Source organism: Vanellus vanellus (genome assembly GCF_965231255.1).
Source record: "Vanellus vanellus genome assembly, chromosome: 5".
Lineage (NCBI taxonomy): Eukaryota > Metazoa > Chordata > Aves > Charadriiformes > Charadriidae > Vanellus > Vanellus vanellus.
In genome coordinates this window covers 45838799-45908447 of record NC_138910.1, presented here as the reverse complement: position 1 = coordinate 45908447, position 69649 = coordinate 45838799, and positions in this window count along the sequence as shown.

Genomic DNA, 69649 nt, shown 5'->3' with positions numbered 1-69649 from the left:
TTTGCTGCCACAGCAAAGGTGCCAGCGGGGAAAAGTGATGCTGGTCCTCACTGCCTCCTGGAACCCCTTCAAATGCCCCAGACAATTTGGCCCTCTCTGCTTTCCTGAGGACTCTATCCGCAAAAGCACCTTTTTTCACTTTCGGCGCTGTCTGGAGCAAAAAAGACAAACGTCCAGCTTTTGCTGCCACAGTAAAGGTGCCAGCGGGGAAAAGTGATGCTGGTCCTCACTGCCTCCTGGAACCCCTTCAAATGCCCCAGACAATTTGGCCCTCTCTGCTTTCCTGAGGACTCTATCCGCAAAAGCACCTTTTTTCACTTTCGGCGCTGTCTGGAGCAAAAAAGACAAACGTCCAGCTTTTGCTGCCACAGTAAAGGTGCCAGCGGGGAAAAGTGATGCTGGTCCTCACTGCCTCCTGGAACCCCTTCAAATGCCCCAGACAATTTGGCCCTCTCTGCTTTCCTGAGGACTCTATCCTCAAAAGCACCTTTTTTCACTTTTGGCGCTGCCTGGAGCAAAAAAGACAAACGTCCAGCTTATGCTGCCACAGCTAAAGTGCCAGCGGGGAAAAGTGATGCTGGTCCTCACTGCCTCCTGGAACCCCTTCAAATGCCCCAGACAATTTGGCCCTCTCTGCTTTCCTGAGGACTCTATCCGCAAAAGCACCTTTTTTCACTTTCGGCGCTGTCTGGAGCAAAAAAGACAAACGTCCAGCTTTTGCTGCCACAGTAAAGGTGCCAGCGGGGAAAAGTGATGCTGGTCCTCACTGCCTCCTGGAACCCCTTCAAATGCCCCAGACAATTTGGCCCTCTCTGCTTTCCTGAGGACTCTATCCTCAAAAGCACCTTTTTTCACTTTCGGCGCTCTCTGGAGCAAAAAAGACAAACGTCCAGCTTTTGCTGCCACAACAATGGTGCCAGCGGGGAAAAGTGATGCTGCTTCTCACTGCCTCCTGGAACCCCTTTAAATGCCCCAGACAATTTGGCCCTCTCTGCTTTCCTGAGGACTCTATCCTCAAAAGCACCTTTTTTCACTTTCGGCGCTCTCTGGTGCAAAAAAGACAAACGTCCAGCTTTTGCTGCCACAGCAAAGGTGCCAGAGGGGAAAAGTGATGCTGCTTCTCACTGCCTCCTGGAACCCCTTTAAATGCCCCAGACAATTTGGCCCTCTCTGCTTTCCTGAGGACTCTATCCTCAAAAGAACCTTTTTTCACTTTCGGCGCTCTCTGGAGCAAAAAAGACAAACGTCCAGATTTTGCTGCCACAGCTAAAGTGCCAGCGGGGAAAAGTGATGCTGGTCCTCACTGCCTCCTGGAACCCCTTCAAATGCCGCAGACAATTTGGCCCTCTCTGCTTTCCTGAGGACTCTATCCTCAAAAGCACCTTTTTTCACTTTCGGCGCTGTCTGGAGCAAAAAAGACAAACGTCCAGCTTTTGCTGCCACAGCAAAGGTGCCAGCGGGGAAAAGTGATGCTGGTTCTCACTGCCTCCTGGAACCCCTTTAAATGCCCCAGACAATTTGGCCCTCTCTGCTTTCCTGCGGACTCTATCCTCAAAAGCACCTTTTTTCACTTTCGGCGCTCTCTGGAGCAAAAAAGACAAACGTCCAGATTTTGCTGCCACAGCTAAAGTGCCAGCGGGGAAAAGTGATGCTGGTTCTCACTGCCTCGTGGAACCTTTTCAAATGCCCCAGACAATTTGGCCCTCTCTGCTTTCCTGAGGACTCTATCCGCAAAAGCACCTTTTTTCACTTTCGGCGCTGTCTGGAGCAAAAAAGACAAACGTCCAGATTTTGCTGCCACAGCTAAAGTGCCAGCGGGGAAAAGTGATGCTGGTCCTCACTGCCTCCTGGAACCCCTTCAAATGCCCCAGACAATTTGGCCCTCTCTGCTTTCCTGAGGACTCTATTCGCAAAAGCACCTTTTTTCACTTTCGGCGCTGTCTGGAGCAAAAAAGACAAACGTCCAGCTTTTGCTGCCACAGCAAAGGTGCCAGCGGGGAAAAGTGATGCTGGTCCTCACTGCCTCCTGGAACCCCTTCAAATGCCCCAGACAATTTGGCCCTCTCTGCTTTCCTGAGGACTCTATCCGCAAAAGCACCTTTTTTCACTTTCGGCGCTGTCTGGAGCAAAAAAGACAAACGTCCAGCTTTTGCTGCCACAGCAAAGGTGCCAGCGGGGAAAAGTGATGCTGGTCCTCACTGCCTCCTGGAACCCCTTCAAATGCCCCAGACAATTTGGCCCTCTCTGCTTTCCTGAGGACTCTATCCGCAAAAGCACCTTTTTTCACTTTCGGCGCTGTCTGGAGCAAAAAAGACAAACGTCCAGCTTTTGCTGCCACAGTAAAGGTGCCAGCGGGGAAAAGTGATGCTGGTCCTCACTGCCTCCTGGAACCCCTTCAAATGCCCCAGACAATTTGGCCCTCTCTGCTTTCCTGAGGACTCTATCCTCAAAAGCACCTTTTTTCACTTTTGGCGCTGCCTGGAGCAAAAAAGACAAACGTCCAGCTTATGCTGCCACAGCTAAAGTGCCAGCGGGGAAAAGTGATGCTGGTCCTCACTGCCTCCTGGAACCCCTTCAAATGCCCCAGACAATTTGGCCCTCTCTGCTTTCCTGAGGACTCTATCCGCAAAAGCACCTTTTTTCACTTTCGGCGCTCTCTGGAGCAAAAAAGACAAACGTCCAGCTTTTGCTGCCACAGCAAAGGTGCCAGCGGGGAAAAGTGATGCTGGTCCTCACTGCCTCCTGGAACCCCTTTAAATGCCCCAGACAATTTGGCCCTCTCTGCTTTCCTGAGGACTCTATCCTCAAAAGAACCTTTTTTCACTTTCGGCGCTGTCTGGAGCAAAAAAGACAAACGTCCAGATTTTGCTGCCACAGCTAAAGTGCCAGCGGGGAAAAGTGATGCTGGTCCTCACTGCCTCCTGGAACCCCTTCAAATGCCGCAGACAATTTGGCCCTCTCTGCTTTCCTGAGGACTCTATCCTCAAAAGCACCTTTTTTCACTTTCGGCGCTGTCTGGAGCAAAAAAGACAAACGTCCAGCTTTTGCTGCCACAGCAAAGGTGCCAGCGGGGAAAAGTGATGCTGGTTCTCACTGCCTCCTGGAACCCCTTTAAATGCCCCAGACAATTTGGCCCTCTCTGCTTTCCTGCGGACTCTATCCTCAAAAGCACCTTTTTTCACTTTCGGCGCTCTCTGGAGCAAAAAAGACAAACGTCCAGATTTTGCTGCCACAGCTAAAGTGCCAGCGGGGAAAAGTGATGCTGGTTCTCACTGCCTCGTGGAACCTTTTCAAATGCCCCAGACAATTTGGCCCTCTCTGCTTTCCTGAGGACTCTATCCGCAAAAGCACCTTTTTTCACTTTCGGCGCTGTCTGGAGCAAAAAAGACAAACGTCCAGATTTTGCTGCCACAGCTAAAGTGCCAGCGGGGAAAAGTGATGCTGGTCCTCACTGCCTCCTGGAACCCCTTCAAATGCCCCAGACAATTTGGCCCTCTCTGCTTTCCTGAGGACTCTATTCGCAAAAGCACCTTTTTTCACTTTCGGCGCTGTCTGGAGCAAAAAAGACAAACGTCCAGCTTTTGCTGCCACAGCAAAGGTGCCAGCGGGGAAAAGTGATGCTGGTCCTCACTGCCTCCTGGAACCCCTTCAAATGCCCCAGACAATTTGGCCCTCTCTGCTTTCCTGAGGACTCTATCCGCAAAAGCACCTTTTTTCACTTTCGGCGCTGTCTGGAGCAAAAAAGACAAACGTCCAGCTTTTGCTGCCACAGCAAAGGTGCCAGCGGGGAAAAGTGATGCTGGTCCTCACTGCCTCCTGGAACCCCTTCAAATGCCCCAGACAATTTGGCCCTCTCTGCTTTCCTGAGGACTCTATCCGCAAAAGCACCTTTTTTCACTTTCGGCGCTGTCTGGAGCAAAAAAGACAAACGTCCAGCTTTTGCTGCCACAGCAAAGGTGCCAGCGGGGAAAAGTGATGCTGGTCCTCACTGCCTCCTGGAACCCCTTCAAATGCCCCAGACAATTTGGCCCTCTCTGCTTTCCTGAGGACTCTATCCTCAAAAGCACCTTTTTTCACTTTCGGCGCTCTCTGGAGCAAAAAAGACAAACGTCCAGCTTTTGCTGCCACAACAATGGTGCCAGCGGGGAAAAGTGATGCTGCTTCTCACTGCCTCCTGGAACCCCTTTAAATGCCCCAGACAATTTGGCCCTCTCTGCTTTCCTGCGGACTCTATCCTCAAAAGCACCTTTTTTCACTTTCGGCGCTCTCTGGTGCAAAAAAGACAAACGTCCAGCTTTTGCTGCCACAGCAAAGGTGCCAGAGGGGAAAAGTGATGCTGGTTCTCACTGCCTCCTGGAACCCCTTTAAATGCCCCAGACAATTTGGCCCTCTCTGCTTTCCTGAGGACTCTATCCTCAAAAGAACCTTTTTTCACTTTCGGCGCTGTCTGGAGCAAAAAAGACAAACGTCCAGATTTTGCTGCCACAGCTAAAGTGCCAGCGGGGAAAAGTGATGCTGGTCCTCACTGCCTCCTGGAACCCCTTCAAATGCCGCAGACAATTTGGCCCTCTCTGCTTTCCTGAAGACTCTATCCTCAAAAGCACCTTTTTTCACTTTCGGCGCTGTCTGGAGACAAAAAGACAAACGTCCAGCTTTTGCTGCCACAGCAAAGGTGCCAGCGGGGAAAAGTGATGCTGGTTCTCACTGCCTCCTGGAACCCCTTTAAATGCCCCAGACAATTTGGCCCTCTCTGCTTTCCTGCGGACTCTATCCTCAAAAGCACCTTTTTTCACTTTCGGCGCTCTCTGGAGCAAAAAAGACAAACGTCCAGATTTTGCTGCCACAGCTAAAGTGCCAGCGGGGAAAAGTGATGCTGGTTCTCACTGCCTCGTGGAACCTTTTCAAATGCCCCAGACAATTTGGCCCTCTCTGCTTTCCTGAGGACTCTATCCGCAAAAGCACCTTTTTTCACTTTCGGCGCTCTCTGGAGCAAAAAAGACAAACGTCCAGCTTTTGCTGCCACAGCAAAGGTGCCAGCGGGGAAAAGTGATGCTGGTCCTCACTGCCTCCTGGAACCCCTTCAAATGCCCCAGACAATTTGGCCCTCTCTGCTTTCCTGAGGACTCTATCCGCAAAAGCACCTTTTTTCACTTTCGGCGCTGTCTGGAGCAAAAAAGACAAACGTCCAGCTTTTGCTGCCACAGCAAAGGTGCCAGCGGGGAAAAGTGATGCTGGTCCTCACTGCCTCCTGGAACCCCTTCAAATGCCCCAGACAATTTGGCCCTCTCTGCTTTCCTGAGGACTCTATCCGCAAAAGCACCTTTTTTCACTTTCGGCGCTGTCTGGAGCAAAAAAGACAAACGTCCAGCTTTTGCTGCCACAGTAAAGGTGCCAGCGGGGAAAAGTGATGCTGGTCCTCACTGCCTCCTGGAACCCCTTCAAATGCCCCAGACAATTTGGCCCTCTCTGCTTTCCTGAGGACTCTATCCTCAAAAGCACCTTTTTTCACTTTTGGCGCTGCCTGGAGCAAAAAAGACAAACGTCCAGCTTATGCTGCCACAGCTAAAGTGCCAGCGGGGAAAAGTGATGCTGGTCCTCACTGCCTCCTGGAACCCCTTCAAATGCCCCAGACAATTTGGCCCTCTCTGCTTTCCTGAGGACTCTATCCGCAAAAGCACCTTTTTTCACTTTCGGCGCTGTCTGGAGCAAAAAAGACAAACGTCCAGCTTTTGCTGCCACAGTAAAGGTGCCAGCGGGGAAAAGTGATGCTGGTCCTCACTGCCTCCTGGAACCCCTTCAAATGCCCCAGACAATTTGGCCCTCTCTGCTTTCCTGAGGACTCTATCCTCAAAAGCACCTTTTTTCACTTTCGGCGCTCTCTGGAGCAAAAAAGACAAACGTCCAGCTTTTGCTGCCACAACAATGGTGCCAGCGGGGAAAAGTGATGCTGCTTCTCACTGCCTCCTGGAACCCCTTTAAATGCCCCAGACAATTTGGCCCTCTCTGCTTTCCTGAGGACTCTATCCGCAAAAGCACCTTTTTTCACTTTCGGCGCTGCCTGGAGCAAAAAAGACAAACGTCCAGCTTATGCTGCCACAGCTAAAGTGCCAGCGGGGAAAAGTGATGCTGGTCCTCACTGCCTCCTGGAACCCCTTCAAATGCCCCAGACAATTTGGCCCTCTCTGCTTTCCTGAGGACTCTATCCGCAAAAGCACCTTTTTTCACTTTCGGCGCTCTCTGGAGCAAAAAAGACAAACGTCCAGCTTTTGCTGCCACAGCAAAGGTGCCAGCGGGGAAAAGTGATGCTGGTCCTCACTGCCTCCTGGAACCCCTTCAAATGCCCCAGACAATTTGGCCCTCTCTGCTTTCCTGCGGACTCTATCCTCAAAAGCACCTTTTTTCACTTTCGGCGCTCTCTGGTGCAAAAAAGACAAACGTCCAGCTTTTGCTGCCACAGCAAAGGTGCCAGAGGGGAAAAGTGATGCTGGTTCTCACTGCCTCCTGGAACCCCTTTAAATGCCCCAGACAATTTGGCCCTCTCTGCTTTCCTGAGGACTCTATCCTCAAAAGAACCTTTTTTCACTTTCGGCGCTGTCTGGAGCAAAAAAGACAAACGTCCAGATTTTGCTGCCACAGCTAAAGTGCCAGCGGGGAAAAGTGATGCTGGTCCTCACTGCCTCCTGGAACCCCTTCAAATGCCGCAGACAATTTGGCCCTCTCTGCTTTCCTGAAGACTCTATCCTCAAAAGCACCTTTTTTCACTTTCGGCGCTGTCTGGAGACAAAAAGACAAACGTCCAGCTTTTGCTGCCACAGCAAAGGTGCCAGCGGGGAAAAGTGATGCTGGTTCTCACTGCCTCCTGGAACCCCTTTAAATGCCCCAGACAATTTGGCCCTCTCTGCTTTCCTGCGGACTCTATCCTCAAAAGCACCTTTTTTCACTTTCGGCGCTCTCTGGAGCAAAAAAGACAAACGTCCAGATTTTGCTGCCACAGCTAAAGTGCCAGCGGGGAAAAGTGATGCTGGTTCTCACTGCCTCGTGGAACCTTTTCAAATGCCCCAGACAATTTGGCCCTCTCTGCTTTCCTGAGGACTCTATCCGCAAAAGCACCTTTTTTCACTTTCGGCGCTGTCTGGAGCAAAAAAGACAAACGTCCAGCTTTTGCTGCCACAGCAAAGGTGCCAGCGGGGAAAAGTGATGCTGGTCCTCACTGCCTCCTGGAACCCCTTCAAATGCCCCAGACAATTTGGCCCTCTCTGCTTTCCTGAGGACTCTATCCGCAAAAGCACCTTTTTTCACTTTCGGCGCTGTCTGGAGCAAAAAAGACAAACGTCCAGCTTTTGCTGCCACAGCAAAGGTGCCAGCGGGGAAAAGTGATGCTGGTCCTCACTGCCTCCTGGAACCCCTTCAAATGCCCCAGACAATTTGGCCCTCTCTGCTTTCCTGAGGACTCTATCCGCAAAAGCACCTTTTTTCACTTTCGGCGCTGTCTGGAGCAAAAAAGACAAACGTCCAGCTTTTGCTGCCACAGTAAAGGTGCCAGCGGGGAAAAGTGATGCTGGTCCTCACTGCCTCCTGGAACCCCTTCAAATGCCCCAGACAATTTGGCCCTCTCTGCTTTCCTGCGGACTCTATCCTCAAAAGCACCTTTTTTCACTTTTGGCGCTGCCTGGAGCAAAAAAGACAAACGTCCAGCTTATGCTGCCACAGCTAAAGTGCCAGCGGGGAAAAGTGATGCTGGTCCTCACTGCCTCCTGGAACCCCTTCAAATGCCCCAGACAATTTGGCCCTCTCTGCTTTCCTGAGGACTCTATCCGCAAAAGCACCTTTTTTCACTTTCGGCGCTCTCTGGAGCAAAAAAGACAAACGTCCAGCTTTTGCTGCCACAGTAAAGGTGCCAGCGGGGAAAAGTGATGCTGGTCCTCACTGCCTCCTGGAACCCCTTCAAATGCCCCAGACAATTTGGCCCTCTCTGCTTTCCTGAGGACTCTATCCTCAAAAGCACCTTTTTTCACTTTCGGCGCTCTCTGGAGCAAAAAAGACAAACGTCCAGCTTTTGCTGCCACAACAATGGTGCCAGCGGGGAAAAGTGATGCTGCTTCTCACTGCCTCCTGGAACCCCTTTAAATGCCCCAGACAATTTGGCCCTCTCTGCTTTCCTGCGGACTCTATCCTCAAAAGCACCTTTTTTCACTTTCGGCGCTCTCTGGTGCAAAAAAGACAAACGTCCAGCTTTTGCTGCCACAGCAAAGGTGCCAGAGGGGAAAAGTGATGCTGCTTCTCACTGCCTCCTGGAACCCCTTTAAATGCCCCAGACAATTTGGCCCTCTCTGCTTTCCTGAGGACTCTATCCTCAAAAGAACCTTTTTTCACTTTCGGCGCTCTCTGGAGCAAAAAAGACAAACGTCCAGATTTTGCTGCCACAGCTAAAGTGCCAGCGGGGAAAAGTGATGCTGGTCCTCACTGCCTCCTGGAACCCCTTCAAATGCCGCAGACAATTTGGCCCTCTCTGCTTTCCTGAGGACTCTATCCTCAAAAGCACCTTTTTTCACTTTCGGCGCTGTCTGGAGCAAAAAAGACAAACGTCCAGCTTTTGCTGCCACAGCAAAGGTGCCAGCGGGGAAAAGTGATGCTGGTTCTCACTGCCTCCTGGAACCCCTTTAAATGCCCCAGACAATTTGGCCCTCTCTGCTTTCCTGCGGACTCTATCCTCAAAAGCACCTTTTTTCACTTTCGGCGCTCTCTGGAGCAAAAAAGACAAACGTCCAGATTTTGCTGCCACAGCTAAAGTGCCAGCGGGGAAAAGTGATGCTGGTTCTCACTGCCTCGTGGAACCTTTTCAAATGCCCCAGACAATTTGGCCCTCTCTGCTTTCCTGAGGACTCTATCCGCAAAAGCACCTTTTTTCACTTTCGGCGCTGTCTGGAGCAAAAAAGACAAACGTCCAGATTTTGCTGCCACAGCTAAAGTGCCAGCGGGGAAAAGTGATGCTGGTCCTCACTGCCTCCTGGAACCCCTTCAAATGCCCCAGACAATTTGGCCCTCTCTGCTTTCCTGAGGACTCTATTCGCAAAAGCACCTTTTTTCACTTTCGGCGCTGTCTGGAGCAAAAAAGACAAACGTCCAGCTTTTGCTGCCACAGCAAAGGTGCCAGCGGGGAAAAGTGATGCTGGTCCTCACTGCCTCCTGGAACCCCTTCAAATGCCCCAGACAATTTGGCCCTCTCTGCTTTCCTGAGGACTCTATCCGCAAAAGCACCTTTTTTCACTTTCGGCGCTGTCTGGAGCAAAAAAGACAAACGTCCAGCTTTTGCTGCCACAGCAAAGGTGCCAGCGGGGAAAAGTGATGCTGGTCCTCACTGCCTCCTGGAACCCCTTCAAATGCCCCAGACAATTTGGCCCTCTCTGCTTTCCTGAGGACTCTATCCGCAAAAGCACCTTTTTTCACTTTCGGTGCTGTCTGGAGCAAAAAAGACAAACGTCCAGCTTTTGCTGCCACAGTAAAGGTGCCAGCGGGGAAAAGTGATGCTGGTCCTCACTGCCTCCTGGAACCCCTTCAAATGCCCCAGACAATTTGGCCCTCTCTGCTTTCCTGAGGACTCTATCCTCAAAAGCACCTTTTTTCACTTTTGGCGCTGCCTGGAGCAAAAAAGACAAACGTCCAGCTTATGCTGCCACAGCTAAAGTGCCAGCGGGGAAAAGTGATGCTGGTCCTCACTGCCTCCTGGAACCCCTTCAAATGCCCCAGACAATTTGGCCCTCTCTGCTTTCCTGAGGACTCTATCCGCAAAAGCACCTTTTTTCACTTTCGGCGCTCTCTGGAGCAAAAAAGACAAACGTCCAGCTTTTGCTGCCACAGCAAAGGTGCCAGCGGGGAAAAGTGATGCTGGTCCTCACTGCCTCCTGGAACCCCTTTAAATGCCCCAGACAATTTGGCCCTCTCTGCTTTCCTGAGGACTCTATCCTCAAAAGCACCTTTTTTCACTTTTGGCGCTGCCTGGAGCAAAAAAGACAAACGTCCAGCTTATGCTGCCACAGCTAAAGTGCCAGCGGGGAAAAGTGATGCTGGTCCTCACTGCCTCCTGGAACCCCTTCAAATGCCCCAGACAATTTGGCCCTCTCTGCTTTCCTGAGGACTCTATCCGCAAAAGCACCTTTTTTCACTTTCGGCGCTCTCTGGAGCAAAAAAGACAAACGTCCAGCTTTTGCTGCCACAGCAAAGGTGCCAGCGGGGAAAAGTGATGCTGGTTCTCACTGCCTCCTGGAACCCCTTTAAATGCCCCAGACAATTTGGCCCTCTCTGCTTTCCTGCGGACTCTATCCTCAAAAGCACCTTTTTTCACTTTCGGCGCTCTCTGGAGCAAAAAAGACAAACGTCCAGATTTTGCTGCCACAGCAAAGGTGCCAGCGGGGAAAAGTGATGCTGGTCCTCACTGCCTCCTGGAACCCCTTTAAATGCCCCAGACAATTTGGCCCTCTCTGCTTTCCTGAGGACTCTATCCTCAAAGGCACCTTTTTTCACTTTCGGCGCTCTCTGGAGCAAAAAAGACAAACGTCCAGCTTTTGCTGCCACAGCAAAGGTGCCAGCGGGGATAAGTGATGCTGCTTCTCACTGCCTCCTGGAACCCCTTTAAATGCCCCAGACAATTTGGCCCTCTCTGCTTTCCTGAGGACTCTATCCTCAAAAGAACCTTTTTTCACTTTCGGCGCTGTCTGGAGCAAAAAAGACAAATGTCCAGATTTTGCTGCCACAGCTAAAGTGCCAGCGGGGAAAAGTGATGCTGGTCCTCACTGCCTCCTGGAACCCCTTCAAATGCCGCAGACAATTTGGCCCTCTCTGCTTTCCTGAGGACTCTATCCTCAAAAGCACCTTTTTTCACTTTCGGCGCGGTCTGGAGCAAAAAAGACAAACGTCCAGCTTTTGCTGCCACAGCAAAGGTGCCAGCGGGGAAAAGTGATGCTGGTTCTCACTGCCTCCTGGAACCCCTTCAAATGCCCCAGACAATTTGGCCCTCTCTGCTTTCCTGAGGACTCTATCCGCAAAAGCACCTTTTTTCACTTTCGGCGCTCTCTGGAGCAAAAAAGACAAACGTCCAGCTTTTGCTGCCACAGCAAAGGTGCCAGCGGGGAAAAGTGATGCTGGTCCTCACTGCCTCCTGGAACCCCTTCAAATGCCCCAGACAATTTGGCCCTCTCTGCTTTCCTGAGGACTCTATCCTCAAAAGCACCTTTTTTCACTTTCAGCGCTGTCTGGAGCAAAAAAGACAAACGTCCAGCTTTTGCTGCCACAGCAAAGGTGCCAGCGGGGAAAAGTGATGCTGCTTCTCACTGCCTCCTGGAACCCCTTTAAATGCCCCAGACAATTTGGCCCTCTCTGCTTTCCTGAGGACTCTATCCGCAAAAGCACCTTTTTTCACTTTCGGCGCTCTCTGGAGCAAAAAAGACAAACGTCCAGCTTTTGCTGCCACAGCAAAGGTGCCAGCGGGGAAAAGTGATGCTGGTCCTCACTGCCTCCTGGAACCCCTTCAAATGCCCCAGACAATTTGGCCCTCTCTGCTTTCCTGAGGACTCTATCCTCAAAAGCACCTTTTTTCACTTTCAGCGCTGTCTGGAGCAAAAAAGACAAACGTCCAGCTTTTGCTGCCACAGCAAAGGTGCCAGCGGGGAAAAGTGATGCTGGTTCTCACTGCCTCCTGGAACCCCTTTAAATGCCCCAGACAATTTGGCCCTCTCTGCTTTCCTGAGGACTCTATCCTCAAAAGCACCTTTTTTCACTTTCGGCGCTCTCTGGAGCAAAAAAGACAAACGTCCAGCTTTTGCTGCCACAGCAAAGGTGCCAGCGGGGATAAGTGATGCTGCTTCTCACTGCCTCCTGGAACCCCTTTAAATGTCCCAGACAATTTGGCCCTCTCTGCTTTCCTGAGGACTCTATCCTCAAAAGAACCTTTTTTCACTTTCGGCGCTGTCTGGAGCAAAAAAGACAAACGTCCAGATTTTGCTGCCACAGCTAAAGTGCCAGCGGGGAAAAGTGATGCTGGTCCTCACTGCCTCCTGGAACCCCTTCAAATGCCGCAGACAATTTGGCCCTCTCTGCTTTCCTGAGGACTCTATCCTCAAAAGCACCTTTTTTCACTTTCGGCGCTGTCTGGAGCAAAAAAGACAAACGTCCAGCTTTTGCTGCCACAGCAAAGGTGCCAGCGGGGAAAAGTGATGCTGGTTCTCACTGCCTCCTGGAACCCCTTTAAATGCCCCAGACAATTTGGCCCTCTCTGCTTTCCTGCGGACTCTATCCTCAAAAGCACCTTTTTTCACTTTCGGCGCTCTCTGGAGCAAAAAAGACAAACGTCCAGATTTTGCTGCCACAGCTAAAGTGCCAGCGGGGAAAAGTGATGCTGGTTCTCACTGCCTCGTGGAACCTTTTCAAATGCGCCAGACAATTTGGCCCTCTCTGCTTTCCTGAGGACTCTATCCGCAAAAGCACCTTTTTTCACTCTCGGCGGCGTATGGAGCAAAAAAGACAAACGTCCAGCTTTTGCTGCCACAGCAAAGGTGCCAGCGGGGAAAAGTGATGCTGGTCCTCACTGCCTCCTGGAACCCCTTCAAATGCCCCAGACAATTTGGCCCTCTCTGCTTTCCTGAGGACTCTATCCGCAAAAGCACCTTTTTTCACTTTCGGCGCTCTCTGGAGCAAAAAAGACAAACGTCCAGCTTTTGCTGCCACAGCAAAGGTGCCAGAGGGGAAAAGTGATGCTGGTTCTAACTGCCTCCTGGAACCCCTTTAAATGCCCCAGACAATTTGGCCCTCTCTGCTTTCCTGAGGACTCTATCCTCAAAAGAACCTTTTTTCACTTTCGGCGCTGTCTGGAGCAAAAAAGACAAACGTCCAGCTTTTGCTGCCACAGCAAAGGTGCCAGCGGGGAAAAGTGATGCTGGTTCTCACTGCCTCCTGGAACCCCTTTAAATGCCCCAGACAATTTGGCCCTCTCTGCTTTCCTGAGGACTCTATCCTCAAAAGCACCTTTTTTCACTTTCGGCGCTGTCTGGAGCAAAAAAGAAAAACGTCCAGCTTTTGCTGCCACAGCTAAAGTGCCAGCGGGGAAAAGTGATGCTGGTCCTCACTGCCTCCTGGAACCCCTTCAAATGCCCCATACAATTTGGCCCTCTCTGCTTTCCTGAGGACTCTATCCGCAAAAGCACCTTTTTTCACTTTCGGCGCTCTCTGGAGCAAAAAAGACAAACGTCCAGCTTTTGCTGCCACAGCAAAGGTGCCAGCGGGGAAAAGTGATGCTGCTTCTCACTGCCTCCTGGAACCCCTTCAAATGCCCCAGACAATTTGGCCCTCTCTGCTTTCCTGAGGACTCTATCCTCAAAAGAACCTTTTTTCACTTTCGGCGCTGTCTGGAGCAAAAAAGACAAATGTCCAGATTTTGCTGCCACAGCTAAAGTGCCAGCGGGGAAAAGTGATGCTGGTCCTCACTGCCTCCTGGAACCCCTTCAAATGCCGCAGACAATTTGGCCCTCTCTGCTTTCCTGAGGACTCTATCCTCAAAAGCACCTTTTTTCACTTTCGGCGCGGTCTGGAGCAAAAAAGACAAACGTCCAGCTTTTGCTGCCACAGCAAAGGTGCCAGCGGGGAAAAGTGATGCTGGTTCTCACTGCCTCCTGGAACCCCTTCAAATGCCCCAGACAATTTGGCCCTCTCTGCTTTCCTGAGGACTCTATCCGCAAAAGCACCTTTTTTCACTTTCGGCGCTGTCTGGAGCAAAAAAGACAAACGTCCAGCTTTTGCTGCCACAGCAAAGGTGCCAGCGGGGAAAAGTGATGCTGGTCCTCACTGCCTCCTGGAACCCCTTCAAATGCCCCAGACAATTTGGCCCTCTCTGCTTTCCTGAGGACTCTATCCTCAAAAGCACCTTTTTTCACTTTCAGCGCTGTCTGGAGCAAAAAAGACAAACGTCCAGCTTTTGCTGCCACAGCAAAGGTGCCAGCGGGGAAAAGTGATGCTGGTTCTCACTGCCTCCTGGAACCCCTTTAAATGCCCCAGACAATTTGGCCCTCTCTGCTTTCCTGAGGACTCTATCCGCAAAAGCACCTTTTTTCACTTTCGGCGCTCTCTGGAGCAAAAAAGACAAACGTCCAGCTTTTGCTGCCACAGCAAAGGTGCCAGCGGGGAAAAGTGATGCTGGTCCTCACTGCCTCCTGGAACCCCTTCAAATGCCCCAGACAATTTGGCCCTCTCTGCTTTCCTGAGGACTCTATCCTCAAAAGCACCTTTTTTCACTTTCAGCGCTGTCTGGAGCAAAAAAGACAAACGTCCAGCTTTTGCTGCCACAGCAAAGGTGCCAGCGGGGAAAAGTGATGCTGGTTCTCACTGCCTCCTGGAACCCCTTTAAATGCCCCAGACAATTTGGCCCTCTCTGCTTTCCTGAGGACTCTATCCTCAAAAGCACCTTTTTTCACTTTCGGCGCTCTCTGGAGCAAAAAAGACAAACGTCCAGCTTTTGCTGCCACAGCAAAGGTGCCAGCGGGGATAAGTGATGCTGCTTCTCACTGCCTCCTGGAACCCCTTTAAATGTCCCAGACAATTTGGCCCTCTCTGCTTTCCTGAGGACTCTATCCTCAAAAGAACCTTTTTTCACTTTCGGCGCTGTCTGGAGCAAAAAAGACAAACGTCCAGATTTTGCTGCCACAGCTAAAGTGCCAGCGGGGAAAAGTGATGCTGGTCCTCACTGCCTCCTGGAACCCCTTCAAATGCCGCAGACAATTTGGCCCTCTCTGCTTTCCTGAGGACTCTATCCTCAAAAGCACCTTTTTTCACTTTCGGCGCTGTCTGGAGCAAAAAAGACAAACGTCCAGCTTTTGCTGCCACAGCAAAGGTGCCAGCGGGGAAAAGTGATGCTGGTCCTCACTGCCTCCTGGAACCCCTTCAAATGCCCCAGACAATTTGGCCCTCTCTGCTTTCCTGCGCACTCTATCCTCAAAAGCACCTTTTTTCACTTTCGGCGCTCTCTGGAGCAAAAAAGAAAAACGTCCAGCTTTTGCTGCCACAGCTAAAGTGCCAGCGGGGAAAAGTGATGCTGGTCCTCACTGCCTCCTGGAACCCCTTCAAATGCCCCATACAATTTGGCCCTCTCTGCTTTCCTGAGGACTCTATCCGCAAAAGCACCTTTTTTCACTTTCGGCGCTCTCTGGAGCAAAAAAGACAAACGTCCAGCTTTTGCTGCCACAGCAAAGGTGCCAGCGGGGAAAAGTGATGCTGCTTCTCACTGCCTCCTGGAACCCCTTCAAATGCCCCAGACAATTTGGCCCTCTCTGCTTTCCTGAGGACTCTATCCTCAAAAGAACCTTTTTTCACTTTCGGCGCTGTCTGGAGCAAAAAAGACAAATGTCCAGATTTTGCTGCCACAGCTAAAGTGCCAGCGGGGAAAAGTGATGCTGGTCCTCACTGCCTCCTGGAACCCCTTCAAATGCCGCAGACAATTTGGCCCTCTCTGCTTTCCTGAGGACTCTATCCTCAAAAGCACCTTTTTTCACTTTCGGCGCGGTCTGGAGCAAAAAAGACAAACGTCCAGCTTTTGCTGCCACAGCAAAGGTGCCAGCGGGGAAAAGTGATGCTGGTTCTCACTGCCTCCTGGAACCCCTTCAAATGCCCCAGACAATTTGGCCCTCTCTGCTTTCCTGAGGACTCTATCCGCAAAAGCACCTTTTTTCACTTTCGGCGCTGTCTGGAGCAAAAAAGACAAACGTCCAGCTTTTGCTGCCACAGCAAAGGTGCCAGCGGGGAAAAGTGATGCTGGTCCTCACTGCCTCCTGGAACCCCTTCAAATGCCCCAGACAATTTGGCCCTCTCTGCTTTCCTGAGGACTCTATCCTCAAAAGCACCTTTTTTCACTTTCAGCGCTGTCTGGAGCAAAAAAGACAAACGTCCAGCTTTTGCTGCCACAGCAAAGGTGCCAGCGGGGAAAAGTGATGCTGGTTCTCACTGCCTCCTGGAACCCCTTTAAATGCCCCAGACAATTTGGCCCTCTCTGCTTTCCTGAGGACTCTATCCGCAAAAGCACCTTTTTTCACTTTCGGCGCTCTCTGGAGCAAAAAAGACAAACGTCCAGCTTTTGCTGCCACAGCAAAGGTGCCAGCGGGGAAAAGTGATGCTGGTCCTCACTGCCTCCTGGAACCCCTTCAAATGCCCCTGACAATTTGGCCCTCTCTGCTTTCCTGAGGACTCTATCCTCAAAAGCACCTTTTTTCACTTTCAGCGCTGTCTGGAGCAAAAAAGACAAACGTCCAGCTTTTGCTGCCACAGCAAAGGTGCCAGCGGGGAAAAGTGATGCTGGTTCTCACTGCCTCCTGGAACCCCTTTAAATGCCCCAGACAATTTGGCCCTCTCTGCTTTCCTGAGGACTCTATCCTCAAAAGCACCTTTTTTCACTTTCGGCGCTCTCTGGAGCAAAAAAGACAAACGTCCAGCTTTTGCTGCCACAGCAAAGGTGCCAGCGGGGATAAGTGATGCTGCTTCTCACTGCCTCCTGGAACCCCTTTAAATGTCCCAGACAATTTGGCCCTCTCTGCTTTCCTGAGGACTCTATCCTCAAAAGAACCTTTTTTCACTTTCGGCGCTGTCTGGAGCAAAAAAGACAAACGTCCAGATTTTGCTGCCACAGCTAAAGTGCCAGCGGGGAAAAGTGATGCTGGTCCTCACTGCCTCCTGGAACCCCTTCAAATGCCGCAGACAATTTGGCCCTCTCTGCTTTCCTGAGGACTCTATCCTCAAAAGCACCTTTTTTCACTTTCGGCGCTGTCTGGAGCAAAAAAGACAAACGTCCAGCTTTTGCTGCCACAGCAAAGGTGCCAGCGGGGAAAAGTGATGCTGGTTCTCACTGCCTCCTGGAACCCCTTTAAATGCCCCAGACAATTTGGCCCTCTCTGCTTTCCTGCGGACTCTATCCTCAAAAGCACCTTTTTTCACTTTCGGCGCTCTCTGGAGCAAAAAAGACAAACGTCCAGATTTTGCTGCCACAGCTAAAGTGCCAGCGGGGAAAAGTGATGCTGGTTCTCACTGCCTCGTGGAACCTTTTCAAATGCGCCAGACAATTTGGCCCTCTCTGCTTTCCTGAGGACTCTATCCGCAAAAGCACCTTTTTTCACTCTCGGCGGCGTATGGAGCAAAAAAGACAAACGTCCAGCTTTTGCTGCCACAGCAAAGGTGCCAGCGGGGAAAAGTGATGCTGGTCCTCACTGCCTCCTGGAACCCCTTCAAATGCCCCAGACAATTTGGCCCTCTCTGCTTTCCTGAGGACTCTATCCGCAAAAGCACCTTTTTTCACTTTCGGCGCTCTCTGGAGCAAAAAAGACAAACGTCCAGCTTTTGCTGCCACAGCAAAGGTGCCAGCGGGGATAAGTGATGCTGCTTCTCACTGCCTCCTGGAACCCCTTTAAATGTCCCAGACAATTTGGCCCTCTCTGCTTTCCTGAGGACTCTATCCTCAAAAGAACATTTTTTCACTTTCGGCGCTGTCTGGAGCAAAAAAGACAAACGTCCAGATTTTGCTGCCACAGCTAAAGTGCCAGCGGGGAAAAGTGATGCTGGTCCTCACTGCCTCCTGGAACCCCTTCAAATGCCGCAGACAATTTGGCCCTCTCTGCTTTCCTGAGGACTCTATCCTCAAAAGCACCTTTTTTCACTTTCGGCGCTCTCTGGAGCAAAAAAGACAAACGTCCAGCTTTTGCTGCCACAGCAAAGGTGCCAGCGGGGAAAAGTGATGCTGGTCCTCACTGCCTCCTGGAACCCCTTCAAATGCCCCAGACAATTTGGCCCTCTCTGCTTTCCTGCGCACTCTATCCTCAAAAGCACCTTTTTTCACTTTCGGCGCTCTCTGGAGCAAAAAAGAAAAACGTCCAGCTTTTGCTGCCACAGCTAAAGTGCCAGCGGGGAAAAGTGATGCTGGTCCTCACTGCCTCCTGGAACCCCTTCAAATGCCCCATACAATTTGGCCCTCTCTGCTTTCCTGAGGACTCTATCCGCAAAAGCACCTTTTTTCACTTTCGGCGCTCTCTGGAGCAAAAAAGACAAACGTCCAGCTTTTGCTGCCACAGCAAAGGTGCCAGCGGGGAAAAGTGATGCTGCTTCTCACTGCCTCCTGGAACCCCTTCAAATGCCCCAGACAATTTGGCCCTCTCTGCTTTCCTGAGGACTCTATCCTCAAAAGAACCTTTTTTCACTTTCGGCGCTGTCTGGAGCAAAAAAGACAAATGTCCAGATTTTGCTGCCACAGCTAAAGTGCCAGCGGGGAAAAGTGATGCTGGTCCTCACTGCCTCCTGGAACCCCTTCAAATGCCGCAGACAATTTGGCCCTCTCTGCTTTCCTGAGGACTCTATCCTCAAAAGCACCTTTTTTCACTTTCGGCGCGGTCTGGAGCAAAAAAGACAAACGTCCAGCTTTTGCTGCCACAGCAAAGGTGCCAGCGGGGAAAAGTGATGCTGGTTCTCACTGCCTCCTGGAACCCCTTCAAATGCCCCAGACAATTTGGCCCTCTCTGCTTTCCTGAGGACTCTATCCGCAAAAGCACCTTTTTTCACTTTCGGCGCTGTCTGGAGCAAAAAAGACAAACGTCCAGCTTTTGCTGCCACAGCAAAGGTGCCAGCGGGGAAAAGTGATGCTGGTCCTCACTGCCTCCTGCAACCCCTTCAAATGCCCCAGACAATTTGGCCCTCTCTGCTTTCCTGAGGACTCTATCCTCAAAAGCACCTTTTTTCACTTTCAGCGCTGTCTGGAGCAAAAAAGACAAACGTCCAGCTTTTGCTGCCACAGCAAAGGTGCCAGCGGGGAAAAGTGATGCTGGTTCTCACTGCCTCCTGGAACCCCTTTAAATGCCCCAGACAATTTGGCCCTCTCTGCTTTCCTGAGGACTCTATCCGCAAAAGCACCTTTTTTCACTTTCGGCGCTCTCTGGAGCAAAAAAGACAAACGTCCAGCTTTTGCTGCCACAGCAAAGGTGCCAGCGGGGAAAAGTGATGCTGGTCCTCACTGCCTCCTGGAACCCCTTCAAATGCCCCAGACAATTTGGCCCTCTCTGCTTTCCTGAGGACTCTATCCTCAAAAGCACCTTTTTTCACTTTCAGCGCTGTCTGGAGCAAAAAAGACAAACGTCCAGCTTTTGCTGCCACAGCAAAGGTGCCAGCGGGGAAAAGTGATGCTGGTTCTCACTGCCTCCTGGAACCCCTTTAAATGCCCCAGACAATTTGGCCCTCTCTGCTTTCCTGAGGACTCTATCCTCAAAAGCACCTTTTTTCACTTTCGGCGCTCTCTGGAGCAAAAAAGACAAACGTCCAGCTTTTGCTGCCACAGCAAAGGTGCCAGCGGGGATAAGTGATGCTGCTTCTCACTGCCTCCTGGAACCCCTTTAAATGTCCCAGACAATTTGGCCCTCTCTGCTTTCCTGAGGACTCTATCCTCAAAAGAACCTTTTTTCACTTTCGGCGCTGTCTGGAGCAAAAAAGACAAACGTCCAGATTTTGCTGCCACAGCTAAAGTGCCAGCGGGGAAAAGTGATGCTGGTCCTCACTGCCTCCTGGAACCCCTTCAAATGCCGCAGACAATTTGGCCCTCTCTGCTTTCCTGAGGACTCTATCCTCAAAAGCACCTTTTTTCACTTTCGGCGCTGTCTGGAGCAAAAAAGACAAACGTCCAGCTTTTGCTGCCACAGCAAAGGTGCCAGCGGGGAAAAGTGATGCTGGTTCTCACTGCCTCCTGGAACCCCTTTAAATGCCCCAGACAATTTGGCCCTCTCTGCTTTCCTGCGGACTCTATCCTCAAAAGCACCTTTTTTCACTTTCGGCGCTCTCTGGAGCAAAAAAGACAAACGTCCAGATTTTGCTGCCACAGCTAAAGTGCCAGCGGGGAAAAGTGATGCTGGTTCTCACTGCCTCGTGGAACCTTTTCAAATGCGCCAGACAATTTGGCCCTCTCTGCTTTCCTGAGGACTCTATCCGCAAAAGCACCTTTTTTCACTCTCGGCGGCGTATGGAGCAAAAAAGACAAACGTCCAGCTTTTGCTGCCACAGCAAAGGTGCCAGCGGGGAAAAGTGATGCTGGTCCTCACTGCCTCCTGGAACCCCTTCAAATGCCCCAGACAATTTGGCCCTCTCTGCTTTCCTGAGGACTCTATCCGCAAAAGCACCTTTTTTCACTTTCGGCGCTCTCTGGAGCAAAAAAGACAAACGTCCAGCTTTTGCTGCCACAGCAAAGGTGCCAGAGGGGAAAAGTGATGCTGGTTCTAACTGCCTCCTGGAACCCCTTTAAATGCCCCAGACAATTTGGCTCTCTCTGCTTTCCTGAGGACTCTATCCTCAAAAGAACCTTTTTTCACTTTCGGCGCTGTCTGGAGCAAAAAAGACAAACGTCCAGCTTTTGCTGCCACAGCAAAGGTGCCAGCGGGGAAAAGTGATGCTGGTTCTCACTGCCTCCTGGAACCCCTTTAAATGCCCCAGACAATTTGGCCCTCTCTGCTTTCCTGAGGACTCTATCCTCAAAAGCACCTTTTTTCACTTTCGGCGCTGTCTGGAGCAAAAAAGAAAAACGTCCAGCTTTTGCTGCCACAGCTAAAGTGCCAGCGGGGAAAAGTGATGCTGGTCCTCACTGCCTCCTGGAACCCCTTCAAATGCCCCATACAATTTGGCCCTCTCTGCTTTCCTGAGGACTCTATCCGCAAAAGCACCTTTTTTCACTTTCGGCGCTCTCTGGAGCAAAAAAGACAAACGTCCAGCTTTTGCTGCCACAGCAAAGGTGCCAGCGGGGAAAAGTGATGCTGCTTCTCACTGCCTCCTGGAACCCCTTCAAATGCCCCAGACAATTTGGCCCTCTCTGCTTTCCTGAGGACTCTATCCGCAAAAGCACCTTTTTTCACTTTCGGCGCTCTCTGGAGCAAAAAAGACAAACGTCCAGCTTTTGCTACCACAGCAAAGGTGCCAGAGGGGAAAAGTGATGCTGGTTCTAACTGCCTCCTGGAACCCCTTTAAATGCCCCAGACAATTTGGCCCTCTCTGCTTTCCTGCGGACTCTATCCTCAAAAGCACCTTTTTTCACTTTCGGCGCTCTCTGGAGCAAAAAAGACAAACGTCCAGCTTTTGTTGCCACAGCAAAGGTGCCAGCGGGGAAAAGTGATGCTGGTCCTCACTGCCTCCTGGAACACCTTCAAATGCCCCAGACAATTTGGCCCTCTCTGCTTTCCTGAGGACTCTATCCTCAAAAGCACCTTTTTTCACTTTCGGCGCTCTCTGGAGCAAAAAAGACAAACGTCCAGCTTTTGCTGCCACAGCAAAGGTGCCAGCGGGGAAAAGTGATGCTGGTTCTCACTGCCTCCTGGAACCCCTTTAAATGCCCCAGACAATTTGGCCCTCTCTGCTTTCCTGAGGACTCTATCCTCAAAAGCACCTTTTTTCACTTTCGGCGCTCTCTGGAGCAAAAAAGACAAACGTCCAGCTTTTGCTGCCACAGCAAAGGTGCCAGCGGGGATAAGTGATGCTGCTTCTCACTGCCTCCTGGAACCCCTTTAAATGTCCCAGACAATTTGGCCCTCTCTGCTTTCCTGAGGACTCTATCCTCAAAAGAACCTTTTTTCACTTTCGGCGCTGTCTGGAGCAAAAAAGACAAACGTCCAGATTTTGCTGCCACAGCTAAAGTGCCAGCGGGGAAAAGTGATGCTGGTCCTCACTGCCTCCTGGAACCCCTTCAAATGCCGCAGACAATTTGGCCCTCTCTGCTTTCCTGAGGACTCTATCCTCAAAAGCACCTTTTTTCACTTTCGGCGCTGTCTGGAGCAAAAAAGACAAACGTCCAGCTTTTGCTGCCACAGCAAAGGTGCCAGCGGGGAAAAGTGATGCTGGTTCTCACTGCCTCCTGGAACCCCTTTAAATGCCCCAGACAATTTGGCCCTCTCTGCTTTCCTGCGGACTCTATCCTCAAAAGCACCTTTTTTCACTTTCGGCGCTCTCTGGAGCAAAAAAGACAAACGTCCAGATTTTGCTGCCACAGCTAAAGTGCCAGCGGGGAAAAGTGATGCTGGTTCTCACTGCCTCGTGGAACCTTTTCAAATGCGCCAGACAATTTGGCCCTCTCTGCTTTCCTGAGGACTCTATCCGCAAAAGCACCTTTTTTCACTCTCGGCGGCGTATGGAGCAAAAAAGACAAACGTCCAGCTTTTGCTGCCACAGCAAAGGTGCCAGCGGGGAAAAGTGATGCTGGTCCTCACTGCCTCCTGGAACCCCTTCAAATGCCCCAGACAATTTGGCCCTCTCTGCTTTCCTGAGGACTCTATCCGCAAAAGCACCTTTTTTCACTTTCGGCGCTCTCTGGAGCAAAAAAGACAAACGTCCAGCTTTTGCTGCCACAGCAAAGGTGCCAGAGGGGAAAAGTGATGCTGGTTCTAACTGCCTCCTGGAACCCCTTTAAATGCCCCAGACAATTTGGCTCTCTCTGCTTTCCTGAGGACTCTATCCTCAAAAGAACCTTTTTTCACTTTCGGCGCTGTCTGGAGCAAAAAAGACAAACGTCCAGCTTTTGCTGCCACAGCAAAGGTGCCAGCGGGGAAAAGTGATGCTGGTTCTCACTGCCTCCTGGAAGCCCTTTAAATGCCCCATACAATTTGGCCCTCTCTGCTTTCCTGAGGACTCTATCCTCAAAAGCACCTTTTTTCACTTTCGGCGCTGTCTGGAGCAAAAAAGAAAAACGTCCAGCTTTTGCTGCCACAGCTAAAGTGCCAGCGGGGAAAAGTGATGCTGGTCCTCACTGCCTCCTGGAACCCCTTCAAATGCCCCATACAATTTGGCCCTCTCTGCTTTCCTGAGGACTCTATCCGCAAAAGCACCTTTTTTCACTTTCGGCGCTCTCTGGAGCAAAAAAGACAAACGTCCAGCTTTTGCTGCCACAGCAAAGGTGCCAGCGGGGAAAAGTGATGCTGCTTCTCACTGCCTCCTGGAACCCCTTCAAATGCCCCAGACAATTTGGCCCTCTCTGCTTTCCTGAGGACTCTATCCGCAAAAGCACCTTTTTTCACTTTCGGCGCTCTCTGGAGCAAAAAAGACAAACGTCCAGCTTTTGCTACCACAGCAAAGGTGCCAGAGGGGAAAAGTGATGCTGGTTCTAACTGCCTCCTGGAACCCCTTTAAATGCCCCAGACAATTTGGCCCTCTCTGCTTTCCTGCGGACTCTATCCTCAAAAGCACCTTTTTTCACTTTCGGCGCTCTCTGGAGCAAAAAAGACAAACGTCCAGCTTTTGTTGCCACAGCAAAGGTGCCAGCGGGGAAAAGTGATGCTGGTCCTCACTGCCTCCTGGAACACCTTCAAATGCCCCAGACAATTTGGCCCTCTCTGCTTTCCTGAGGACTCTATCCTCAAAAGCACCTTTTTTCACTTTCGGCGCTCTCTGGAGCAAAAAAGACAAACGTCCAGCTTTTGCTGCCACAGCAAAGGTGCCAGCGGGGATAAGTGATGCTGCTTCTCACTGCCTCCTGGAACCCCTTTAAATGTCCCAGACAATTTGGCCCTCTCTGCTTTCCTGAGGACTCTATCCTCAAAAGAACCTTTTTTCACTTTCGGCGCTGTCTGGAGCAAAAAAGACAAACGTCCAGATTTTGCTGCCACAGCTAAAGTGCCAGCGGGGAAAAGTGATGCTGGTCCTCACTGCCTCCTGGAACCCCTTCAAATGCCGCAGACAATTTGGCCCTCTCTGCTTTCCTGAGGACTCTATCCTCAAAAGCACCTTTTTTCACTTTCGGCGCTGTCTGGAGCAAAAAAGACAAACGTCCAGCTTTTGCTGCCACAGCAAAGGTGCCAGCGGGGAAAAGTGATGCTGGTTCTCACTGCCTCCTGGAACCCCTTTAAATGCCCCAGACAATTTGGCCCTCTCTGCTTTCCTGAGGACTCTATCCTCAAAAGCACCTTTTTTCACTTTCGGCGCTCTCTGGAGCAAAAAAGACAAACGTCCAGATTTTGCTGCCACAGCTAAAGTGCCAGCGGGGAAAAGTGATGCTGGTTCTCACTGCCTCGTGGAACCTTTTCAAATGCCCCAGACAATTTGGCCCTCTCTGCTTTCCTGAGGACTCTATCCTCAAAAGCACCTTTTTTCACTTTCGGCGCTCTCTGGAGCAAAAAAGACAAACGTCCAGCTTTTGCTGTTACAGCTAAAGTGCCAGCGGGGAAAAGTGATGCTGGTCCTCACTGCCTCCTGGAACCCCTTCAAATGCGCCAGACAATTTGGCCCTCTCTGCTTTCCTGAGGACTCTATCCGCAAAAGCACCTTTTTTCACTCTCGGCGGCGTATGGAGCAAAAAAGACAAACGTCCAGCTTTTGCTGCCACAGCAAAGGTGCCAGCGGGGAAAAGTGATGCTGGTCCTCACTGCCTCCTGGAACCCCTTCAAATGCCCCAGACAATTTGGCCCTCTCTGCTTTCCTGAGGACTCTATCCGCAAAAGCACCTTTTTTCACTTTCGGCGCTCTCTGGAGCAAAAAAGACAAACGTCCAGCTTTTGCTGCCACAGCAAAGGTGCCAGAGGGGAAAAGTGATGCTGGTTCTAACTGCCTCCTGGAACCCCTTTAAATGCCCCAGACAATTTGGCCCTCTCTGCTTTCCTGAGGACTCTATCCTCAAAAGAACCTTTTTTCACTTTCGGCGCTCTCTGGAGCAAAAAAGACAAAAGTCCAGCTTTTGCTGCCACAGCAAAGGTGCCAGCGGGGAAAAGTGATGCTGGTTCTCACTGCCTCCTGGAACCCCTTTAAATGCCCCAGACAATTTGGCCCTCTCTGCTTTCCTGAGGACTCTATCCTCAAAAGCACCTTTTTTCACTTTCGGCGCTGTCTGGAGCAAAAAAGAAAAACGTCCAGCTTTTGCTGCCACAGCTAAAGTGCCAGCGGGGAAAAGTGATGCTGGTCCTCACTGCCTCCTGGAACCCCTTCAAATGCCCCATACAATTTGGCCCTCTCTGCTTTCCTGAGGACTCTATCCGCAAAAGCACCTTTTTTCACTTTCGGCGCTCTCTGGAGCAAAAAAGACAAACGTCCAGCTTTTGCTGCCACAGCAAAGGTGCCAGCGGGGAAAAGTGATGCTGCTTCTCACTGCCTCCTGGAACCCCTTCAAATGCCCCAGACAATTTGGCCCTCTCTGCTTTCCTGAGGACTCTATCCGCAAAAGCACCTTTTTTCACTTTCGGCGCTCTCTGGAGCAAAAAAGACAAACGTCCAGCTTTTGCTGCCACAGCAAAGGTGCCAGAGGGGAAAAGTGATGCTGGTTCTCACTGCCTCCTGGAACCCCTTTAAATGCCCCAGACAATTTGGCCCTCTCTGCTTTCCTGAGGACTCTATCCTCAAAAGCACCTTTTTTCACTTTCGGCGCTCTCTGGAGCAAAAAAGACAAACGTCCAGCTTTTGTTGCCACAGCAAAGGTGCCAGCGGGGAAAAGTGATGCTGGTCCTCACTGCCTCCTGGAACACCTTCAAATGCCCCAGACAATTTGGCCCTCTCTGCTTTCCTGAGGACTCTATCCTCAAAAGCACCTTTTTTCACTTTCGGCGCTCTCTGGAGCAAAAAAGACAAACGTCCAGCTTTTGCTGCCACAGCAAAGGTGCCAGCGGGGATAAGTGATGCTGCTTCTCACTGCCTCCTTGAACCCCTTTAAATGCCCCAGACAATTTGGCCCTCTCTGCTTTCCTGAGGACTCTATCCTCAAAAGCACCTTTTTTCACTTTCGGCGCTGTCTGGAGCAAAAAAGAAAAACGTCCAGCTTTTGCTGCCACAGCTAAAGTGCCAGCGGGGAAAAGTGATGCTGGTCCTCACTGCCTCCTGGAACCCCTTCAAATGCCCCAGACAATTTGGCCCTCTCTGCTTTCCTGAGGACTCTATCCGCAAAAGCACCTTTTTTCACTTTCGGCGCTCTCTGGAGCAAAAAAGACAAACGTCCAGCTTTTGCTGCCACAGCAAAGGTGCCAGCGGGGAAAAGTGATGCTGGTCCTCACTGCCTCCTCGAACCCCTTCAAATGCCCCAGACAATTTGGCCCTCTCTGCTTTCCTGAGGACTCTATCCTCAAAAGCACCTTTTTTCACTTTCAGCGCTGTCTGGAGCAAAAAAGACAAACGTCCAGCTTTTGCTGCCACAGCAAAGGTGCCAGCGGGGAAAAGTGATGCTGGTTCTCACTGCCTCCTGGAACCCCTTTAAATGCCCCAGACAATTTGGCCCTCTCTGCTTTCCTGAGGACTCTATCCTCAAAAGCACCTTTTTTCACTTTCGGCGCTCTCTGGAGCAAAAAAGACAAACGTCCAGCTTTTGCTGCCACAGCAAAGGTGCCAGCGGGGATAAGTGATGCTGCTTCTCACTGCCTCCTGGAACCCCTTTAAATGTCCCAGACAATTTGGCCCTCTCTGCTTTCCTGAGGACTCTATCCTCAAAAGAACCTTTTTTCACTTTCGGCGCTGTCTGGAGCAAAAAAGACAAACGTCCAGATTTTGCTGCCACAGCTAAAGTGCCAGCGGGGAAAAGTGATGCTGGTCCTCACTGCCTCCTGGAACCCCTTCAAATGCCGCAGACAATTTGGCCCTCTCTGCTTTCCTGAGGACTCTATCCTCAAAAGCACCTTTTTTCACTTTCGGCGCTCTCTGGAGCAAAAAAGACAAACGTCCAGCTTTTGCTGCCACAGCAAAGGTGCCAGCGGGGAAAAGTGATGCTGGTTCTCACTGCCTCCTGGAACCCCTTTAAATGCCCCAGACAATTTGGCCCTCTCTGCTTTCCTGCGGACTCTATCCTCAAAAGCACCTTTTTTCACTTTCGGCGCTCTCTGGAGCAAAAAAGACAAACGTCCAGATTTTGCTGCCACAGCTAAAGTGCCAGCGGGGAAAAGTGATGCTGGTTCTCACTGCCTCGTGGAACCTTTTCAAATGCCCCAGACAATTTGGCCCTCTCTGCTTTCCTGAGGACTCTATCCTCAAAAGCACCTTTTTTCACTTTCGGCGCTCTCTGGAGCAAAAAAGACAAACGTCCAGCTTTTGCTGTTACAGCTAAAGTGCCAGCGGGGAAAAGTGATGCTGGTCCTCACTGCCTCCTGGAACCCCTTCAAATGCGCCAGACAATTTGGCCCTCTCTGCTTTCCTGAGGACTCTATCCGCAAAAGCACCTTTTTTCACTCTCGGCGGCGTATGGAGCAAAAAAGACAAACGTCCAGCTTTTGCTGCCACAGCAAAGGTGCCAGCGGGGAAAAGTGATGCTGGTCCTCACTGCCTCCTGGAACCCCTTCAAATGCCCCAGACAATTTGGCCCTCTCTGCTTTCCTGAGGACTCTATCCGCAAAAGCACCTTTTTTCACTTTCGGCGCTCTCTGGAGCAAAAAAGACAAACGTCCAGCTTTTGCTGCCACAGCAAAGGTGCCAGAGGGGAAAAGTGATGCTGGTTCTAACTGCCTCCTGGAACCCCTTTAAATGCCCCAGACAATTTGGCCCTCTCTGCTTTCCTGAGGACTCTATCCGCAAAAGCACCTTTTTTCACTTTCGGCGCTCTCTGGAGCAAAAAAGACAAACGTCCAGCTTTTGCTGCCACAGCAAAGGTGCCAGCGGGGAAAAGTGATGCTGGTTCTCACTGCCTCCTGGAACCCCTTCAAATGCCCCAGACAATTTGGCCCTCTCTGCTTTCCTGAGGACTCTATCCGCAAAAGCACCTTTTTTCACTTTCGGCGCTCTCTGGAGCAAAAAAGACAAACGTCCAGCTTTTGCTGCCACAGCAAAGGTGCCAGCGGGGAAAAGTGATGCTGGTTCTAACTGCCTCCTGGAACCCCTTTAAATGCCCCAGACAATTTGGCCCTCTCTGCTTTCCTGCGGACTCTATCCTCAAAAGCACCTTTTTTCACTTTCGGCGCTCTCTGGAGCAAAAAAGACAAACGTCCAGATTTTGCTGCCACAGCAAAGGTGCCAGCGGGGAAAAGTGATGCTGGTCCTCACTGCCTCCTGGAACCCCTTTAAATGCCCCAGACAATTTGGCCCTCTCTGCTTTCCTGAGGACTCTATCCTCAAAAGCACCTTTTTTCACTTTCGGCGCTCTCTGGAGCAAAAAAGACAAACGTCCAGCTTTTGCTGTTACAGCTAAAGTGCCAGCGGGGAAAAGTGATGCTGGTCCTCACTGCCTCCTGGAACCCCTTCAAATGCCCCAGACAATTTGGCCCTCTCTGCTTTCCTGAGGATTCTATCCTCAAAAGCACCTTTTTTCACTTTCGGCGCTGTCTGGAGCAAAAAAGACAAACGTCCAGCTTTTGCTGCCACAGCAAAGGTGCCAGCGGGGAAAAGTGATGCTGGTTCTCACTGCCTCCTGGAACCCCTTTAAATGCCCCAGACAATTTGGCCCTCTCTGCTTTCCTGCGGACTCTATCCTCAAAAGCACCTTTTTTCACTTTCGGCGCTCTCTGGAGCAAAAAAGACAAACGTCCAGATTTTGCTGCCACAGCTAAAGTGCCAGCGGGGAAAAGTGATGCTGGTTCTCACTGCCTCGTGGAACCTTTTCAAATGCGCCAGACAATTTGGCCCTCTCTGCTTTCCTGAGGACTCTATCCGCAAAAGCACCTTTTTTCACTCTCGGCGGCGTATGGAGCAAAAAAGACAAACGTCCAGCTTTTGCTGCCACAGCAAAGGTGCCAGCGGGGAAAAGTGATGCTGGTCCTCACTGCCTCCTGGAACCCCTTCAAATGCCCCAGACAATTTGGCCCTCTCTGCTTTCCTGAGGACTCTATCCGCAAAAGCACCTTTTTTCACTTTCGGCGCTCTCTGGAGCAAAAAAGACAAACGTCCAGCTTTTGCTGCCACAGCAAAGGTGCCAGAGGGGAAAAGTGATGCTGGTTCTAACTGCCTCCTGGAACCCCTTTAAATGCCCCAGACAATTTGGCCCTCTCTGCTTTCCTGAGGACTCTATCCTCAAAAGAACCTTTTTTCACTTTCGGCGCTCTCTGGAGCAAAAAAGACAAACGTCCAGCTTTTGCTGCCACAGCAAAGGTGCCAGCGGGGAAAAGTGATGCTGGTTCTCACTGCCTCCTGGAACCCCTTTAAATGCCCCAGACAATTTGGCCCTCTCTGCTTTCCTGAGGACTCTATCCTCAAAAGCACCTTTTTTCACTTTCGGCGCTGTCTGGAGCAAAAAAGAAAAACGTCCAGCTTTTGCTGCCACAGCTAAAGTGCCAGCGGGGAAAAGTGATGCTGGTCCTCACTGCCTCCTGGAACCCCTTCAAATGCCCCATACAATTTGGCCCTCTCTGCTTTCCTGAGGACTCTATCCGCAAAAGCACCTTTTTTCACTTTCGGCGCTCTCTGGAGCAAAAAAGACAAACGTCCAGCTTTTGCTGCCACAGCAAAGGTGCCAGCGGGGAAAAGTGATGCTGCTTCTCACTGCCTCCTGGAACCCCTTCAAATGCCCCAGACAATTTGGCCCTCTCTGCTTTCCTGAGGACTCTATCCGCAAAAGCACCTTTTTTCACTTTCGGCGCTCTCTGGAGCAAAAAAGACAAACGTCCAGCTTTTGCTGCCACAGCAAAGGTGCCAGAGGGGAAAAGTGATGCTGGTTCTAACTGCCTCCTGGAACCCCTTTAAATGCCCCAGACAATTTGGCCCTCTCTGCTTTCCTGCGGACTCTATCCTCAAAAGCACCTTTTTTCACTTTCGGCGCTCTCTGGAGCAAAAAAGACAAACGTCCAGCTTTTGTTGCCACAGCAAAGGTGCCAGCGGGGAAAAGTGATGCTGGTCCTCACTGCCTCCTGGAACACCTTCAAATGCCCCAGACAATTTGGCCCTCTCTGCTTTCCTGAGGACTCTATCCTCAAAAGCACCTTTTTTCACTTTCGGCGCTCTCTGGAGCAAAAAAGACAAACGTCCAGCTTTTGCTGCCACAGCAAAGGTGCCAGCGGGGATAAGTGATGCTGCTTCTCACTGCCTCCTGGAACCCCTTTAAATGTCCCAGACAATTTGGCCCTCTCTGCTTTCCTGAGGACTCTATCCTCAAAAGAACCTTTTTTCACTTTCGGCGCTGTCTGGAGCAAAAAAGACAAACGTCCAGATTTTGCTGCCACAGCTAAAGTGCCAGCGGGGAAAAGTGATGCTGGTCCTCACTGCCTCCTGGAACCCCTTCAAATGCCGCAGACAATTTGGCCCTCTCTGCTTTCCTGAGGACTCTATCCTCAAAAGCACCTTTTTTCACTTTCGGCGCTCTCTGGAGCAAAAAAGACAAACGTCCAGCTTTTGCTGCCACAGCAAAGGTGCCAGCGGGGAAAAGTGATGCTGGTTCTCACTGCCTCCTGGAACCCCTTTAAATGCCCCAGACAATTTGGCCCTCTCTGCTTTCCTGAGGACTCTATCCTCAAAAGAACCTTTTTTCACTTTCGGCGCTCTCTGGAGCAAAAAAGACAAACGTCCAGATTTTGCTGCCACAGCTAAAGTGCCAGCGGGGAAAAGTGATGCTGGTCCTCACTGCCTCCTGGAACCCCTTCAAATGCCGCAGACAATTTGGCCCTCTCTGCTTTCCTGAGGACTCTATCCTCAAAAGCACCTTTTTTCACTTTCGGCGCTGTCTGGAGCAAAAAAGACAAACGTCCAGCTTTTGCTGCCACAGCAAAGGTGCCAGCGGGGAAAAGTGATGCTGGTTCTCACTGCCTCCTGGAACCCCTTTAAATGCCCCAGACAATTTGGCCCTCTCTGCTTTCCTGAGGACTCTATCCTCAAAAGAACCTTTTTTCACTTTCGGCGCTCTCTGGAGCAAAAAAGACAAACGTCCAGATTTTGCTGCCACAGCTAAAGTGCCAGCGGGGAAAAGTGATGCTGGTTCTCACTGCCTCGTGGAACCTTTTCAAATGCCCCAGACAATTTGGCCCTCTCTGCTTTCCTGAGGACTCTATCCTCAAAAGCACCTTTTTACACTTTCGGCGCTCTCTGGAGCAAAAAAGACAAACGTCCAGCTTTTGCTGTTACAGCTAAAGTGCCAGCGGGGAAAAGTGATGCTGGTCCTCACTGCCTCCTGGAACCCCTTCAAATGCGCCAGACAATTTGGCCCTCTCTGCTTTCCTGAGGACTCTATCCGCAAAAGCACCTTTTTTCACTCTCGGCGGCGTATGGAGCAAAAAAGACAAACGTCCAGCTTTTGCTGCCACAGCAAAGGTGCCAGCGGGGAAAAGTGATGCTGGTCCTCACTGCCTCCTGGAACCCCTTCAAATGCCCCTGACAATTTGGCCCTCTCTGCTTTCCTGAGGACTCTATCCGCAAAAGCACCTTTTTTCACTTTCGGCGCTCTCTGGAGCAAAAAAGACAAACGTCCAGCTTTTGCTGCCACAGCAAAGGTGCCAGAGGGGAAAAGTGATGCTGGTTCTAACTGCCTCCTGGAACCCCTTTAAATGCCCCAGACAATTTGGCCCTCTCTGCTTTCCTGAGGACTCTATCCACAAAAGAACCTTTTTTCACTTTCGGCGCTCTCTGGAGCAAAAAAGACAAACGTCCAGCTTTTGCTGCCACAGCAAAGGTGCCAGCGGGGAAAAGTGATGCTGGTTCTCACTGCCTCCTGGAACCCCTTTAAATGCCCCAGACAATTTGGCCCTCTCTGCTTTCCTGAGGACTCTATCCTCAAAAGCACCTTTTTTCACTTTCGGCGCTGTCTGGAGCAAAAAAGAAAAACGTCCAGCTTTTGCTGCCACAGCTAAAGTGCCAGCGGGGAAAAGTGATGCTGGTCCTCACTGCCTCCTGGAACCCCTTCAAATGCCCCATACAATTTGGCCCTCTCTGCTTTCCTGAGGACTCTATCCGCAAAAGCACCTTTTTTCACTTTCGGCGCTCTCTGGAGCAAAAAAGACAAACGTCCAGCTTTTGCTGCCACAGCAAAGGTGCCAGCGGGGAAAAGTGATGCTGCTTCTCACTGCCTCCTGGAACCCCTTCAAATGCCCCAGACAATTTGGCCCTCTCTGCTTTCCTGAGGACTCTATCCGCAAAAGCACCTTTTTTCACTTTCGGCGCTCTCTGGAGCAAAAAAGACAAACGTCCAGCTTTTGCTGCCACAGCAAAGGTGCCAGAGGGGAAAAGTGATGCTGGTTCTAACTGCCTCCTGGAACCCCTTTAAATGCCCCAGACAATTTGGCCCTCTCTGCTTTCCTGCGGACTCTATCCTCAAAAGCACCTTTTTTCACTTTCGGCGCTCTCTGGAGCAAAAAAGACAAACGTCCAGCTTTTGTTGCCACAGCAAAGGTGCCAGCGGGGAAAAGTGATGCTGGTCCTCACTGCCTCCTGGAACACCTTCAAATGCCCCAGACAATTTGGCCCTCTCTGCTTTCCTGAGGACTCTATCCTCAAAAGCACCTTTTTTCACTTTCGGCGCTCTCTGGAGCAAAAAAGACAAACGTCCAGCTTTTGCTGCCACAGCAAAGGTGCCAGCGGGGATAAGTGATGCTGCTTCTCACTGCCTCCTTGAACCCCTTTAAATGCCCCAGACAATTTGGCCCTCTCTGCTTTCCTGAGGACTCTATCCTCAAAAGCACCTTTTTTCACTTTCGGCGCTGTCTGGAGCAAAAAAGAAAAACGTCCAGCTTTTGCTGCCACAGCTAAAGTGCCAGCGGGGAAAAGTGATGCTGGTCCTCACTGCCTCCTGGAACCCCTTCAAATGCCCCAGACAATTTGGCCCTCTCTGCTTTCCTGAGGACTCTATCCGCAAAAGCACCTTTTTTCACTTTCGGCGCTCTCTGGAGCAAAAAAGACAAACGTCCAGCTTTTGCTGCCACAGCAAAGGTGCCAGCGGGGAAAAGTGATGCTGGTCCTCACTGCCTCCTCGAACCCCTTCAAATGCCCCAGACAATTTGGCCCTCTCTGCTTTCCTGAGGACTCTATCCTCAAAAGCACCTTTTTTCACTTTCAGCGCTGTCTGGAGCAAAAAAGACAAACGTCCAGCTTTTGCTGCCACAGCAAAGGTGCCAGCGGGGAAAAGTGATGCTGGTTCTCACTGCCTCCTGGAACCCCTTTAAATGCCCCAGACAATTTGGCCCTCTCTGCTTTCCTGAGGACTCTATCCTCAAAAGCACCTTTTTTCACTTTCGGCGCTCTCTGGAGCAAAAAAGACAAACGTCCAGCTTTTGCTGCCACAGCAAAGGTGCCAGCGGGGATAAGTGATGCTGCTTCTCACTGCCTCCTGGAACCCCTTTAAATGTCCCAGACAATTTGGCCCTCTCTGCTTTCCTGAGGACTCTATCCTCAAAAGAACCTTTTTTCACTTTCGGCGCTGTCTGGAGCAAAAAAGACAAACGTCCAGATTTTGCTGCCACAGCTAAAGTGCCAGCGGGGAAAAGTGATGCTGGTCCTCACTGCCTCCTGGAACCCCTTCAAATGCCGCAGACAATTTGGCCCTCTCTGCTTTCCTGAGGACTCTATCCTCAAAAGCACCTTTTTTCACTTTCGGCGCTGTCTGGAGCAAAAAAGACAAACGTCCAGATTTTGCTGCCACAGCAAAGGTGCCAGCGGGGAAAAGTGATGCTGGTTCTCACTGCCTCCTGGAACCCCTTTAAATGCCCCAGACAATTTGGCCCTCTCTGCTTTCCTGCGGACTCTATCCTCAAAAGCACCTTTTTTCACTTTCGGCGCTCTCTGGAGCAAAAAAGACAAACGTCCAGATTTTGCTGCCACAGCTAAAGTGCCAGCGGGGAAAAGTGATGCTGGTTCTCACTGCCTCGTGGAACCTTTTCAAATGCCCCAGACAATTTGGCCCTCTCTGCTTTCCTGAGGACTCTATCCTCAAAAGCACCTTTTTTCACTTTCGGCGCTCTCTGGAGCAAAAAAGACAAACGTCCAGCTTTTGCTGTTACAGCTAAAGTGCCAGCGGGGAAAAGTGATGCTGGTCCTCACTGCCTCCTGGAACCCCTTCAAATGCGCCAGACAATTTGGCCCTCTCTGCTTTCCTGAGGACTCTATCCGCAAAAGCACCTTTTTTCACTCTCGGCGGCGTATGGAGCAAAAAAGACAAACGTCCAGCTTTTGCTGCCACAGCAAAGGTGCCAGCGGGGAAAAGTGATGCTGGTCCTCACTGCCTCCTGGAACCCCTTCAAATGCCCCAGACAATTTGGCCCTCTCTGCTTTCCTGAGGACTCTATCCGCAAAAGCACCTTTTTTCACTTTCGGCGCTCTCTGGAGCAAAAAAGACAAACGTCCAGCTTTTGCTGCCACAGCAAAGGTGCCAGAGGGGAAAAGTGATGCTGGTTCTAACTGCCTCCTGGAACCCCTTTAAATGCCCCAGACAATTTGGCCCTCTCTGCTTTCCTGAGGACTCTATCCGCAAAAGCACCTTTTTTCACTTTCGGCGCTCTCTGGAGCAAAAAAGACAAACGTCCAGCTTTTGCTGCCACAGCAAAGGTGCCAGCGGGGAAAAGTGATGCTGCTTCTCACTGCCTCCTGGAACCCCTTCAAATGCCCCAGACAATTTGGCCCTCTCTGCTTTCCTGAGGACTCTATCCGCAAAAGCACCTTTTTTCACTTTCGGCGCTCTCTGGAGCAAAAAAGACAAACGTCCAGCTTTTGCTGCCACAGCAAAGGTGCCAGCGGGGAAAAGTGATGCTGGTTCTAACTGCCTCCTGGAACCCCTTTAAATGCCCCAGACAATTTGGCCCTCTCTGCTTTCCTGAGGACTCTATCCTCAAAAGCACCTTTTTTCACTTTCGGCGCTGTCTGGAGCAAAAAAGAAAAACGTCCAGCTTTTGCTGCCACAGCTAAAGTGCCAGCGGGGAAAAGTGATGCTGGTCCTCACTGCCTCCTGGAACCCCTTCAAATGCCCCAGACAATTTGGCCCTCTCTGCTTTCCTGAGGACTCTATCCGCAAAAGCACCTTTTTTCACTTTCGGCGCTCTCTGGAGCAAAAAAGACAAACGTCCAGCTTTTGCTGCCACAGCAAAGGTGCCAGCGGGGAAAAGTGATGCTGGTCCTCACTGCCTCCTCGAACCCCTTCAAATGCCCCAGACAATTTGGCCCTCTCTGCTTTCTTGAGGACTCTATCCTCAAAAGCACCTTTTTTCACTTTCAGCGCTGTCTGGAGCAAAAAAGACAAACGTCCAGCTTTTGCTGCCACAGCAAAGGTGCCAGCGGGGAAAAGTGATGCTGGTTCTCACTGCCTCCTGGAACCCCTTTAAATGCCCCAGACAATTTGGCCCTCTCTGCTTTCCTGAGGACTCTATCCTCAAAAGCACCTTTTTTCACTTTCGGCGCTCTCTGGAGCAAAAAAGACAAACGTCCAGCTTTTGCTGCCACAGCAAAGGTGCCAGCGGGGATAAGTGATGCTGCTTCTCACTGCCTCCTGGAACCCCTTTAAATGTCCCAGACAATTTGGCCCTCTCTGCTTTCCTGAGGACTCTATCCTCAAAAGAACCTTTTTTCACTTTCGGCGCTGTCTGGAGCAAAAAAGACAAACGTCCAGATTTTGCTGCCACAGCTAAAGTGCCAGCGGGGAAAAGTGATGCTGGTCCTCACTGCCTCCTGGAACCCCTTCAAATGCCGCAGACAATTTGGCCCTCTCTGCTTTCCTGAGGACTCTATCCTCAAAAGCACCTTTTTTCACTTTCGGCGCTGTCTGGAGCAAAAAAGACAAACGTCCAGCTTTTGCTGCCACAGCAAAGGTGCCAGCGGGGAAAAGTGATGCTGGTTCTCACTGCCTCCTGGAACCCCTTTAAATGCCCCAGACAATTTGGCCCTCTCTGCTTTCCTGCGGACTCTATCCTCAAAAGCACCTTTTTTCACTTTCGGCGCTCTCTGGAGCAAAAAAGACAAACGTCCAGATTTTGCTGCCACAGCTAAAGTGCCAGCGGGGAAAAGTGATGCTGGTTCTCACTGCCTCGTGGAACCTTTTCAAATGCCCCAGACAATTTGGCCCTCTCTGCTTTCCTGAGGACTCTATCCTCAAAAGCACCTTTTTTCACTTTCGGCGCTCTCTGGAGCAAAAAAGACAAACGTCCAGCTTTTGCTGTTACAGCTAAAGTGCCAGCGGGGAAAAGTGATGCTGGTCCTCACTGCCTCCTGGAACCCCTTCAAATGCGCCAGACAATTTGGCCCTCTCTGCTTTCCTGAGGACTCTATCCGCAAAAGCACCTTTTTTCACTCTCGGCGGCGTATGGAGCAAAAAAGACAAACGTCCAGCTTTTGCTGCCACAGCAAAGGTGCCAGCGGGGAAAAGTGATGCTGGTCCTCACTGCCTCCTGGAACCCCTTCAAATGCCCCAGACAATTTGGCCCTCTCTGCTTTCCTGAGGACTCTATCCGCAAAAGCACCTTTTTTCACTTTCGGCGCTCTCTGGAGCAAAAAAGACAAACGTCCAGCTTTTGCTGCCACAGCAAAGGTGCCAGAGGGGAAAAGTGATGCTGGTTCTAACTGCCTCCTGGAACCCCTTTAAATGCCCCAGACAATTTGGCCCTCTCTGCTTTCCTGAGGACTCTATCCGCAAAAGCACCTTTTTTCACTTTCGGCGCTCTCTGGAGCAAAAAAGACAAACGTCCAGCTTTTGCTGCCACAGCAAAGGTGCCAGCGGGGAAAAGTGATGCTGGTTCTCACTGCCTCCTGGAACCCCTTCAAATGCCCCAGACAATTTGGCCCTCTCTGCTTTCCTGAGGACTCTATCCGCAAAAGCACCTTTTTTCACTTTCGGCGCTCTCTGGAGCAAAAAAGACAAACGTCCAGCTTTTGCTGCCACAGCAAAGGTGCCAGCGGGGAAAAGTGATGCTGGTTCTAACTGCCTCCTGGAACCCCTTCAAATGCCCCAGACAATTTGGCCCTCTCTGCTTTCCTGAGGACTCTATCCGCAAAAGCACCTTTTTTCACTTTCGGCGCTCTCTGGAGCAAAAAAGACAAACGTCCAGCTTTTGCTGTTACAGCTAAAGTGCCAGCGGGGAAAAGTGATGCTGGTCCTCACTGCCTCCTGGAACCCCTTCAAATGCCCCAGACAATTTGGCCCTCTCTGCTTTCCTGAGGATTCTATCCTCAAAAGCACCTTTTTTCACTTTCGGCGCTGTCTGGAGCAAAAAAGACAAACGTCCAGCTTTTGCTGCCACAGCAAAGGTGCCAGCGGGGAAAAGTGATGCTGGTTCTCACTGCCTCCTGGAACCCCTTTAAATGCCCCAGACAATTTGGCCCTCTCTGCTTTCCTGCGGACTCTATCCTCAAAAGCACCTTTTTTCACTTTCGGCGCTCTCTGGAGCAAAAAAGACAAACGTCCAGATTTTGCTGCCACAGCTAAAGTGCCAGCGGGGAAAAGTGATGCTGGTTCTCACTGCCTCGTGGAACCTTTTCAAATGCGCCAGACAATTTGGCCCTCTCTGCTTTCCTGAGGACTCTATCCGCAAAAGCACCTTTTTTCACTCTCGGCGGCGTATGGAGCAAAAAAGACAAACGTCCAGCTTTTGCTGCCACAGCAAAGGTGCCAGCGGGGAAAAGTGATGCTGGTCCTCACTGCCTCCTGGAACCCCTTCAAATGCCCCAGACAATTTGGCCCTCTCTGCTTTCCTGAGGACTCTATCCGCAAAAGCACCTTTTTTCACTTTCGGCGCTCTCTGGAGCAAAAAAGACAAACGTCCAGCTTTTGCTGCCACAGCAAAGGTGCCAGAGGGGAAAAGTGATGCTGGTTCTAACTGCCTCCTGGAACCCCTTTAAATGCCCCAGACAATTTGGCCCTCTCTGCTTTCCTGAGGACTCTATCCTCAAAAGAACCTTTTTTCACTTTCGGCGCTCTCTGGAGCAAAAAAGACAAACGTCCAGCTTTTGCTGCCACAGCAAAGGTGCCAGCGGGGAAAAGTGATGCTGGTTCTCACTGCCTCCTGGAACCCCTTTAAATGCCCCAGACAATTTGGCCCTCTCTGCTTTCCTGAGGACTCTATCCTCAAAAGCACCTTTTTTCACTTTCGGCGCTGTCTGGAGCAAAAAAGAAAAACGTCCAGCTTTTGCTGCCACAGCTAAAGTGCCAGCGGGGAAAAGTGATGCTGGTCCTCACTGCCTCCTGGAACCCCTTCAAATGCCCCATACAATTTGGCCCTCTCTGCTTTCCTGAGGACTCTATCCGCAAAAGCACCTTTTTTCACTTTCGGCGCTCTCTGGAGCAAAAAAGACAAACGTCCAGCTTTTGCTGCCACAGCAAAGGTGCCAGCGGGGAAAAGTGATGCTGGTTCTCACTGCCTCCTGGAACCCCTTCAAATGCCCCAGACAATTTGGCCCTCTCTGCTTTCCTGAGGACTCTATCCGCAAAAGCACCTTTTTTCACTTTCGGCGCTCTCTGGAGCAAAAAAGACAAACGTCCAGCTTTTGCTGCCACAGCAAAGGTGCCAGCGGGGAAAAGTGATGCTGGTTCTAACTGCCTCCTGGAACCCCTTCAAATGCCCCAGACAATTTGGCCCTCTCTGCTTTCCTGAGGACTCTATCCGCAAAAGCACCTTTTTTCACTTTCGGCGCTCTCTGGAGCAAAAAAGACAAACGTCCAGCTTTTGCTGTTACAGCTAAAGTGCCAGCGGGGAAAAGTGATGCTGGTCCTCACTGCCTCCTGGAACCCCTTCAAATGCCCCAGACAATTTGGCCCTCTCTGCTTTCCTGAGGATTCTATCCTCAAAAGCACCTTTTTTCACTTTCGGCGCTGTCTGGAGCAAAAAAGACAAACGTCCAGCTTTTGCTGCCACAGCAAAGGTGCCAGCGGGGAAAAGTGATGCTGGTTCTCACTGCCTCCTGGAACCCCTTTAAATGCCCCAGACAATTTGGCCCTCTCTGCTTTCCTGCGGACTCTATCCTCAAAAGCACCTTTTTTCACTTTCGGCGCTCTCTGGAGCAAAAAAGACAAACGTCCAGATTTTGCTGCCACAGCTAAAGTGCCAGCGGGGAAAAGTGATGCTGGTTCTCACTGCCTCGTGGAACCTTTTCAAATGCGCCAGACAATTTGGCCCTCTCTGCTTTCCTGAGGACTCTATCCGCAAAAGCACCTTTTTTCACTCTCGGCGGCGTATGGAGCAAAAAAGACAAACGTCCAGCTTTTGCTGCCACAGCAAAGGTGCCAGCGGGGAAAAGTGATGCTGGTCCTCACTGCCTCCTGGAACCCCTTCAAATGCCCCAGACAATTTGGCCCTCTCTGCTTTCCTGAGGACTCTATCCGCAAAAGCACCTTTTTTCACTTTCGGCGCTCTCTGGAGCAAAAAAGACAAACGTCCAGCTTTTGCTGCCACAGCAAAGGTGCCAGAGGGGAAAAGTGATGCTGGTTCTAACTGCCTCCTGGAACCCCTTTAAATGCCCCAGACAATTTGGCCCTCTCTGCTTTCCTGAGGACTCTATCCTCAAAAGAACCTTTTTTCACTTTCGGCGCTCTCTGGAGCAAAAAAGACAAACGTCCAGCTTTTGCTGCCACAGCAAAGGTGCCAGCGGGGAAAAGTGATGCTGGTTCTCACTGCCTCCTGGAACCCCTTTAAATGCCCCAGACAATTTGGCCCTCTCTGCTTTCCTGAGGACTCTATCCTCAAAAGCACCTTTTTTCACTTTCGGCGCTGTCTGGAGCAAAAAAGAAAAACGTCCAGCTTTTGCTGCCACAGCTAAAGTGCCAGCGGGGAAAAGTGATGCTGGTCCTCACTGCCTCCTGGAACCCCTTCAAATGCCCCATACAATTTGGCCCTCTCTGCTTTCCTGAGGACTCTATCCGCAAAAGCACCTTTTTTCACTTTCGGCGCTCTCTGGAGCAAAAAAGACAAACGTCCAGCTTTTGCTGCCACAGCAAAGGTGCCAGCGGGGAAAAGTGATGCTGCTTCTCACTGCCTCCTGGAACCCCTTCAAATGCCCCAGACAATTTGGCCCTCTCTGCTTTCCTGAGGACTCTATCCGCAAAAGCACCTTTTTTCACTTTCGGCGCTCTCTGGAGCAAAAAAGACAAACGTCCAGCTTTTGCTGCCACAGCAAAGGTGCCAGAGGGGAAAAGTGATGCTGGTTCTAACTGCCTCCTGGAACCCCTTTAAATGCCCCAGACAATTTGGCCCTCTCTGCTTTCCTGCGGACTCTATCCTCAAAAGCACCTTTTTTCACTTTCGGCGCTCTCTGGAGCAAAAAAGACAAACGTCCAGCTTTTGTTGCCACAGCAAAGGTGCCAGCGGGGAAAAGTGATGCTGGTCCTCACTGCCTCCTGGAACACCTTCAAATGCCCCAGACAATTTGGCCCTCTCTGCTTTCCTGAGGACTCTATCCTCAAAAGCACCTTTTTTCACTTTCGGCGCTCTCTGGAGCAAAAAAGACAAACGTCCAGCTTTTGCTGCCACAGCAAAGGTGCCAGCGGGGATAAGTGATGCTGCTTCTCACTGCCTCCTGGAACCCCTTTAAATGTCCCAGACAATTTGGCCCTCTCTGCTTTCCTGAGGACTCTATCCTCAAAAGAACCTTTTTTCACTTTCGGCGCTGTCTGGAGCAAAAAAGACAAACGTCCAGATTTTGCTGCCACAGCTAAAGTGCCAGCGGGGAAAAGTGATGCTGGTCCTCACTGCCTCCTGGAACCCCTTCAAATGCCGCAGACAATTTGGCCCTCTCTGCTTTCCTGAGGACTCTATCCTCAAAAGCACCTTTTTTCACTTTCGGCGCTGTCTGGAGCAAAAAAGACAAACGTCCAGCTTTTGCTGCCACAGCAAAGGTGCCAGCGGGGAAAAGTGATGCTGGTTCTCACTGCCTCCTGGAACCCCTTTAAATGCCCCAGACAATTTGGCCCTCTCTGCTTTCCTGAGGACTCTATCCTCAAAAGAACCTTTTTTCACTTTCGGCGCTCTCTGGAGCAAAAAAGACAAACGTCCAGATTTTGCTGCCACAGCTAAAGTGCCAGCGGGGAAAAGTGATGCTGGTCCTCACTGCCTCCTGGAACCCCTTCAAATGCCGCAGACAATTTGGCCCTCTCTGCTTTCCTGAGGACTCTATCCTCAAAAGCACCTTTTTTCACTTTCGGCGCTGTCTGGAGCAAAAAAGACAAACGTCCAGCTTTTGCTGCCACAGCAAAGGTGCCAGCGGGGAAAAGTGATGCTGGTTCTCACTGCCTCCTGGAACCCCTTTAAATGCCCCAGACAATTTGGCCCTCTCTGCTTTCCTGAGGACTCTATCCTCAAAAGAACCTTTTTTCACTTTCGGCGCTCTCTGGAGCAAAAAAGACAAACGTCCAGATTTTGCTGCCACAGCTAAAGTGCCAGCGGGGAAAAGTGATGCTGGTTCTCACTGCCTCGTGGAACCTTTTCAAATGCCCCAGACAATTTGGCCCTCTCTGCTTTCCTGAGGACTCTATCCTCAAAAGCACCTTTTTACACTTTCGGCGCTCTCTGGAGCAAAAAAGACAAACGTCCAGCTTTTGCTGTTACAGCTAAAGTGCCAGCGGGGAAAAGTGATGCTGGTCCTCACTGCCTCCTGGAACCCCTTCAAATGCGCCAGACAATTTGGCCCTCTCTGCTTTCCTGAGGACTCTATCCGCAAAAGCACCTTTTTTCACTCTCGGCGGCGTATGGAGCAAAAAAGACAAACGTCCAGCTTTTGCTGCCACAGCAAAGGTGCCAGCGGGGAAAAGTGATGCTGGTCCTCACTGCCTCCTGGAACCCCTTCAAATGCCCCTGACAATTTGGCCCTCTCTGCTTTCCTGAGGACTCTATCCGCAAAAGCACCTTTTTTCACTTTCGGCGCTCTCTGGAGCAAAAAAGACAAACGTCCAGCTTTTGCTGCCACAGCAAAGGTGCCAGAGGGGAAAAGTGATGCTGGTTCTAACTGCCTCCTGGAACCCCTTTAAATGCCCCAGACAATTTGGCCCTCTCTGCTTTCCTGAGGACTCTATCCTCAAAAGAACCTTTTTTCACTTTCGGCGCTCTCTGGAGCAAAAAAGACAAACGTCCAGCTTTTGCTGCCACAGCAAAGGTGCCAGCGGGGAAAAGTGATGCTGGTTCTCACTGCCTCCTGGAACCCCTTTAAATGCCCCAGACAATTTGGCCCTCTCTGCTTTCCTGAGGACTCTATCCTCAAAAGCACCTTTTTTCACTTTCGGCGCTGTCTGGAGCAAAAAAGAAAAACGTCCAGCTTTTGCTGCCACAGCTAAAGTGCCAGCGGGGAAAAGTGATGCTGGTCCTCACTGCCTCCTGGAACCCCTTCAAATGCCCCATACAATTTGGCCCTCTCTGCTTTCCTGAGGACTCTATCCGCAAAAGCACCTTTTTTCACTTTCGGCGCTCTCTGGAGCAAAAAAGACAAACGTCCAGCTTTTGCTGCCACAGCAAAGGTGCCAGCGGGGAAAAGTGATGCTGCTTCTCACTGCCTCCTGGAACCCCTTCAAATGCCCCAGACAATTTGGCCCTCTCTGCTTTCCTGAGGACTCTATCCGCAAAAGCACCTTTTTTCACTTTCGGCGCTCTCTGGAGCAAAAAAGACAAACGTCCAGCTTTTGCTGCCACAGCAAAGGTGCCAGAGGGGAAAAGTGATGCTGGTTCTAACTGCCTCCTGGAACCCCTTTAAATGCCCCAGACAATTTGGCCCTCTCTGCTTTCCTGAGGACTCTATCCTCAAAAGCACCTTTTTCACTTTCGGCGCTCTCTGGAGCAAAAAAGACAAACGTCCAGCTTTTGTTGCCACAGCAAAGGTGCCAGCGGGGAAAAGTGATGCTGGTCCTCACTGCCTCCTGGAACACCTTCAAATGCCCCAGACAATTTGGCCCTCTCTGCTTTCCTGAGGACTCTATCCTCAAAAGCACCTTTTTTCACTTTCGGCGCTCTCTGGAGCAAAAAAAGACAAACGTCCAGCTTTTGCTGCCACAGCAAAGGTGCCAGCGGGGATAAGTGATGCTGCTTCTCACTGCCTCCTTGAACCCCTTTAAATGCCCCAGACAATTTGGCCCTCTCTGCTTTCCTGAGGACTCTATCCTCAAAAGCACCTTTTTTCACTTTCGGCGCTGTCTGGAGCAAAAAAGAAAAACGTCCAGCTTTTGCTGCCACAGCTAAAGTGCCAGCGGGGAAAAGTGATGCTGGTCCTCACTGCCTCCTGGAACCCCTTCAAATGCCCCAGACAATTTGGCCCTCTCTGCTTTCCTGAGGACTCTATCCGCAAAAGCACCTTTTTTCACTTTCGGCGCTCTCTGGAGCAAAAAAGACAAACGTCCAGCTTTTGCTGCCACAGCAAAGGTGCCAGCGGGGAAAAGTGATGCTGGTCCTCACTGCCTCCTCGAACCCCTTCAAATGCCCCAGACAATTTGGCCCTCTCTGCTTTCCTGAGGACTCTATCCTCAAAAGCACCTTTTTTCACTTTCAGCGCTGTCTGGAGCAAAAAAGACAAACGTCCAGCTTTTGCTGCCACAGCAAAGGTGCCAGCGGGGAAAAGTGATGCTGGTTCTCACTGCCTCCTGGAACCCCTTTAAATGCCCCAGACAATTTGGCCCTCTCTGCTTTCCTGAGGACTCTATCCTCAAAAGCACCTTTTTTCACTTTCGGCGCTCTCTGGAGCAAAAAAGACAAACGTCCAGCTTTTGCTGCCACAGCAAAGGTGCCAGCGGGGATAAGTGATGCTGCTTCTCACTGCCTCCTGGAACCCCTTTAAATGTCCCAGACAATTTGGCCCTCTCTGCTTTCCTGAGGACTCTATCCTCAAAAGAACCTTTTTTCACTTTCGGCGCTGTCTGGAGCAAAAAAGACAAACGTCCAGATTTTGCTGCCACAGCTAAAGTGCCAGCGGGGAAAAGTGATGCTGGTCCTCACTGCCTCCTGGAACCCCTTCAAATGCCCCAGACAATTTGGCCCTCTCTGCTTTCCTGAGGACTCTATCCTCAAAAGCACCTTTTTTCACTTTCGGCGCTGTCTGGAGCAAAAAAGACAAACGTCCAGCTTTTGCTGCCACAGCAAAGGTGCCAGCGGGGAAAAGTGATGCTGGTTCTCACTGCCTCCTGGAACCCCTTTAAATGCCCCAGACAATTTGGCCCTCTCTGCTTTCCTGCGGACTCTATCCTCAAAAGCACCTTTTTTCACTTTCGGCGCTCTCTGGAGCAAAAAAGACAAACGTCCAGATTTTGCTGCCACAGCTAAAGTGCCAGCGGGGAAAAGTGATGCTGGTTCTCACTGCCTCGTGGAACCTTTTCAAATGCCCCAGACAATTTGGCCCTCTCTGCTTTCCTGAGGACTCTATCCTCAAAAGCACCTTTTTTCACTTTCGGCGCTCTCTGGAGCAAAAAAGACAAACGTCCAGCTTTTGCTGTTACAGCTAAAGTGCCAGCGGGGAAAAGTGATGCTGGTCCTCACTGCCTCCTGGAACCCCTTCAAATGCGCCAGACAATTTGGCCCTCTCTGCTTTCCTGAGGACTCTATCCGCAAAAGCACCTTTTTTCACTCTCGGCGGCGTATGGAGCAAAAAAGACAAACGTCCAGCTTTTGCTGCCACAGCAAAGGTGCCAGCGGGGAAAAGTGATGCTGGTCCTCACTGCCTCCTGGAACCCCTTCAAATGCCCCAGACAATTTGGCCCTCTCTGCTTTCCTGAGGACTCTATCCGCAAAAGCACCTTTTTTCACTTTCGGCGCTCTCTGGAGCAAAAAAGACAAACGTCCAGCTTTTGCTGCCACAGCAAAGGTGCCAGAGGGGAAAAGTGATGCTGGTTCTAACTGCCTCCTGGAACCCCTTTAAATGCCCCAGACAATTTGGCCCTCTCTGCTTTCCTGAGGACTCTATCCGCAAAAGCACCTTTTTTCACTTTCGGCGCTCTCTGGAGCAAAAAAGACAAACGTCCAGCTTTTGCTGCCACAGCAAAGGTGCCAGCGGGGAAAAGTGATGCTGCTTCTCACTGCCTCCTGGAACCCCTTCAAATGCCCCAGACAATTTGGCCCTCTCTGCTTTCCTGAGGACTCTATCCGCAAAAGCACCTTTTTTCACTTTCGGCGCTCTCTGGAGCAAAAAAGACAAACGTCCAGCTTTTGCTGCCACAGCAAAGGTGCCAGCGGGGAAAAGTGATGCTGGTTCTAACTGCCTCCTGGAACCCCTTTAAATGCCCCAGACAATTTGGCCCTCTCTGCTTTCCTGCGGACTCTATCCTCAAAAGCACCTTTTTTCACTTTCGGCGCTCTCTGGAGCAAAAAAGACAAACGTCCAGATTTTGCTGCCACAGCAAAGGTGCCAGCGGGGAAAAGTGATGCTGGTCCTCACTGCCTCCTGGAACCCCTTTAAATGCCCCAGACAATTTGGCCCTCTCTGCTTTCCTGAGGACTCTATCCTCAAAAGCACCTTTTTTCACTTTCGGCGCTCTCTGGAGCAAAAAAGACAAACGTCCAGCTTTTGCTGTTACAGCTAAAGTGCCAGCGGGGAAAAGTGATGCTGGTCCTCACTGCCTCCTGGAACCCCTTCAAATGCCCCAGACAATTTGGCCCTCTCTGCTTTCCTGAGGATTCTATCCTCAAAAGCACCTTTTTTCACTTTCGGCGCTGTCTGGAGCAAAAAAGACAAACGTCCAGCTTTTGCTGCCACAGCAAAGGTGCCAGCGGGGAAAAGTGATGCTGGTTCTCACTGCCTCCTGGAACCCCTTTAAATGCCCCAGACAATTTGGCCCTCTCTGCTTTCCTGCGGACTCTATCCTCAAAAGCACCTTTTTTCACTTTCGGCGCTCTCTGGAGCAAAAAAGACAAACGTCCAGATTTTGCTGCCACAGCAAAGGTGCCAGCGGGGAAAAGTGATGCTGGTCCTCACTGCCTCCTGGAACCCCTTTAAATGCCCCAGACAATTTGGCCCTCTCTGCTTTCCTGAGGACTCTATCCTCAAAAGCACCTTTTTTCACTTTCGGCGCTCTCTGGAGCAAAAAAGACAAACGTCCAGCTTTTGCTGTTACAGCTAAAGTGCCAGCGGGGAAAAGTGATGCTGGTCCTCACTGCCTCCTGGAACCCCTTCAAATGCCCCAGACAATTTGGCCCTCTCTGCTTTCCTGAGGATTCTATCCTCAAAAGCACCTTTTTTCACTTTCGGCGCTCTCTGGAGCAAAAAAGACAAACGTCCAGCTTTTGCTGCCACAGCAAAGGTGCCAGCGGGGAAAAGTGATGCTGGTCCTCACTGCCTCCTGGAACCCCTTCAAATGCCCCAGACAATTTGGCCCTCTCTGCTTTCCTGAGGACTCTATCCTCAAAAGCACCTTTTTTCACTTTCGGCGCTGTCTGGAGCAAAAAAGAAAAACGTCCAGCTTTTGCTGCCACAGCTAAAGTGCCAGCGGGGAAAAGTGATGCTGGTCCTCACTGCCTCCTGGAACCCCTTTAAATGCCCCAGACAATTTGGCCCTCTCTGCTTTCCTGAGGACTCTATCCTCAAAAGCACCTTTTTTCACTTTCGGCGCTGTCTGGAGCAAAAAAGACAAACGTCCAGCTTTTGCTGCCACAGCAAAGGTGCCAGCGGGGAAAAGTGATGCTGGTCCTCACTGCCTCCTGGAACCCCTTCAAATGCCCCAGACAATTTGGCCCTCTCTGCTTTCCTGAGGATTCTATCCTCAAAAGCACCTTTTTTCACTTTCGGCGCTGTCTGGAGCAAAAAAGACAAACGTCCAGCTTTTGCTGCCACAGCAAAGGTGCCAGCGGGGAAAAGTGATGCTGGTCCTCACTGCCTCCTGGAACCCCTTCAAATGCCCCAGACAATTTGGCCCTCTCTGCTTTCCTGAGGATTCTATCCTCAAAAGCACCTTTTTTCACTTTCGGCGCTGTCTGGAGCAAAAAAGACAAACGTCCAGCTTTTGCTGCCACAGCAAAGGTGCCAGCGGGGAAAAGTGATGCTGGTCCTCACTGCCTCCTGGAACCCCTTCAAATGCCCCAGACAATTTGGCCCTCTCTGCTTTCCTGAGGACTCTATCCTCAAAAGCACCTTTTTTCACTTTCGGCGCTGTCTGGAGCAAAAAAGAAAAACGTCCAGCTTTTGCTGCCACAGCTAAAGTGCCAGCGGGGAAAAGTGATGCTGGTCCTCACTGCCTCCTGGAACCCCTTCAAATGCCCCATACAATTTGGCCCTCTCTGCTTTCCTGAGGACTCTATCCGCAAAAGCACCTTTTTTCACTTTCGGCGCTCTCTGGAGCAAAAAAGACAAACGTCCAGCTTTTGCTGCCACAGCAAAGGTGCCAGCGGGGAAAAGTGATGCTGCTTCTCACTGCCTCCTGGAACCCCTTCAAATGCCCCAGACAATTTGGCCCTCTCTGCTTTCCTGAGGACTCTATCCGCAAAAGCACCTTTTTTCACTTTCGGCGCTCTCTGGAGCAAAAAGACAAACGTCCAGCTTTTGCTGCCACAGCAAAGGTGCCAGAGGGGAAAAGTGATGCTGGTTCTAACTGCCTCCTGGAACCCCTTTAAATGCCCCAGACAATTTGGCCCTCTCTGCTTTCCTGAGGACTCTATCCTCAAAAGCACCTTTTTTCACTTTCGGCGCTCTCTGGAGCAAAAAAGACAAACGTCCAGCTTTTGTTGCCACAGCAAAGGTGCCAGCGGGGAAAAGTGATGCTGGTCCTCACTGCCTCCTGGAACCCCTTCAAATGCCCCAGACAATTTGGCCCTCTCTGCTTTCCTGAGGACTCTATCCTCAAAAGCACCTTTTTTCACTTTCGGCGCTCTCTGGAGCAAAAAAGACAAACGTCCAGCTTTTGCTGCCACAGCAAAGGTGCCAGCGGGGATAAGTGATGCTACTTCTCACTGCCTCCTTGAACCCCTTTAAATGCCCCAGACAATTTGGCCCTCTCTGCTTTCCTGAGGACTCTATCCTCAAAAGCACCTCTTTTCACTTTCGGCGCTGTCTGGAGCAAAAAAGACAAACGTCCAGATTCTGCTGCCACAGCTAAAGTGCCAGCGGGGAAAAGTGATGCTGGTCCTCACTGCCTCCTGGAACCCCTTCAAATGCGCCAGACAATTTGGCCCTCTCTGCTTTCCTGAGGACTCTATCCGCAAAAGCACCTTTTTTCACTCTCGGCGGCGTATGGAGCAAAAAAGACAAACGTCCAGCTTTTGCTGCCACAGCAAAGGTGCCAGCGGGGAAAAGTGATGCTGCTTCTCACTGCCTCCTGGAACCCCTTCAAATGCCCCAGACAATTTGGCCCTCTCTGCTTTCCTGAGGACTCTATCCGCAAAAGCACCTTTTTCAGTTTTGCCGCTCTCTGGAGCAAAAAAGACAAACGTCCAGCTTTTGCTGCCACAGCAAAGGTGCCAGCGGGGAAGAGAGATGCTGGTTCTCACTGCCTCCTGGAAGCCCTTTAAATGCCCCATACAATTTGGCCCTCTCTGCTTTCCTGAGGACTCTATCCTCAAAAGCACCTTTTTTCACTTTTAGCGCTGCCTGGAGCAAAAAAGACAAACGTCCAGCTTTTGCTGCCACAGCTAAAGTGCCAGCGGGGAAAAGTGATGCTGGTCCTCACTGCCTCCTGGAACCCCTTCAAATGCCCCAGACAATTTGGCCCTCTCTGCTTTCCTGAGGACTCTATCCGCAAAAGCACCTTTTTTCACTTTCGGCGCTCTCTGGAGCAAAAAAGACAAACGTCCAGCTTTTGCTGCCACAGCAAAGGTGCCAGCGGGGAAAAGTGATGCTGGTCCTCACTGCCTCCTGGAACCCCTTCAAATGCCCCAGACAATTTGGCCCTCTCTGCTTTCCTGAGGACTCTATCCTCAAAAGCACCTTTTTTCACTTTCGGCGCTGTCTGGAGCAAAAAAGACAAACGTCCAGATTCTGCTGCCACAGCTAAAGTGCCAGCGGGGAAAAGTGATGCTGGTCCTCACTGCCTCCTGGAACCCCTTCAAATGCGCCAGACAATTTGGCCCTCTCTGCTTTCCTGAGGACTCTATCCGCAAAAGCACCTTTTTTCACTCTCGGCGGCGTATGGAGCAAAAAAGACAAACGTCCAGCTTTTGCTGCCACAGCAAAGGTGCCAGCGGGGAAAAGTGATGCTGCTTCTCACTGCCTCCTGGAACCCCTTCAAATGCCCCAGACAATTTGGCCCTCTCTGCTTTCCTGAGGACTCTATCCGCAAAAGCACCTTTTTCAGTTTTGCCGCTCTCTGGAGCAAAAAAGACAAACGTCCAGCTTTTGCTGCCACAGCAAAGGTGCCAGCGGGGAAGAGAGATGCTGGTTCTCACTGCCTCCTGGAAGCCCTTTAAATGCCCCATACAATTTGGCCCTCTCTGCTTTCCTGAGGACTCTATCCTCAAAAGCACCTTTTTTCACTTTTGGCACTGCCTGGAGCAAAAAAGACAAACGTCCAGCTTTTGCTGCCACAGCTAAAGTGCCAGCGGGGAAAAGTGATGCTGGTCCTCACTGCCTCCTGGAACCCCTTCAAATGCCCCAGACAATTTGGCCCTCTCTGCTTTCCTGAGGACTCTATCCGCAAAAGCACCTTTTTTCACTTTCGACGCTCTCTGGAGCAAAAAAGACAAACGTCCAGCTTTTGCTGCCACAGCAAAGGTGCCAGCGGAGAAAAGTGATGCTGGTTCTCACTGCCTCCTGAAACCCCTTCAAATGCCCCAGACAATTTGGTCCTCTCTGCTTTCCTGAAGACTCTATCCTCAAAAGCACCTTTTTTCACTTTCGGCGCTGTCTGGAGCAAAAAAGACAAACGTCCAGATTTTGCTGCCACAGCTAAAGTGCCAGCGGGGAAAAGTGATGCTGGTCCTCACTGCCTCCTGGAACCCCTTCAAATGCCCCAGACAATTTGGCCCTCTCTGCTTTCCTGAGGACTCTATCCGCAAAAGCACCTTTTTTCACTTTCGGCGCTGTCTGGAGCAAAAAAGACAAACGTCCAGCTTTTGCTGCCACAGCAAAGGTGCCAGCGGGGAAAAGTGATGCTGCTTCTCACTGCCTCCTGGAACCCCTTCAAATGCCCCAGACAATTTGGCCCTCTCTGCTTTCCTGAGGACTCTATCCGCAAAAGCACCTTTTTTCACTTTCGGCGCTCTCTGGAGCAAAAAAGACAAACGTCCAGCTTTTGCTGCCACAGCAAAGGTGCCAGCGGGGAAAAGTGATGCTGGTTCTAACTGCCTCCTGGAACCCCTTTAAATGCCCCAGACAATTTGGCCCTCTCTGCTTTCCTGAGGACTCTATCCTCAAAAGCACCTTTTTTCACTTTCGGCGCTCTCTGGAGCAAAAAAGACAAACGTCCAGCTTTTGCTGTTACAGCTAAAGTGCCAGCGGGGAAAAGTGATGCTGGTCCTCACTGCCTCCTGGAACCCCTTCAAATGCCCCAGACAATTTGGCCCTCTCTGCTTTCCTGAGGATTCTATCCTCAAAAGCACCTTTTTTCACTTTCGGCGCTGTCTGGAGCAAAAAAGACAAACGTCCAGCTTTTGCTGCCACAGCAAAGGTGCCAGCGGGGAAAAGTGATGCTGGTCCTCACTGCCTCCTGGAACCCCTTCAAATGCCCCAGACAATTTGGCCCTCTCTGCTTTCCTGAGGACTCTATCCTCAAAAGCACCTTTTTTCACTTTCGGCGCTGTCTGGAGCAAAAAAGAAAAACGTCCAGCTTTTGCTGCCACAGCTAAAGTGCCAGCGGGGAAAAGTGATGCTGGTCCTCACTGCCTCCTGGAACCCCTTCAAATGCCCCAGACAATTTGTCCCTCTCTGCTTTCCTGAGGACTCTATCCTCAAAAGCACCTCTTTTCACTTTCGGCGCTGTCTGGAGCAAAAAAGACAAACGTCCACATTTTACTGCCACAGCTAAAGTGCCAGCGGGGAAAAGTGATGCTGGTTCTCACTGCCTCCTGGAACCTTTTCAAATGCCCCAGACAATTTGGCCCTCTCTGCTTTCCTGAGGACTCTATCCTCAAAAGCACCTTTTTTCACTTTTGGCGCTCTCTGGAGCAAAAAAGACAAACGTCCAGCTTTTGCTGCCACAGCAAAGGTGCCAGCGGGGAAATGTGATGCTGGTCCTCACTGCCTCCTGGAACCCCTTCAAATGCCCCAGACAATTTGGCCCTCTCTGCTTTCCTGAGGACTCTATCCGCAAAAGCACCTTTTTTCACTTTCGGCGCTGTCTGGAGCAAAAAAGACAAACGTCCAGATTTTGCTGCCACAGCTAAAGTGCCAGCGGGGAAAAGTGATGCTGGTCCTCACTGCCTCCTGGAACCCCTTCAAATGCCCCAGACAATTTGGCCCTCTCTGCTTTCCTGAGGACTCTATCCGCAAAAGCACCTTTTTTCACTTTCGGCGCTGTCTGGAGCAAAAAAGACAAACGTCCAGCTTTTGCTGCCACAGCAAAGGTGCCAGCGGGGAAAAGTGATGCTGCTTCTCACTGCCTCCTGGAACCCCTTCAAATGCCCCAGACAATTTGGCCCTCTCTGCTTTCCTGAGGACTCTATCCGCAAAAGCACCTTTTTTCACTTTCGGCGCTCTCTGGAGCAAAAAAGACAAACGTCCAGCTTTTGCTGCCACAGCAAAGGTGCCAGCGGGGAAAAGTGATGCTGGTTCTAACTGCCTCCTGGAACCCCTTTAAATGCCCCAGACAATTTGGCCCTCTCTGCTTTCCTGAGGACTCTATCCTCAAAAGCACCTTTTTTCACTTTCGGCGCTCTCTGGAGCAAAAAAGACAAACGTCCAGCTTTTGCTGTTACAGCTAAAGTGCCAGCGGGGAAAAGTGATGCTGGTCCTCACTGCCTCCTGGAACCCCTTCAAATGCCCCAGACAATTTGGCCCTCTCTGCTTTCCTGAGGATTCTATCCTCAAAAGCACCTTTTTTCACTTTCGGCGCTGTCTGGAGCAAAAAAGACAAACGTCCAGCTTTTGCTGCCACAGCAAAGGTGCCAGCGGGGAAAAGTGATGCTGGTCCTCACTGCCTCCTGGAACCCCTTCAAATGCCCCAGACAATTTGGCCCTCTCTGCTTTCCTGAGGACTCTATCCTCAAAAGCACCTTTTTTCACTTTCGGCGCTGTCTGGAGCAAAAAGAAAAACGTCCAGCTTTTGCTGCCACAGCTAAAGTGCCAGCGGGGAAAAGTGATGCTGGTCCTCACTGCCTCCTGGAACCCCTTTAAATGCCCCAGACAACTTGGCCCTCTCTCCTTTCCTGAGGACTCTATCCTCAAAAGCACCTTTTTTCACTTTCGGCGCTGTCTGGAGCAAAAAAGACAAACGTCCAGCTTTTGCTGCCACAGCAAAGGTGCCAGCGGGGAAAAGTGATGCTGGTTCTCACTGCCTCCTGGAACCCCTTTAAATGCCCCAGACAATTTGGCCCTCTCTGCTTTCCTGAGGACTCTATCCTCAAAAGCACCTTTTTTCACTTTCGGCGCTCTCTGGAGCAAAAAAGACAAACGTCCAGCTTTTGCTGTTACAGCTAAAGTGCCAGCGGGGAAAAGTGATGCTGGTCCTCACTGCCTCCTGGAACCCCTTCAAATGCCCCAGACAATTTGGCCCTCTCTGCTTTCCTGAGGATTCTATCCTCAAAAGCACCTTTTTTCACTTTCGGCGCTGTCTGGAGCAAAAAAGACAAACGTCCAGCTTTTGCTGCCACAGCAAAGGTGCCAGCGGGGAAAAGTGATGCTGGTCCTCACTGCCTCCTGGAACCCCTTCAAATGCCCCAGACAATTTGGCCCTCTCTGCTTTCCTGAGGACTCTATCCTCAAAAGCACCTTTTTTCACTTTCGGCGCTCTCTGGAGCAAAAAAGACAAACGTCCAGCTTTTGCTGCCACAGCAAAGGTGCCAGCGGGGATAAGTGATGCTACTTCTCACTGCCTCCTTGAACCCCTTTAAATGCCCCAGACAATTTGGCCCTCTCTGCTTTCCTGAGGACTCTATCCTCAAAAGCACCTCTTTTCACTTTCGGCGCTGTCTGGAGCAAAAAAGACAAACGTCCAGATTCTGCTGCCACAGCTAAAGTGCCAGCGGGGAAAAGTGATGCTGGTCCTCACTGCCTCCTGGAACCCCTTCAAATGCGCCAGACAATTTGGCCCTCTCTGCTTTCCTGAGGACTCTATCCGCAAAAGCACCTTTTTTCACTCTCGGCGGCGTATGGAGCAAAAAAGACAAACGTCCAGCTTTTGCTGCCACAGCAAAGGTGCCAGCGGGGAAAAGTGATGCTGCTTCTCACTGCCTCCTGGAACCCCTTCAAATGCCCCAGACAATTTGGCCCTCTCTGCTTTCCTGAGGACTCTATCCGCAAAAGCACCTTTTTCAGTTTTGCCGCTGTCTGGAGCAAAAAAGACAAACGTCCAGCTTTTGCTGCCACAGCAAAGGTGCCAGCGGGGAAGAGAGATGCTGGTTCTCACTGCCTCCTGGAAGCCCTTTAAATGCCCCATACAATTTGGCCCTCTCTGCTTTCCTGAGGACTCTATCCTCAAAAGCACCTTTTTTCACTTTTAGCGCTGCCTGGAGCAAAAAAGACAAACGTCCAGCTTTTGCTGCCACAGCTAAAGTGCCAGCGGGGAAAAGTGATGCTGGTCCTCACTGCCTCCTGGAACCCCTTCAAATGCCCCAGACAATTTGGCCCTCTCTGCTTTCCTGAGGACTCTATCCGCAAAAGCACCTTTTTTCACTTTCGGCGCTCTCTGGAGCAAAAAAGACAAACGTCCAGCTTTTGCTGCCACAGCAAAGGTGCCAGCGGGGAAAAGTGATGCTGGTCCTCACTGCCTCCTGGAACCCCTTCAAATGCCCCAGACAATTTGGCCCTCTCTGCTTTCCTGAGGACTCTATCCTCAAAAGCACCTTTTTTCACTTTCGGCGCTCTCTGGAGCAAAAAAGACAAACGTCCAGATTCTGCTGCCACAGCTAAAGTGCCAGCGGGGAAAAGTGATGCTGGTCCTCACTGCCTCCTGGAACCCCTTCAAATGCGCCAGACAATTTGGCCCTCTCTGCTTTCCTGAGGACTCTATCCGCAAAAGCACCTTTTTTCACTCTCGGCGGCGTATGGAGCAAAAAAGACAAACGTCCAGCTTTTGCTGCCACAGCAAAGGTGCCAGCGGGGAAAAGTGATGCTGCTTCTCACTGCCTCCTGGAACCCCTTCAAATGCCCCAGACAATTTGGCCCTCTCTGCTTTCCTGAGGACTCTATCCGCAAAAGCACCTTTTTCAGTTTTGCCGCTCTCTGGAGCAAAAAAGACAAACGTCCAGCTTTTGCTGCCACAGCAAAGGTGCCAGCGGGGAAGAGAGATGCTGGTTCTCACTGCCTCCTGGAAGCCCTTTAAATGCCCCATACAATTTGGCCCTCTCTGCTTTCCTGAGGACTCTATCCTCAAAAGCACCTTTTTTCACTTTTGGCACTGCCTGGAGCAAAAAAGACAAACGTCCAGCTTTTGCTGCCACAGCTAAAGTGCCAGCGGGGAAAAGTGATGCTGGTCCTCACTGCCTCCTGGAACCCCTTCAAATGCCCCAGACAATTTGGCCCTCTCTGCTTTCCTGAGGACTCTATCCGCAAAAGCACCTTTTTTCACTTTCGACGCTCTCTGGAGCAAAAAAGACAAACGTCCAGCTTTTGCTGCCACAGCAAAGGTGCCAGCGGAGAAAAGTGATGCTGGTTCTCACTGCCTCCTGAAACCCCTTCAAATGCCCCAGACAATTTGGTCCTCTCTGCTTTCCTGAGGACTCTATCCTCAAAAGCACCTTTTTTCACTTTCGGCGCTGTCTGGAGCAAAAAAGACAAACGTCCACATTTTACTGCCACAGCTAAAGTGCCAGCGGGGAAAAGTGGTGCTGGTTCTCACTGCCTCCTGGAACCTTTTCAAATGCCCCAGACAATTTGGCCCTCTCTGCTTTCCTGAGGACTCTATCCTCAAAAGCACCTTTTTTCACTTTCGGCGCTCTCTGGAGCAAAAAAGACAAACGTCCAGCTTTTGCTGCCACAGCAAAGGTGCCAGCGGGGAAATGTGATGCTGGTCCTCACTGCCTCCTGGAACCCCTTCAAATGCCCCAGACAATTTGGCCCTCTCTGCTTTCCTGAGGACTCTATCCGCAAAAGCACCTTTTTTCACTTTCGGCGCTGTCTGGAGCAAAAAAGTCAAACGTCCAGATTTTGCTGCCACAGCTAAAGTGCCAGCGGGGAAAAGTGATGCTGGTCCTCACTGCCTCCTGGAACCCCTTCAAATGCCCCAGACAATTTGGCCCTCTCTGCTTTCCTGAGGACTCTATCCGCAAAAGCACCTTTTTTCACTTTCGGCGCTGTCTGGAGCAAAAAAGACAAACGTCCAGCTTTTGCTGCCACAGCAAAGGTGCCAGCGGGGAAAAGTGATGCTGCTTCTCACTGCCTCCTGGAACCCCTTCAAATGCCCCAGACAATTTGGCCCTCTCTGCTTTCCTGAGGACTCTATCCGCAAAAGCACCTTTTTTCACTTTCGGCGCTCTCTGGAGCAAAAAAGACAAACGTCCAGCTTTTGCTGCCACAGCAAAGGTGCCAGCGGGGAAAAGTGATGCTGGTTCTAACTGCCTCCTGGAACCCCTTTAAATGCCCCAGACAATTTGGCCCTCTCTGCTTTCCTGAGGACTCTATCCTCAAAAGCACCTTTTTTCACTTTCGGCGCTCTCTGGAGCAAAAAAGACAAACGTCCAGCTTTTGCTGTTACAGCTAAAGTGCCAGCGGGGAAAAGTGATGCTGGTCCTCACTGCCTCCTGGAACCCCTTCAAATGCCCCAGACAATTTGGCCCTCTCTGCTTTCCTGAGGATTCTATCCTCAAAAGCACCTTTTTTCACTTTCGGCGCTGTCTGGAGCAAAAAAGACAAACGTCCAGCTTTTGCTGCCACAGCAAAGGTGCCAGCGGGGAAAAGTGATGCTGGTCCTCACTGCCTCCTGGAACCCCTTCAAATGCCCCAGACAATTTGGCCCTCTCTGCTTTCCTGAGGACTCTATCCTCAAAAGCACCTTTTTTCACTTTCGGCGCTGTCTGGAGCAAAAAAGAAAAACGTCCAGCTTTTGCTGCCACAGCTAAAGTGCCAGCGGGGAAAAGTGATGCTGGTCCTCACTGCCTCCTGGAACCCCTTCAAATGCCCCAGACAATTTGGCCCTCTCTGCTTTCCTGAGGACTCTATCCTCAAAAGCACCTCTTTTCACTTTCGGCGCTGTCTGGAGCAAAAAAGACAAACGTCCACATTTTACTGCCACAGCTAAAGTGCCAGCGGGGAAAAGTGATGCTGGTTCTCACTGCCTCCTGGAACCTTTTCAAATGCCCCAGACAATTTGGCCCTCTCTGCTTTCCTGAGGACTCTATCCTCAAAAGCACCTTTTTTCACTTTTGGCGCTCTCTGGAGCAAAAAAGACAAACGTCCAGCTTTTGCTGCCACAGCAAAGGTGCCAGCGGGGAAATGTGATGCTGGTCCTCACTGCCTCCTGGAACCCCTTCAAATGCCCCAGACAATTTGGCCCTCTCTGCTTTCCTGAGGACTCTATCCGCAAAAGCACCTTTTTTCACTTTCGGCGCTGTCTGGAGCAAAAAAGACAAACGTCCAGCTTTTGCTGCCACAGCAAAGGTGCCAGCGGGGAAAAGTGATGCTGCTTCTCACTGCCTCCTGGAACCCCTTCAAATGCCCCAGACAATTTGGCCCTCTCTGCTTTCCTGAGGACTCTATCCGCAAAAGCACCTTTTTTCACTTTCGGCGCTCTCTGGAGCAAAAAAGACAAACGTCCAGCTTTTGCTGCCACAGCAAAGGTGCCAGCGGGGAAAAGTGATGCTGGTTCTAACTGCCTCCTGGAACCCCTTTAAATGCCCCAGACAATTTGGCCCTCTCTGCTTTCCTGAGGACTCTATCCTCAAAAGCACCTTTTTTCACTTTCGGCGCTCTCTGGAGCAAAAAAGACAAACGTCCAGCTTTTGCTGTTACAGCTAAAGTGCCAGCGGGGAAAAGTGATGCTGGTCCTCACTGCCTCCTGGAACCCCTTCAAATGCCCCAGACAATTTGGCCCTCTCTGCTTTCCTGAGGATTCTATCCTCAAAAGCACCTTTTTTCACTTTCGGCGCTGTCTGGAGCAAAAAAGACAAACGTCCAGCTTTTGCTGCCACAGCAAAGGTGCCAGCGGGGAAAAGTGATGCTGGTCCTCACTGCCTCCTGGAACCCCTTCAAATGCCCCAGACAATTTGGCCCTCTCTGCTTTCCTGAGGACTCTATCCTCAAAAGCACCTTTTTTCACTTTCGGCGCTGTCTGGAGCAAAAAAGAAAAACGTCCAGCTTTTTCTGCCACAGCTAAAGTGCCAGCGGGGAAAAGTGATGCTGGTCCTCACTGCCTCCTGGAACCCCTTTAAATGCCCCAGACAATTTGGCCCTCTCTGCTTTCCTGAGGACTCTATCCTCAAAAGCACCTTTTTTCACTTTCGGCGCTGTCTGGAGCAAAAAAGACAAACGTCCAGCTTTTGCTGCCACAGCAAAGGTGCCAGCGGGGAAAAGTGATGCTGGTTCTCACTGCCTCCTGGAACCCCTTTAAATGCCCCAGACAATTTGGCCCTCTCTGCTTTCCTGAGGACTCTATCCTCAAAAGCACCTTTTTTCACTTTCGGCGCTCTCTGGAGCAAAAAAGACAAACGTCCAGCTTTTGCTGTTACAGCTAAAGTGCCAGCGGGGAAAAGTGATGCTGGTCCTCACTGCCTCCTGGAACCCCTTCAAATGCCCCAGACAATTTGGCCCTCTCTGCTTTCCTGAGGATTCTATCCTCAAAAGCACCTTTTTTCACTTTCGGCGCTGTCTGGAGCAAAAAAGACAAACGTCCAGCTTTTGCTGCCACAGCAAAGGTGCCAGCGGGGAAAAGTGATGCTGGTCCTCACTGCCTCCTGGAACCCCTTCAAATGCCCCAGACAATTTGGCCCTCTCTGCTTTCCTGAGGACTCTATCCTCAAAAGCACCTTTTTTCACTTTCGGCGCTGTCTGGAGCAAAAAAGAAAAACGTCCAGCTTTTGCTGCCACAGCTAAAGTGCCAGCGGGGAAAAGTGATGCTGGTCCTCACTGCCTCCTGGAACCCCTTCAAATGCCCCAGACAATTTGGCCCTCTCTGCTTTCCTGAGGACTCTATCCGCAAAAGCACCTTTTTTCACTTTCGGCGCTCTCTGGAGCAAAAAAGACAAACGTCCAGCTTTTGCTGCCACAGCAAAGGTGCCAGCGGGGAAAAGTGATGCTGCTTCTCACTGCCTCCTGGAACCCCTTCAAATGCCCCAGACAATTTGGCCCTCTCTGCTTTCCTGAGGACTCTATCCGCAAAAGCACCTTTTTTCACTTTCGGCGCTCTCTGGAGCAAAAAAGACAAACGTCCAGCTTTTGCTGCCACAGCAAAGGTGCCAGAGGGGAAAAGTGATGCTGGTTCTAACTGCCTCCTGGAACCCCTTTAAATGCCCCAGACAATTTGGCCCTCTCTGCTTTCCTGAGGACTCTATCCTCAAAAGCACCTTTTTTCACTTTCGGCGCTCTCTGGAGCAAAAAAGACAAACGTCCAGCTTTTGTTGCCACAGCAAAGGTGCCAGCGGGGAAAAGTGATGCTGGTCCTCACTGCCTCCTGGAACCCCTTCAAATGCCCCAGACAATTTGGCCCTCTCTGCTTTCCTGAGGACTCTATCCTCAAAAGCACCTTTTTTCACTTTCGGCGCTCTCTGGAGCAAAAAAGACAAACGTCCAGCTTTTGCTGCCACAGCAAAGGTGCCAGCGGGGATAAGTGATGCTGCTTCTCACTGCCTCCTTGAACCCCTTTAAATGCCCCAGACAATTTGGCCCTCTCTGCTTTCCTGAGGACTCTATCCTCAAAAGCACCTCTTTTCACTTTCGGCGCTGTCTGGAGCAAAAAAGACAAACGTCCAGATTCTGCTGCCACAGCTAAAGTGCCAGCGGGGAAAAGTGATGCTGGTCCTCACTGCCTCCTGGAACCCCTTCAAATGCGCCAGACAATTTGGCCCTCTCTGCTTTCCTGAGGACTCTATCCGCAAAAGCACCTTTTTTCACTCTCGGCGGCGTATGGAGCAAAAAAGACAAACGTCCAGCTTTTGCTGCCACAGCAAAGGTGCCAGCGGGGAAAAGTGATGCTGCTTCTCACTGCCTCCTGGAACCCCTTCAAATGCCCCAGACAATTTGGCCCTCTCTGCTTTCCTGAGGACTCTATCCTCAAAAGCACCTTTTTCAGTTTTGCCGCTCTCTGGAGCAAAAAAGACAAACGTCCAGCTTTTGCTGCCACAGCAAAGGTGCCAGCGGGGAAGAGAGATGCTGGTTCTCACTGCCTCCTGGAAGCCCTTTAAATGCCCCAGACAATTTGGCCCTCTCTGCTTTCCTGAGGACTCTATCCTCAAAAGCACCTTTTTTCACTTTTGGCGCTGCCTGGAGCAAAAAAGACAAACGTCCAGCTTTTGCTGCCACAGCTAAAGTGCCAGCGGGAAAGTGATGCTGGTCCTCACTGCCTCCTGGAACCCCTTCAAATGCCCCATACAATTTGGCCCTCTCTGCTTTCCTGAGGACTCTATCCGCAAAAGCACCTTTTTTCACTTTCGGCGCTCTCTGGAGCAAAAAAGACAAACGTCCAGCTTTTGCTGCCACAGCAAAGGTGACAGCGGGGAAAAGTGATGCTGGTCCTCACTGCCTCCTGGAACCCCTTCAAATGCCCCAGACAATTTGGCCCTCTCTGCTTTCCTGAGGACTCTATCCTCAAAAGCACCTCTTTTCACTTTCGGCGCTGTCTGGAGCAAAAAAGACAAACGTCCAGATTCTGCTGCCACAGCTAAAGTGCCAGCGGGGAAAAGTGATGCTGGTCCTCACTGCCTCCTGGAACCCCTTCAAATGCGCCAGACAATTTGGCCCTCTCTGCTTTCCTGAGGACTCTATCCGCAAAAGCACCTTTTTTCACTCTCGGCGGCGTATGGAGCAAAAAAGACAAACGTCCAGCTTTTGCTGCCACAGCAAAGGTGCCAGCGGGGAAAAGTGATGCTGCTTCTCACTGCCTCCTGGAACCCCTTCAAATGCCCCAGACAATTTGGCCCTCTCTGCTTTCCTGACGACTCTATCCGCAAAAGCACCTTTTTCAGTTTTGCCGCTCTCTGGAGCAAAAAAGACAAACGTCCAGCTTTTGCTGCCACAGCAAAGGTGCCAGCGGGGAAGAGAGATGCTGGTTCTCACTGCCTCCTGGAAGCCCTTTAAATGCCCCATACAATTTGGCCCTCTCTGCTTTCCTGAGGACTCTATCCTCAAAAGCACCTTTTTTCACTTTTGGCACTGCCTGGAGCAAAAAAGACAAACGTCCAGCTTTTGCTGCCACAGCTAAAGTGCCAGCGGGGAAAAGTGATGCTGGTCCTCACTGCCTCCTGGAACCCCTTCAAATGCCCCAGACAATTTGGCCCTCTCTGCTTTCCTGAGGACTCTATCCGCAAAAGCACCTTTTTTCACTTTCGGCGCTCTCTGGAGCAAAAAAGACAAACGTCCAGCTTTTGCTGCCACAGCAAAGGTGCCAGCGGGGAAAAGTGATGCTGGTTCTCACTGCCTCCTGGAACCCCTTCAAATGCCCCAGACAATTTGGCCCTCTCTGCTTTCCTGAGGACTCTATCCTCAAAAGCACCTTTTTTCACTTTCGGCGCTCTCTGGAGCAAAAAAGACAAACGTCCAGCTTTTGTTGCCACAGCAAAGGTGCCAGCGGGGAAAAGTGATGCTGGTCCTCACTGCCTCCTGGAACCCCTTCAAATGCCCCAGACAATTTGGCCCTCTCTGCTTTCCTGAGGACTCTATCCTCAAAAGCACCTTTTTTCACTTTCGGCGCTCTCTGGAGCAAAAAAGACAAACGTCCAGCTTTTGCTGCCACAGCAAAGGTGCCAGCGGGGATAAGTGATGCTGCTTCTCACTGCCTCCTGGAACCCCTTTAAATGCCCCAGACAATTTGGCCCTCTCTGCTTTCCTGAGGACTCTATCCTCAAAAGCACCTCTTTTCACTTTCGGCGCTGTCTGGAGCAAAAAAGACAAACGTCCAGATTCTGCTGCCACAGCTAAAGTGCCAGCGGGGAAAAGTGATGCTGGTCCTCACTGCCTCCTGGAACCCCTTCAAATGCCCCAGACAATTTGGCCCTCTCTGCTTTCCTGAGGACTCTATCCGCAAAAGCACCTTTTTTCACTCTCGGCGGCGTATGGAGCAAAAAAGACAAACGTCCAGCTTTTGCTGCCACAGCAAAGGTGCCAGCGGGGAAAAGTGATGCTGCTTCTCACTGCCTCCTGGAACCCCTTCAAATGCCCCAGACAATTTGGCCCTCTCTGCTTTCCTGAGGACTCTATCCGCAAAAGCACCTTTTTCAGTTTTGCCGCTCTCTGGAGCAAAAAAGACAAACGTCCAGCTTTTGCTGCCACAGCAAAGGTGCCAGCGGGGAAGAGAGATGCTGGTTCTCACTGCCTCCTGGAAGCCCTTTAAATGCCCCATACAATTTGGCCCTCTCTGCTTTCCTGAGGACTCTATCCTCAAAAGCACCTTTTTTCACTTTTGGCGCTGCCTGGAGCAAAAAAGACAAACGTCCAGCTTTTGCTGCCACAGCTAAAGTGCCAGCGGGGAAAAGTGATGCTGGTCCTCACTGCCTCCTGGAACCCCTTCAAATGCCCCAGACAATTTGGCCCTCTCTGCTTTCCTGAGGACTCTATCCGCAAAAGCACCTTTTTTCACTTTCGGCGCTCTCTGGAGCAAAAAAGACAAACGTCCAGCTTTTGCTGCCACAGCAAAGGTGCCAGCGGGGAAAAGTGATGCTGGTCCTCACTGCCTCCTGGAACCCCTTCAAATGCCCCAGACAATTTGGCCCTCTCTGCTTTCCTGAGGACTCTATCCTCAAAAGCACCTCTTTTCACTTTCGGCGCTGTCTGGAGCAAAAAAGACAAACGTCCAGATTCTGCTGCCACAGCTAAAGTGCCAGCGGGGAAAAGTGATGCTGGTCCTCACTGCCTCCTGGAACCCCTTCAAATGCCCCAGACAATTTGGCCCTCTCTGCTTTCCTGAGGACTCTATCCGCAAAAGCACCTTTTTTCACTCTCGGCGGCGTATGGAGCAAAAAAGACAAACGTCCAGCTTTTGCTGCCACAGCAAAGGTGCCAGCGGGGAAAAGTTATGCTGCTTCTCACTGCCTCCTGGAACCCCTTCAAATGCCCCAGACAATTTGGCCCTCTCTGCTTTCCTGAGGACTCTATCCGCAAAAGCACCTTTTTCAGTTTTGCCGCTCTCTGGAGCAAAAAAGACAAACGTCCAGCTTTTGCTGCCACAGCAAAGGTGCCAGCGGGGAAGAGAGATGCTGGTTCTCACTGCCTCCTGGAAGCCCTTTAAATGCCCCATACAATTTGGCCCTCTCTGCTTTCCTGAGGACTCTATCCTCAAAAGCACCTTTTTTCACTTTTGGCGCTGCCTGGAGCAAAAAAGACAAACGTCCAGCTTTTGCTGCCACAGCTAAAGTGCCAGCGGGGAAAAGTGATGCTGGTCCTCACTGCCTCCTGGAACCCCTTCAAATGCCCCATACAATTTGGCCCTCTCTGCTTTCCTGAGGACTCTATCCGCAAAAGCACCTTTTTTCACTTTCGGCGCTCTCTGGAGCAAAAAAGACAAACGTCCAGCTTTTGCTGCCACAGCAAAGGTGACAGCGGGGAAAAGTGATGCTGGTCCTCACTGCCTCCTGGAACCCCTTCAAATGCCCCAGACAATTTGGCCCTCTCTGCTTTCCTGAGGACTCTATCCTCAAAAGCACCTCTTTTCACTTTCGGCGCTGTCTGGAGCAAAAAAGACAAACGTCCAGATTCTGCTGCCACAGCTAAAGTGCCAGCGGGGAAAAGTGATGCTGGTCCTCACTGCCTCCTGGAACCCCTTCAAATGCGCCAGACAATTTGGCCCTCTCTGCTTTCCTGAGGACTCTATCCGCAAAAGCACCTTTTTTCACTCTCGGCGGCGTATGGAGCAAAAAAGACAAACGTCCAGCTTTTGCTGCCACAGCAAAGGTGCCAGCGGGGAAAAGTGATGCTGCTTCTCACTGCCTCCTGGAACCCCTTCAAATGCCCCATACAATTTGGCCCTCTCTGCTTTCCTGAGGACTCTATCCGCAAAAGCACCTTTTTCAGTTTTGCCGCTCTCTGGAGCAAAAAAGACAAACGTCCAGCTTTTGCTGCCACAGCAAAGGTGCCAGCGGGGAAGAGAGATGCTGGTTCTCACTGCCTCCTGGAAGCCCTTTAAATGCCCCATACAATTTGGCCCTCTCTGCTTTCCTGAGGACTCTATCCTCAAAAGCACCTTTTTTCACTTTTGGCACTGCCTGGAGCAAAAAAGACAAACGTCCAGCTTTTGCTGCCACAGCTAAAGTGCCAGCGGGGAAAAGTGATGCTGGTCCTCACTGCCTCCTGGAACCCCTTCAAATGCCCCAGACAATTTGGCCCTCTCTGCTTTCCTGAGGACTCTATCCGCAAAAGCACCTTTTTTCACTTTCGGCGCTCTCTGGAGCAAAAAAGACAAACGTCCAGCTTTTGCTGCCACAGCAAAGGTGCCAGCGGGGAAAAGTGATGCTGGTTCTCACTGCCTCCTGGAACCCCTTCAAATGCCCCAGACAATTTGGCCCTCTCTGCTTTCCTGAGGACTCTATCCTCAAAAGCACCTTTTTTCACTTTCGGCGCTGTCTGGAGCAAAAAAGACAAACGTCCAGCTTTTGTTGCCACAGCAAAGGTGCCAGCGGGGAAAAGTGATGCTGGTCCTCACTGCCTCCTGGAACCCCTTCAAATGCCCCAGACAATTTGGCCCTCTCTGCTTTCCTGAGGACTCTATCCTCAAAAGCACCTTTTTTCACTTTCGGCGCTCTCTGGAGCAAAAAAGACAAACGTCCAGCTTTTGCTGCCACAGCAAAGGTGCCAGCGGGGATAAGTGATGCTGCTTCTCACTGCCTCCTGGAACCCCTTTAAATGCCCCAGACAATTTGGCCCTCTCTGCTTTCCTGAGGACTCTATCCTCAAAAGCACCTCTTTTCACTTTCGGCGCTGTCTGGAGCAAAAAAGACAAACGTCCAGATTCTGCTGCCACAGCTAAAGTGCCAGCGGGGAAAAGTGATGCTGGTCCTCACTGCCTCCTGGAACCCCTTCAAATGCCCCAGACAATTTGGCCCTCTCTGCTTTCCTGAGGACTCTATCCGCAAAAGCACCTTTTTTCACTCTCGGCGGCGTATGGAGCAAAAAAGACAAACGTCCAGCTTTTGCTGCCACAGCAAAGGTGCCAGCGGGGAAAAGTGATGCTGCTTCTCACTGCCTCCTGGAACCCCTTCAAATGCCCCAGACAATTTGGCCCTCTCTGCTTTCCTGAGGACTCTATCCGCAAAAGCACCTTTTTCAGTTTTGCCGCTCTCTGGAGCAAAAAAGACAAACGTCCAGCTTTTGCTGCCACAGCAAAGGTGCCAGCGGGGAAGAGAGATGCTGGTTCTCACTGCCTCCTGGAAGCCCTTTAAATGCCCCATACAATTTGGCCCTCTCTGCTTTCCTGAGGACTCTATCCTCAAAAGCACCTTTTTTCACTTTTGGCACTGCCTGGAGCAAAAAAGACAAACGTCCAGCTTTTGCTGCCACAGCTAAAGTGCCAGCGGGGAAAAGTGATGCTGGTCCTCACTGCCTCCTGGAACCCCTTCAAATGCCCCAGACAATTTGGCCCTCTCTGCTTTCCTGAGGACTCTATCCGCAAAAGCACCTTTTTTCACTTTCGGCGCTCTCTGGAGCAAAAAAGACAAACGTCCAGCTTTTGCTGCCACAGCAAAGGTGCCAGCGGGGAAAAGTGATGCTGGTTCTCACTGCCTCCTGGAACCCCTTCAAATGCCCCAGACAATTTGGCCCTCTCTGCTTTCCTGAGGACTCTATCCTCAAAAGCACCTTTTTTCACTTTCGGCGCTGTCTGGAGCAAAAAAGACAAACGTCCAGCTTTTGTTGCCACAGCAAAGGTGCCAGCGGGGAAAAGTGATGCTGGTCCTCACTGCCTCCTGGAACCCCTTCAAATGCCCCAGACAATTTGGCCCTCTCTGCTTTCCTGAGGACTCTATCCTCAAAAGCACCTTTTTTCACTTTCGGCGCTCTCTGGAGCAAAAAAGACAAACGTCCAGCTTTTGCTGCCACAGCAAAGGTGCCAGCGGGGATAAGTGATGCTGCTTCTCACTGCCTCCTGGAACCCCTTTAAATGCCCCAGACAATTTGGCCCTCTCTGCTTTCCTGAGGACTCTATCCTCAAAAGCACCTCTTTTCACTTTCGGCGCTGTCTGGAGCAAAAAAGACAAACGTCCAGATTCTGCTGCCACAGCTAAAGTGCCAGCGGGGAAAAGTGATGCTGGTCCTCACTGCCTCCTGGAACCCCTTCAAATGCCCCAGACAATTTGGCCCTCTCTGCTTTCCTGAGGACTCTATCCGCAAAAGCACCTTTTTTCACTCTCGGCGGCGTATGGAGCAAAAAAGACAAACGTCCAGCTTTTGCTGCCACAGCAAAGGTGCCAGCGGGGAAAAGTGATGCTGCTTCTCACTGCCTCCTGGAACCCCTTCAAATGCCCCAGACAATTTGGCCCTCTCTGCTTTCCTGAGGACTCTATCCGCAAAAGCACCTTTTTCAGTTTTGCCGCTCTCTGGAGCAAAAAAGACAAACGTCCAGCTTTTGCTGCCACAGCAAAGGTGCCAGCGGGGAAGAGAGATGCTGGTTCTCACTGCCTCCTGGAAGCCCTTTAAATGCCCCATACAATTTGGCCCTCTCTGCTTTCCTGAGGACTCTATCCTCAAAAGCACCTTTTTTCACTTTTGGCGCTGCCTGGAGCAAAAAAGACAAACGTCCAGCTTTTGCTGCCACAGCTAAAGTGCCAGCGGGGAAAAGTGATGCTGGTCCTCACTGCCTCCTGGAACCCCTTCAAATGCCCCAGACAATTTGGCCCTCTCTGCTTTCCTGAGGACTCTATCCGCAAAAGCACCTTTTTTCACTTTCGGCGCTCTCTGGAGCAAAAAAGACAAACGTCCAGCTTTTGCTGCCACAGCAAAGGTGCCAGCGGGGAAAAGTGATGCTGGTCCTCACTGCCTCCTGGAACCCCTTCAAATGCCCCAGACAATTTGGCCCTCTCTGCTTTCCTGAGGACTCTATCCTCAAAAGCACCTCTTTTCACTTTCGGCGCTGTCTGGAGCAAAAAAGACAAACGTCCAGATTCTGCTGCCACAGCTAAAGTGCCAGCGGGGAAAAGTGATGCTGGTCCTCACTGCCTCCTGGAACCCCTTCAAATGCGCCAGACAATTTGGCCCTCTCTGCTTTCCTGAGGACTCTATCCGCAAAAGCACCTTTTTTCACTCTCGGCGGCGTATGGAGCAAAAAAGACAAACGTCCAGCTTTTGCTGCCACAGCAAAGGTGCCAGCGGGGAAAAGTGATGCTGCTTCTCACTGCCTCCTGGAACCCCTTCAAATGCCCCAGACAATTTGGCCCTCTCTGCTTTCCTGAGGACTCTATCCGCAAAAGCACCTTTTTTCACTTTCGGCGCTGTCTGGAGCAAAAAAGACAAACGTCCAGCTTTTGCTGCCACAACAAAGGTGCCAGCGGGGAAGAGAGATGCTGGTTCTCACTGCCTCCTGGAAGCCCTTTAAATGCCCCATACAATTTGGCCCTCTCTGCTTTCCTGAGGACTCTATCCTCAAAAGCACCTTTTTTCACTTTTGGCACTGCCTGGAGCAAAAAAGACAAACGTCCAGCTTTTGCTGCCACAGCTAAAGTGCCAGCGGGGAAAAGTGATGCTGGTCCTCACTGCCTCCTGGAACCCCTTCAAATGCCCCAGACAATTTGGCCCTCTCTGCTTTCCTGAGGACTCTATCCGCAAAAGCACCTTTTTTCACTTTCGGCGCTCTCTGGAGCAAAAAAGACAAACGTCCAGCTTTTGCTGCCACAGCAAAGGTGCCAGCGGGGAAAAGTGATGCTGGTTCTCACTGCCTCCTGGAACCCCTTCAAATGCCCCAGACAATTTGGCCCTCTCTGCTTTCCTGAGGACTCTATCCTCAAAAGCACCTTTTTTCACTTTCGGCGCTGTCTGGAGCAAAAAAGACAAACGTCCACATTTTACTGCCACAGCTAAAGTGCCAGCGGGGAAAAGTGATGCTGGTTCTCACTGCCTCCTGGAACCTTTTCAAATGCCCCAGACAATTTGGCCCTCTCTGCTTTCCTGAGGACTCTATCCGCAAAAGCACCTTTTTTCACTTTCGGCGCTGTCTGGAGCAAAAAAGACAAACGTCCAGCTTTTGCTGCCACAGCAAAGGTGCCAGCGGGGAAATGTGATGCTGGTCCTCACTGCCTCCTGGAACCCCTTCAAATGCCCCAGACAATTTGGCCCTCTCTGCTTTCCTGAGGACTCTATCCGCAAAAGCACCTTTTTTCACTTTCGGCGCTGTCTGGAGCAAAAAAGACAAACGTCCAGATTTTGCTGCCACAGCTAAAGTGCCAGCGGGGAAAAGTGATGCTGGTCCTCACTGCCTCCTGGAACCCCTTCAAATGCCCCAGACAATTTGGCCCTCTCTGCTTTCCTGAGGACTCTATCCGCAAAAGCACCTTTTTTCACTTTCGGCGCTGTCTGGAGCAAAAAAGACAAACGTCCAGCTTTTGCTGCCACAGCAAAGGTGCCAGCGGGGAAAAGTGATGCTGCTTCTCACTGCCTCCTGGAACCCCTTCAAATGCCCCAGACAATTTGGCCCTCTCTGCTTTCCTGAGGACTCTATCCGCAAAAGCACCTTTTTTCACTTTCGGCGCTCTCTGGAGCAAAAAAGACAAACGTCCAGCTTTTGCTGCCACAGCAAAGGTGCCAGCGGGGAAAAGTGATGCTGGTCCTCACTGCCTCCTGGAACCCCTTTAAATGCCCCAGACAATTTGGCCCTCTCTGCTTTCCTGAGGACTCTATCCTCAAAAGAACCTTTTTTCACTTTCGGCGCTGTCTGGAGCAAAAAAGACAAACGTCCAGATTTTGCTGCCACAGCTAAAGTGCCAGCGGGGAAAAGTGATGCTGGTCCTCACTGCCTCCTGGAACCCCTTCAAATGCCCCAGACAATTTGGCCCTCTCTGCTTTCCTGAGGACTCTATCCGCAAAAGCACCTTTTTTCACTCTCGGCGGCGTATGGAGCAAAAAAGACAAACGTCCAGCTTTTGCTGCCACAGCAAAGGTGCCAGCGGGGAAAAGTGATGCTGCTTCTCACTGCCTCCTGGAACCCCTTCAAATGCCCCAGATAATTTGGCCCTCTCTGCTTCCTGAGGACTCTATCCGCAAAAGCACCTTTTTCAGTTTTGCCGCTGTCTGGAGCAAAAAAGACAAACGTCCAGCTTTTGCTGCCACAGCAAAGGTGCCAGCGGGGAAAAGTGATGCTGGTTCTCACTGCCTCCTGGAACCCCTTTAAATGCCCCAGACAATTTGGCCCTCTCTGCTTTCCTGAGGACTCTATCCTCAAAAGCACCTTTTTTCACTTTCGGCGCTCTCTGGAGCAAAAAAGACAAACGTCCAGCTTTTGCTGTTACAGCTAAAGTGCCAGCGGGGAAAAGTGATGCTGGTCCTCACTGCCTCCTGGAACCCCTTCAAATGCCCCAGACAATTTGGCCCTCTCTGCTTTCCTGAGGATTCTATCCTCAAAAGCACCTTTTTTCACTTTCGGCGCTGTCTGGAGCAAAAAAGACAAACGTCCAGCTTTTGCTGCCACAGCAAAGGTGCCAGCGGGGAAAAGTGATGCTGGTCCTCACTGCCTCCTGGAACCCCTTCAAATGCCCCAGACAATTTGGCCCTCTCTGCTTTCCTGAGGACTCTATCCTCAAAAGCACCTTTTTTCACTTTCGGCGCTGTCTGGAGCAAAAAAGAAAAACGTCCAGCTTTTGCTGCCACAGCTAAAGTGCCAGCGGGGAAAAGTGATGCTGGTCCTCACTGCCTCCTGGAACCCCTTCAAATGCCCCAGACAATTTGGCCCTCTCTGCTTTCCTGAGGACTCTATCCGCAAAAGCACCTTTTTTCACTTTCGGCGCTCTCTGGAGCAAAAAAGACAAACGTCCAGCTTTTGCTGCCACAGCAAAGGTGCCAGCGGGGAAAAGTGATGCTGCTTCTCACTGCCTCCTGGAACCCCTTCAAATGCCCCAGACAATTTGGCCCTCTCTGCTTTCCTGAGGACTCTATCCGCAAAAGCACCTTTTTTCACTTTCGGCGCTCTCTGGAGCAAAAAAGACAAACGTCCAGCTTTTGCTGCCACAGCAAAGGTGCCAGAGGGGAAAAGTGATGCTGGTTCTAACTGCCTCCTGGAACCCCTTTAAATGCCCCAGACAATTTGGCCCTCTCTGCTTTCCTGAGGACTCTATCCTCAAAAGCACCTTTTTTCACTTTCGGCGCTCTCTGGAGCAAAAAAGACAAACGTCCAGCTTTTGTTGCCACAGCAAAGGTGCCAGCGGGGAAAAGTGATGCTGGTCCTCACTGCCTCCTGGAACCCCTTCAAATGCCCCAGACAATTTGGCCCTCTCTGCTTTCCTGAGGACTCTATCCTCAAAAGCACCTTTTTTCACTTTCGGCGCTCTCTGGAGCAAAAAAGACAAACGTCCAGCTTTTGCTGCCACAGCAAAGGTGCCAGCGGGGATAAGTGATGCTGCTTCTCACTGCCTCCTTGAACCCCTTTAAATGCCCCAGACAATTTGGCCCTCTCTGCTTTCCTGAGGACTCTATCCTCAAAAGCACCTCTTTTCACTTTCGGCGCTGTCTGGAGCAAAAAAGACAAACGTCCAGATTCTGCTGCCACAGCTAAAGTGCCAGCGGGGAAAAG